Genomic DNA, 72,089 nt, shown 5'->3' on the forward strand with positions numbered 1-72,089 from the left:
GGATCGATACGGATTGGAGAGGCTAAGAATTATGTGCGAAGACAGGCTGTGCGATAGCATCGAGGTGGAAACAGTTGCGACCACGCTGGTTCTCGCAGAGCAGCACCATTGCGGCGATCTCAAAAAAGCCTGCATTGAGTTCATGACCTCACAAAACAGGCTAGGAAATATCGTGGCAACGGATGGATTCAAGCATTTGATGGCAAGCTGCCCTTTGCTCACGAAGGATATTTTAGACAAGGTGTCCTGTGTCTTGAGTGGAAAGTCTCGTTTGTCTAGAAATTAAATGATCATGTCACCAGTATGATGTGTAAGTAGATGATTATACGATTTTCAGATTTCAATCAGTGTGTTGGCTTATCTACATTTCAACTTCAGCTAGAATCATGTTATTGTTTTCCCTTTCTTGGTATATAAGTATAATCACATCAATATATAGGACGACACGTTCGCACGAGCGGAAGGCACCTACCGCTAGGGTTTCCAATGCCCCCCGCCGGCGCTGCCGCCAGTCTGCCTCATCTTCTCTAGCCTTAGGGCCATGGAGACGCAGCGGATCTCGGGCTTTGCCGGCGGGAGTGTTCCGTTTTTGAATGTTTTTTTTTAAGTTTTGTTAGGGTTTGTGTCCTACCCAGATAGATGAGATGGTGGCGTCTCTCTGAAGATGAAATAAGGTTCTCCCCACCTAGTCCCCGTCCTGGCGGTGGCGGTGCTTCTAGCATCACCGGAGGGCATGTGGAGGTTTGTCTCCGGCGGATCTCATGGGATTCGGTCGTCGTTTGCTTTCGATGGATCCACATGGATCCAGTCTTCGTTCATCTGTGTTCCTGTGTCTACAGGTTGGATCCTTCCAATCTACACTTCTCTTCATCAGCGGCGATTGCTGTTCTGGTGCGTTGGTCCTGTAGGGCCTACTTCCGGACTGTCTACAACAACAAGCTTTGCCCGACTCCAGTGATGGAGGGGTGATGACGGCGGTGCACCTTCAGCTTGCTTCAGTGCTTGTAGTCATCGCTAGGTGGTATACGAACCTGGATGTAATTTTTATCTCTGATGTTCTTTGTACTACCTTTACAGTTGATGAATAGATCAGGTGTTTTTCTCGCAAAAAAATATATAGTACGACAATACACACCAGTATGCTCATGAAGGATATTGGAAAAGTGGTGGCTACACCCAAATTCATTGCTCCCATGATGAACAGTAAAATCAAAACAAATAGCAAAAAAAGCTTCATGACAATGATTATAAACAAATGTTTGAGGTGCTTGCAAACTTTGGCGGACAAATAGCATAAAATGATATACATACAAATGCAGTACAGATTCTACTCAAACAGTACACATACTTTGAGCAAATAATAATAATTTGTACAGGACTCCTCCATGTCATTTGGGCACCAAATTTTTCTAGAAATAAAACATTTGGTTATAATCAAAGCCATAAAGTTTCAGATTTGTTTTATGTTGCCGATGGTGGGTGCAATGTCCCTTGATGTAGAAAAACCACTCTCTTAAACTTAACCAAAAAATGCGCAAATTTTGAAGTGGTACTACGTTTTTAGTTTACCATTACCAAAAATGAAAAAATAGTTTCCCTAATACCAAAGGAAAGAGATAGGATGTTGGGCAAATAAAATGTGAAATAAATAAATGGAAGGTAATAAAAACGAACATATGTAATAAACTTCTCTTAATAGACGGTGCTATAGTAACCAAATTGGATTTGATCCATGATTATGTCGTTAGAGCAACTGCAATAGCTCCTGTGCCTTAAAAGAACACCAACAGTTGCTTTGTAATTTATTATAGAATCCTCTATAAATCATCGCCGCCAAGCACTCGTGTCGTATTGTGCCACAGTTACGCACGCCGCAGCAACCACTCTGCCGCCGTCGCCACGAACGCCGCTGCGGCCGCCGGGCACCGCCAAGCATGCCACGCCGCGCCGCTGCACCTCACCGGCTAATGTCGCATGTATAAAAAAATAATAGATAAAATATCTTACGAAGATATTTACAGAAACTGAGAAAAGTTGTCATAAAAAAACTTCTTATAAATTATACGGGATTCCTAATGCTTGCATGTTTGCATGGATGAAGACCAGTAGATGAGGTGCACTTCAGAACAATAGAAACTTGCTAGTTGTTCAAAAAATAACCAAGAAAGAAGCCCATGTAAAAATATCAAGTGGTGGTGTTATATTTTAGTCCATACCGCTAATGGAGAAAATGTTTGACCTCGTTATATATAGTGGCTTCTCTCCACCACACTAAGCAATGTGTTGAGAAGAGAAATAGAATACCATACGCACGAGCTCGCTCGCCTAGCCTGGCTCGAGCACTGGTCGGGGCCACGTGTGTGACATACGACATGCGTGTGAATGGTCCACCGAAATCCGGTTCGTTGCCTTGCAGGGGCGCGGGTTCGTTTTGCCGTTTTAATTTTTTATGTCTTGGCAGACAAGTTAATTATTTCTTATCCGATAAGTATACAACTTAGAAATCGAGTCGGTTTGAGATCGTCATCGCGACACGGAACCACCTCTGGTGCTATTATATATACTGCTACCGGCCGCGGCCAAAGACACGTCGAAAACATCCAGGGTTTGGCCTCACCTCGCAACTTGCGTCGCTGTCGAAGTCTACTCCGTACGGAACGTCGTCATGCATTGGCGTGCGGGAGAGCAGTTCTCCGAGACCTCGTCCTTGCGACCCTACTTGGGAGTGGACGAATTAGGTTTTTGAAAACCACTCTATGAGGCTGCTCAAGTTCGTCATCACAGGTCGTCTTCCGTCCAAGTCAGGCAGCGCTACTCATCGTTGTATATAACGCTATTAGCAACAGATCGCCGCCAACATCATCATTAACGACGTTGCTCCTGCAGCAGCTAACGAACAATACGTCCATCATGATCTGTTCATGTCTCTGTTTGTAGTTGTTGTTACATGTGCGATTTTGTTGTGCATGTTTTCCTGTTTGTTTAGTATGCTAGATTGTTGCTTGCTATTTTATGTTCTAGTTATGAATATTTACTAGTTAATCATGAATTTTCCTAATATTCCAATAATTACAATTATTACTCTCAATCTCGTTGTTTCTCCACTGTCTTATGCGTGCAACGATCATGCCACGTCACATTCCAACGAAAGACTGCATTGATAAATGTGAACAAGCCTACTATTCGGTATACATGATGGTCCACTAGAAACGAGAAGGAGGACAGTGGGGGCCTAGGCTTCGAGGGCTGAGATACAGAAGTGTGTGGAGATGATGTTGATGGAGGACTGGGACGATGATAATAGGACGAACAAAAATAAGTCGAGGCATGAGACCAATAACAATGTCTTCTGTTGCAACTAATGTTGAGGATATCGCTTATCGTTATCGTCTTGGTCAGCTAGGGATTAGATATTAATCGGAAATTGACCGATTAATCTTTATCGGTCGACTATTAATCAAATTTTTTTTGCAAATCTCAGGTTCCCAACACTAAATACGCTATATTCAACACCAAAACAATATTGGACAGAAGTGTTACCTTAATTCCTAGCCTTTGAATCCTCGTATGATGACAAACAAAATAGGACAACAGTACATATTGCGTAACAAGGTCCACAAAACATAAATAAACATAGTTTTTGCAAACTTAGTGCTGTGAATAGGTTCAATTTGTCGGTAAATTCCCGATAAATCGCTTGTTAGAGCGATAAATCGGTCCAAAAGATAAACAGTGAAGATAAGACATAATCTTATCAGTCACCCCCGATTAGCGATAAATCGGAAGATTTTTTTTTTGAACAGTTGTTGCAACGCACGGGCATTTGTGCTGAATTTTTTTTTTTTGAGGGGTTGGGCATTTTTGCTGATTTTTTTTCAGACAAAGGGCATTTGTGCTAATAATCATTAATGAGGCAGAGGGGGGCTCTTTGTTGGGGCCAAACTGGGCTGCGGCCCGCCAGGAATTTCCTGGTCTTTTTTTACCTATGAGCCCAGCCTACTTGCGGCCCACTAACCAACCAGGGCACGATTGATCCAATTATCTGTGTAGCAGCGACCGCTCAAAAATAAAACCTGTGTAGCAGCGGATTTGGTAGCAAGCTGTCCTTTGGTCATGAAGGAGTTATTGGACATGATGTCCCGCAGTGGCTAGTTCCGTTAAGAGGTCAAGGTATCATATGTGCAACTAATTACGCAGATTGCTAAATTTCAATCCATGTTCAGTTACCAATGCTTCAGCTTATACGTGTTACCATGATACTGTGACGATTTTATGTTTGCATCTTGATGTTACTTTTAGTTTTTTTTTACCATATCAGGTTGGTTACTACTTCATGGCATAATAACTCCTAGTATTTGACGGCAAGAAAACTTGTCTCAGGTCTCTTTTTCTCTAGAAATCTTGGCACATTCATGGCATTCCTCTCTGGTACTACTAGTATTTGACAACAACAAAGCTTGTTTATATTGCCTAGCTAGGTGTGTGGTAGGTCGGTTTGAGGTACGGTATCTGGTAGTGCTCCTTGGTCATGTCGTCACTTGGTTCTAGTTTGTGAACCTTTTTGTCCCTCTCTATCTATCTCTTAATATTAGACATGCAATCCTCCTTCGTGATTCCAAAAAAAGTAAATAGAGTATCATTTTTTTGGGTTTATGTAAATGCTTCAACCAAACGCACAAATGCACACAACAAGAAGCTTTTCCAGATAAAAGGCTTGCACAAACCAGAGGTTAATGAATATATTCACTTAACCAAGCTATCTTGTTCACAACTTGGTCTTGAACAGCACATAGCTTTTGAGCGATTGGGTGATCCGTGATCCCCTGCACCGACGCCACAATCACGCCCACCGTTACTGCGAAACACACGAAGCTCAGGCCCTGTAGCGCCACCCACTTCCACGAGGACCTTTTCACTTTGCGTTGCCGGAAGTGCATCTCCACAGGGAAGTACACGGTGAGCGGCCAGAACCCGAGCGCGCCGAGGAGGCCAAGGATGTCGTTGAATAAGGGCAGCAAGATGGCGAGGACCGTGCTCACGATGACGAATGATGTCCTCCATACCAGCCTGAACTTGCTGACGCCGAACTTGTGGGTGCCAAAGGGATGGTTCTGGCGGACAATGAAGTCCAAGCCCGGACACCGTGCCGCGGCCAAGCTCTCCACGGTGGCGTAGGTCTGCTGGCAGTAAACCTGGTAGATGCCGGCGAGGTGCACGACGATAGACGTTGGCGGAGTCGATGACCCAGAAGAGCTCGTAAAAGCCGAACCCGGTCAGCATGTTGCCAAAGGTGGCGTAGCCGAGGCAGCCGCAGAGCATGTAGAAGGCCGTGGTGGTGGAGACCCCCCTGAGGTTCGCCTTCCTCATCGTCTTGCTCTCGACCGGAGGCGCCTACACCGTGTCCTGGATTTATATAAGGACCATGGAGTACGAGTAGGCGAATGCGATGTTGCCGAGCGCTTGCAGTGTCAGCCATATCTTCTGGGCCGAACTTGCAACGTCTACCCCAATGGCAGTGCCACCCATGGTCGTCTTGCCGGTAGGACCTGATATGGTCTGCGCCAAGGAGAGGCCAACGCCGATCGTGGAGTAGGAGATGGACATGACCGCGGCCAGGATGGACAGCCACGCCATCTCCTGGAGGTTGGGGAGCTGGGAGAAGACGACTGTTTGAAGTACTTTTGTACGTGATTTAGCAAGAAAATGTATTTTTAGAAATGAATGAATTTTCTAAGTGCACATTCTCCTCGTGTGTGCGTTTGGATGATCACTTACGTGCATGCTCTTAGTGCATGTGCTTGCATGGCTCATGCATGACTAAGGCACGTACAATGTGCTTGCATGGCCCATGCATGACCAAGGCACGTACAGATGTATCAAAGAGAGCTACATACTAACACATACGATGCATTTGATTTGGTACGGCCAACATGCGTATGTATACCGGCCAGGTCGTACAGAGCTAGAATACATGTATTCGCTCGAGTGTCAGTGTATGGGTACGTATCCAAATACCCGGGCCGGCCGGCAAGTGTGCCGTGTGTACCTATAGACAACAGGCCAGCCGGCTAGCCCATTCAACGTTGAAACTCAAAAAAAGGCCCCGGTCAAGAATTTTTGTATCGGCTAAAGACTCCACGGGAGATAAAGATTTAAACGGCTTCTGAACTTCACGGGCAAGTAATGCGTACAGTTTAAGCTGTTGCAATCGACCGCGTCCCATCCATATCTCGTCCAGAAATATCGGAACCGTAACGGCGGCCGGGGCGGCGCCCTACCCTTCTCTAGCTCTCTATAAATATCACCCCATACATCCATCCATCCATGCCACGCACAAGGCACGGAGCACATCCATCCATGCCACGCACAAGGCACGGAGCACATCCATCCATGCCACGCACAAGGCACGGAGCACATCCATCCCACACGCACCTCCAGGCATCACGCAACACATCCATCCATCTACCCACCAGCAGATCCATCAGCGAAGGAGGAGCCCAAGGCTACTGCCGACGCACGCGCCATACGAAGGTGCTCGCGCAGGCGGCCGAGACTCCCGTACACAGCCGGGCAAGGCTCATCAGAGCCACCAACGAAGATCGACATCATGCCGGTCGTCTTTTCCCAAGCCCCCGGCGATCCCTTCACGCCGGACTCCCCACCGGCGATGACGCGCCGGCGTTGCCCTTCATGTGCAGCCCCCGGCAATCCCTCCACGCCGGACTCCCCACCGGCGATGACGCGCCCGCGTTGCCCTTCGTGTGCAGCCCCCGGCGACCCCTTCATGCCGGACTCCCCACCGGCGACGACGCGCCGGCGTTGCCCTTTGTGTGCAGCCCCGGGCGACCCCTTCACGCTGGGCTCATCACCGGCGATGACGCGCCGGCGTTGCCCTTCGTGTGCAGCCCCCGGCGGTCACTCCGTGCCGGACTCACCATCAGCGACGACGTGCCGGGGCTGCCGCCTATACACGACCCCCGGCGCACCCCCCACGCAAGACGACGACGTACCGGGGCCGTCGTCCGTGCACGGTCCTCGCCGAGTCCGCCGGTCACACCATCACGTTGGGACTTGGTGGCACGCGTCGTTCGACTCGGCGCCATCTAGTGTGCCGCCCCCTTTCTACCTACACCATCGGCGGGGCCCGGGCAGGCTCCGCCACATCGCGAGGCCTTACTCGCCCCCGTCTCGCCGGGTCCATGGAGGCGCCATGGGCTTGCCGGGAGTCGGCGACATTCGTCATCCGACTCGGCGCAATCTAGTGCGCTACCCGTTCTACCTACACCATCGGCGGTGCCTGGGCAAGGCTCCGTCACATCACGAGGTCTCCTTCGCCGCTGTCTCGCCGGTCCATGGAGGCGCCCTGGGCTGGCCGGGACTCGGCCACGACGTTCGCTCGACGTGGTGGCGGCGGCGCGACGCTTGATGAGTCACGACGACTTGTCGCAACTATGGAGGCGGCACGACTCTCGGCGAGTCACGATGACTCGCCATAACTATGGCGGCGGAGACAACATCCGGCTGCGGCCGGGACACGCTTAGGCGTATCTTGCGGCCTCCCTCTTCGGCGGCACGAACACGTGTCGCACGTGCCGAGCGACACGAGGTGGCGACTTCCTCCGCAATTGGCGGCGGTGTATGCGGTCATCGACGGATGTCTGCACACCATGTGTCGCACGTCCATCCATTCCTCCTTCTCCTTTCAACATCTACTCTCACGGGGCATACCCCTCGCACTCCCGGCGAATCTACAATGCCATCGACGACGTCCAAGCCAAGCCCAACCATGCATGCTACTTGAACAACCAAATGAACGCCGCTCAAGGCCGACGAGGCAAGACGGCGTACGAGGGCGTGGCCGGAGCAAAGGCCACGTTTTCGACGGCGCGTGTACCACCTAGTACACGGACTCTGCCGCCGCCACACACACACCACCACCATGCATGAGGAACGCGAAGCGAAGACCAAAGACGATGACTGCGCAGCTTAATCGGAGGTGTTCCGCGGTACTATCCATGGGAGTAATTAACCAAGAGCTTTCCGAGGCCCCCGGGAACTAGGAGACCCGATCGCTTGATCCATTGGCCGTGCCAGCAGGCCTCATCTTTTTCCTTTCTTCTTCTTTTGTATTTGTGTACTATGTACACAGGCACGCCGGCAACACTCTTTGTACCCGGGTCAAGGGAGACGCTTATACGAAACCCCTCTTTCTTTTTGTATGAGCGCATTAGTCTTTCCCTTTTTCGTGTCAAACAAAATTAGCACGCCCGGTGGGACATGGTTCTCCTCCCATCTCTGCTGCGCAGTTGTCGCGGCTTCGTCTTCGCTCGTTCCTCCAACCGCACAGCATACTGCATGAAGATCGTCAGCGTGGAGCTACGTTGATTGATACCCATCTTCCTGCAAGTGGTTTTTCTGGCGCGAGCAATGACTCTGTGCCGGAAGTGATCCAGTTTGGGTCACTCCCGCCGATGGTCAGCTTCAAGCACGGCGCAAAGGTGTATGTGCATGAGGCGCAGGAGCCGTCTCAATTCCAGGCTATGGAGTCGAAGAAGGCTCAAAAGAGGGCCGTCGCCAAGGCCAAGAAGGCGTGCCGCGAGCTCATGCTCGAGGCGCACGCCCTCTTGAAGGACTCCGTGATCGCGGAGAGGAAGGGCGACATTGAGGTTGCCCAAAAGCTACTTGTCCAGGCCGCCAGCAGGCGGGTTGGCGCTGCTTCAGTCCGTGCACCGATGCTGAGTGCCGAGTAGAAGCTGCCTACGACGACCACTCGGCGCACGGAGGTCGAGCTACTGGAGGCTCTCGAGGCCGTCTCCTTCGAGCTTTGGAGGCTTATGGCAAACGATCGTTTGTCACATAGCCCCCATCGACTACGCAACAACAGGAGGAAATACCAGAAGGTAAAAAAGCTCCACCGACAAATCAGCTCACGCATAGCTCAGAACTCGGTCCCCGAAGAGGGCTGGTCGATGGGCGCGTTGGAGCTTGCACACAAGGTGTTCACCTTTCCTAGAACCTTGACCCCTCCGTATGACTTGTTCCCCGACCAATGGGTGAACGAGCCATCGAAGGTCAAGGAGCTGGTAAGGCGGGCGATCATGCGGGAGTTCTGGAAGTGACGATCCCGCAAGCAGCCCGTGCTACCAGGCCGCACAACCGCTTTTGACCTCGACAACCGCTCTGTCTACCCGCCGAGCATGTGGGCGCCATGCCTACACATGTCGGCCGCCCACATGTTGGCAGGCGATGGGCGGTCCTTCCCCAACAACAAGTTCTCCGTTCTTCGGAACGAGGCGCCTACACCTCGTGAAGAGGATTTGCGGCAAGAGCTCCACCAACTCCAAGACTAGATGGGCCACCTTCAAAGGCGGCTTGAAGGTCATGAAGATCATGCGGAGTCATCCGCACAGGGGGCAAGCAGGACCCGGCGACTACCCCAGAATCATCGCCTCCAACACGAGCGCCAAACTTTGGCGCCCCGTCGACGGACTTCTCCAAAACACCAGCCATCTTGCGGGGGGCTAACGCAGTGCCGCTGCGAGGAAATAGGTGGCCGCGGCACCGAGGCGATTCCTCGGGCTGCGACCAAGCAACACAAGGGCGAGCGTGGAGCCCTCCTAGGGCTTCGGCCCCTATCCGGGTCCCATCTCCTCCCAGGCAGGCGAACCAAGTGCAGGTGCGACCACCAAGGAACGACGTGGCTCCCCCTGTCACGGGGCCAACATCTACGGCACCGGCGGCTCGGCGGGGTGCGCCGCCCCTTCTTCCTACACCTCCGATCCCACTAAGGGCGCACGGTGCTCTCACAGAGAACCAGCGCAAGCGTGAGAGGCGCCGGAGGAACCGTCATGTGTTGTATCGCGAGCTCGAGGAGCTTGTGCTTCGACACACTCAAGTCCGTGTTCGGGCCGATGGCGAGGTTGTTCAGGGGAACAATCAAATCTCATTTCGCATCTCCCCCTACTTGGAGCGGCATGAGAGATATAACTACCTTCTCAATCGCTTAACCCCGAAGCCACGAAGGGCACAACCTAGTGCCACGGAGCAAGGAGGCGGGGCGGTTCCACCGCTTTGCCCCCTAACCATCCTCAAGCGGGAGAGCCAGGCGAATGCCTCTCGAACTCCTAGGCCCTAACAACAAGGGGACACCCTCGAATCAGCCTCTCCTATGGAGGGAGTCGAGGATGCCTCTGAGTTGCAGACTAGTGCTGCGCTCAAGGAATCCTCAACCCTCCAGGTAGGGTCACTTGAGTTGCAGTCTAATGCTCCTCTCGATCCCGACACAACGATCGTTCAGGTGCCTACCCTTAGTGCCCCCGACCTAGGGGACCAAGGGGCTAGGCCTACCTCGCCGTAGGGGGCGGGAGCCAAGAAGGGCGATGAGAAGAACATGGCCTCATGCGGCACTCTAGCAGTGCGTGCTAGGCTTGAAGAAGATGGCGTGTGGCAACCGCCGCACATCACCCATGACTTCTCCTACCCATCCGACGAGGAGATTGTGCCGAATCCAAGGGTCAATTTCCGTGTGACATTACTTCCACGCCTGGGCCATGTTCGATCATGGTTCAAAGGCGTCGAGAGGAAGCCCAAATCGGGCTCATCCACCTGTGAGGAAGGGGCAAGTTCAACTGCCCCATGTCTTCCCATCACGACAGGGGGAGGATCGACGTCCGATGGTGATGTCGCACATCACCCGGACATATCCCCGCGCCACTACACTGACATCATGGCGCGCCTTCCCGAAGATCCGGAGGAACTACACCAAGTTGCGAGTCGGCCCGGGGCCAACACGTGACTAAAGTCCATGGCACGCAAAAGTGTGACGCGCGGGCATGACGATGACGGCGAACCGCCGGAGGACCACGATGGTGAGGAGAGCTACTCCGACACGTCCTCCTCGCCTTCTTTGGAAATGCACTCGAGCGCGCCGCCCTACCATGAGCTCGCTCAGTCTGTTCTATGAGACTATGAAGGCAGCCACAGAGCATGTTGCCCGGCACCATGTTGCTGAAGGTGGCGTAGCCAAGGCAGCCACAGAGCATGTAGAAGGCCATGAGGTTCGCCTTCCTCATGGCCTTGTTCTCGGCCTGAGGCGCCTTCACCGTGTCCTGGATTTCGATAAGAACCATGGAGTTATGAGTAGGTGAATGAGATGTTGCCGAGCGCGTGCAGTGTTAGCCATATCTTCTGGGCCGAACTTGCAACGTCTACCCCAATTACGGTGCCACCCATGGTCATCTTGCCAGTAGGACCTGATATGGTCTGCGCCAAGGAGAGGCCAACGCCGATCGTGGAGTAGGAGAAGGACATGACCGCGGCCAGGATAGACAGCCACGCCATCTCGTGGAGGTTGGGGAGCTGGGAGAAGACGACCTTGGAGATCCCGAAGAGGACCATGTACATGGTGGTGTACATGCCGCAGTCGACGGAGTGTCCGCTGTTGTGATGGTGTACCCGATTACGGTTCCGACAAGATTGGCGTACTGGCAGAGGCCGCAGAACCACACTTCGCCGCTGCCTAGGTAGGAGTGTAGGACTCGACGGCCTCGATGTAGGTGTAGTTCCTCTTCCCGGCTACGGCGCCATCGCTGCGGTGAGGAGCATGGAGGTGTAGTACGTGACGCCGGCGAAGACGACGAGTGTGGCAGGCCCGGCGACCAAGCCGAGCTGCGCCGCTGACCAGGGCAGGGACAGCACGCTGGAGCCGATGCGCGCACCAGGCAGCATCTTATAGCAGCAGGATGATTTACTCGGTTCCGTCTACAGTCGATCGAATTGCCTAAATCGACTTGGATTGGATGACTATATGTACTACTCGGATTTGATTTGTTCCAACTTATGATTTTATAACCGGAGAGAGATAGAAGTCGTTATTAAGGAAACAAGGTAAGGTCCATCGTCGATAAAAAGGTCAGCTGGGACAGGCGCACGTACCCCCATCAACCATCGTCGCTTCTCTCATCTTTGCCATGGCCACGGCCAACAACTCCCCGGCCGTCGTTAATAACCATGGCCTACCGGCGACGTCGTCCAGATCCTCCACGGAGAGCTTCACCGCCGCCCACGATTTCGAGGTGGCCAGTTACCCGCTGCTCGACGGCTTGGGCGTCGGCAAGTACATCAGCTCCTGCGTCTTCAGCGTCGGTGGCTACGACTGGACTATCAGGTTCTACCCAGATGGTGAATCGGTCGACTGTGCCCGTAACACTTCAGCCTTTTTGTATTGTGTCACCCAACAGGAAGGTGTGAGGGCTAAGTTCACCTTGAACACGCTGGAAAAAGAGGGCAAAGTGCTAGTAACAAGATACGGTTTGGTGAACCACACCTTCTCTCCGCCAAGTTATGATTTTGGTTACTCTAAATTCGTCGAGAAATCGAGGCTGCTGAAATCATCGTCGTCCAAGGCAAACAATGGCTACTTCATTATACGGTGTGTTCTTACCGTGATAAGAGAACCACGGACCGAGGTCAAGAGGAACCTTCTTGTGGTTCCGCAGCCAAACCTGCAAGATCATCTCCATCAGATGTGGAAGGAAGGACAAGGAGCAGATGTGACATTCAGTGTATCTGGCCAGTTGTTCAGCGCCCACAGATACTTGTTAGCTGCACGGTCTCCAGTCTTCAAGGCGGAGCTCTTTGGGTCTATGAAGGAGAGCGTGGTAGAGAGCATCAAGATCTACGACGTCGAGCCACCAATCTTCGAGGCGCTTCTTCACTTCATATACACGGATTCCGTCAAAGATGATGGGGACAACAAAGATGAAACTGAAAAAATGCAGCACTTGCTAGTTGCGGCGGATCGATACGGATTGGAGAGGCTAAGAATTATGTGCGAAGACAGGCTGTGCGATAGCATCGAGGTGGAAACAGTTGCGACCACGCTGGTTCTCGCAGAGCAGCACCATTGCGGCGATCTCAAAAAAGCCTGCATTGAGTTCATGACCTCACAAAACAGGCTAGGAAATATCGTGGCAACGGATGGATTCAAGCATCTGATGGCAAGCTGCCCTTTGCTCACGAAGGATATTTTAGACAAGGTGTCCTGTGTCTTGAGTGGAAAGTCTCGTTTGTCTAGAAATTAAATGATCATGTCACCAGTATGATGTGTAAGTAGATGATTATACGATTTTCAGATTTCAATCAGTGTGTTGGCTTATCTACATTTCAACTTCAGCTAGAATCATGTTATTGTTCTCCCTTTCTTGGTATATAAGTATAATCACATCAATATATAGGACGACACGTTCGCACGAGCGGAAGGCACCTACCGCTAGGGTTTCCAGTGCCCCCCGCCGGCGCTGCCGCCAGTCTGCCTCATCTTCTCTAGCCTTAGGGCCATGGAGACGCAGCGGATCTCGGGCCTTGCCGGCGGGAGTGTTCCGTTTTTGGAAAAAAAAATTAAGTTTTGCTAGGGTTTGTGTCCTACCCAGATAGATGAGATGGTGGCGGCTCTCTGAAGATGAAATAAGGTTATGTCCGCCTAGCCCCCGTCCAAGCGGTGCTTCTAGTATCATCGGAGGGCGTGTGGAGGTTTGTCTCCGACGGATCTCATGAGATTCGGTCGGCGTTTGTTTTTGATGGATCCACATGGATCCCGTCTTCGTTCGTCTGTGTTCTTGTGTCACGGGTTGGCTCCTTCCAATCTATACTTCTCTTCATAGGCGATGATTACTGTTCTGGTGCACTGGTCCTGTAGGACATACTTCCCGGCTGTCTACTACAACAAACTTACCCCGACTCCGGTGATGGAGGGGTGATGACGGTGGCGCGCTTTCACCTCGCTCCAGTGCTTGTAGTCTTCGCTAGGTGGTCTACGGACCTGGATGTAATTTTATTTTTGATGTTCTTTGTACTACCTTTATAGTTGATGAATAGATCGGGAGTTTTTCTAGCAAAAGAAAATAGTATGACAATACACACCGGTATGCTCATGAAAGATATTGAAAAAGTGGCGGCTACACCCAAATTCATTGTTCCCATGATGAACAGTAAAATCAAAAAAAAAATCTTAAGCTTCGTGATAATGATTATAAACAAATGTTTTAGGTGCTTTCAAGTTTGGTGGACAAATAGCATGAAATGATCTCCATACAAACGCAGTACAGATTCTACTCGAACAGTGCACATACTTTGAGCAAAAAAAGAAAATTTGTACAGGACTCCTCCATGTCATTTGGCATTTGGCCACCAAATTTTGCAAGAAATAAAACATTTTTTTATTCACAAAGTTTCAGAGAAGAAAGGGAGAACAATTTTTTTATTCACAAATTTTGCAAGTAAAAAAAACATTTTGGAAGAAATTTGTACAGGACTCCTCCATGTCATTTGGCCACCATGTCACGGAGAAATAAAACATTTGGTTACAATCAAAGTCACAAAGTTTCAGATTTTTTTTATGTTGCCATTGGTGGGTGCAATGTCCCTTGATGTAGAAAAACCACTTTCTTAAACATAACCAGAAAATGCTCAAATTTTGAAGTGGTACTACGTTTTTAGTTTATCATCACCAAATGAAAAAAAATAGTTTCCCTAATACCGAAGGAAAGAGATAGGATGTTGGGCAAATAAAATTTAAAATAAGTCAATGGAAGATAATAAAAACGAACACATGTAACAAACTTCTCTTAATAGACGGTGCTATAGTAACCAAACTGAATTTGATCCATGATTATGTCGTTAGAGCAACTGCAATAGCTCCCGTACCCTCAAAAGAACAGTTTGCTCTGTAAATCTGAATTTTTTTATAAAATCCTCTATAATCATCGTTACCACCTCAAGTGTTTACAGAAAAAAGGCTTTCGATGGGCAGATAATCACCTGAAACTTCACGATGCGCCACGTCAGCCACAATTGATGTGCCTCCACCATGCCACGTCATGGCTACCGCTGGGCGCCTTCACGCTAGACCGTCACCACCACGCCGCAGCTGTCGGGCGCCGCCATGCACGCACGCCGTGTTGCGCCGCAGTTACGCATGCCGCAACAACCACGTTGCCTCCCGCCGCTTGCCCGCTTAATTTATCAAAGTACTATGATAAAAAAGTTTAGTCTAGTTAACTGTTTAACTACTTACCACGAACGCTGATGTGCCCCTGGGCACCGCCACGTATGCCACGCCGCACCGCTGCACCTCGCTGGCTAATGTCACCACTAGAAACGAGAAGGAGGACAGTGGGGGCCAAGGCATCGAGGGCCGAGATACAAAAGTGTGTGGAGGAGATGTTGATGGCGGACTGGGACGAGGATAATAGGACGAACGGAAATAAGTCGAGACAAGAGACTGGTAACAATGTCTTCTGTTGCAATGTACGGGCATTTGTGCTGGTAATCATTAATCAGTTTTTTTTAGGGGCCATTAATCAGGCAGAGGGGGGTTCTTTGTTGGGGCCAAACTGGGCTGCGGCCCGCCCAGGAATTTCATGGTCTTTTTTTGATTTTTTAGCTATGAGCCAGCCTACTTGCGGCCCACTAACTAACCAGGGCACGATTGATCCAATTATCTGTGTAGCAGCGGATCCTCCAGGATGTAGCGTCGCCTTCGCAGCGAGCAATCGGCGACATCCTCCCGGCCGCGCCGTCGCGCCGTCGTGCCCCCGTGCCGGCACACTGCCCTTTGCGCTCCTTCTCGTACGACTGCTCTCCTCCCCACAACGAAGCTGCCCCTGTGCAAGACATCAGATTGGGAACACGCAGGTATTCCCCAAATTCCTAGTTAGCCATTTGATAATTTATAGCCTAATTATTCACTCGATTGTTCGTTACATCTTATACAAATTGCAATGTTGGTAGCCACGGGCAAGACCACTCACACTCAGAGAAGAATTGATTTGATTACAATTGCTTCAGTAGATAGCCCAATTGTTCGACTCAATTGACTGCTTAATTGTTCTTTACATTTTACAGTTTGCAGCATAGGTTTCACATTCAGAATTTCAAAAAAGTTGTGCTCTTGTTTAGTCTGGCCGGCCCAGTTTTTTCTGATCAGCTTCGCCACTGTAATCAGGGATGGATATAAGTGGTTAAGGAAAGAAAGGGAAGTAATATCCCGTGATTCTCGAGAAAGAGACGTGCGCCACGACCGTATCAAGATCAAGCACCCATCGTCCTCTCATCTTTTCTCTATCTCTTTGGGGCCATGGCAAAAAACTCCACCGCTGTCGTTAACCATGATCACAGGAGCCTATCGGAGACCTCGTCCAGATGCTTCACGGAGAGCTTGACCGCCACCCACAATTTCGAGGTAGCCAGTTACCCGCTGCTCGCCGGCATGGGCGTTGGAAAATACATCAGCTCATGCATCTTCAGCGTTGGTGGCCACGATTGGACTATCAGGTTCTACCCAGATGGCAATAATGCAGAGTGTGCCGGTAATGCTTCAGCCTTTTTGTATTGTACCAGCCAACCGAAAGGCGTCAGGACCAAGTTCACCTTGAACATGTTGGAAAAGGAGGGCAAGGTCCTAGTAACAAGCTTCGGCTCGTTGGAGCATACCTTCTCTTCGTCAATTGACGATTTTGGCTTTTCTAAATTCGTCGAGAAATCAAGGCTGCTGAAATCATCGTCGGATGCCACAGGTGGTTACTTCACTATACGGTGTGTTCTTACCGTGATAAAAGAACCGCGAACGGAACTCAAGAGGAACCTTTTCGTGGTTCCGCGGCCAAATCTGCAAGACCATCTCCAGCAGATGTGGAAGGATGGGCAAGGAGCAGATGTGAAATTCAGTGTATCTGGGCAGTTGTTCAGCGCCCACAGATACTTGTTAGCTGCACGATCTCCGGTCTTCAAGGCGGAGCTCTTTGGTCCAATGACTGAGAAGGCAACAGAAAGCATCACGATTGACGACATCGAGCCACCAATCTTCGAGGCGCTTCTTCACTTTATATACACGGATTCTATACTAGATGATTGGGACAGCAAAGAAGGTAAAACTACAAACATGCAGCACTTGTTGGTTGCGGCAGATCGATACGGGTTGGAGAGGCTAAGAGTTATCTGCGAAGGAAGGCTGCGTGACAGCATCGACCTGGAAACGGTGGCAACCACGTTGGTTCTGGCGGAGCAGCACCACTGTAGAGATCTCAAAGAAGCATGCATTGGGTTCATGACCTCACAAAACAGGCTAGGAGATATCATGGCAACGGATGGATTTAAGCATCTGATGGCAAGCTGCCCTTTGCTCATGAAGGATATTTTAGATAAGGTGTCCTGTGTCTTGAGTGGCTAGTCTCGTTTGTCTAGAAATTAAATGATCATGTGACCAGTATTTAGTACTTAGTCTGTGTAGCGTTGATTATACAAAATTTGAGATTTCAGTCATTGTGTTCGTTCATCTACATTTCAACTTCAAAATATACGTTTTACATTGGTATAGTGACATGTTATTGTTCTCCCTTGATTCTTGGTATAATCACTTCAATATTGGAGCCTCATGTGTCTGCGTCTATCGTGCCTACACTCCAGGCAATGACTCATGTGTTCCAATATTGGAGTATTTTCGTTGGGGCTTTCTGTCACAAACATATTCAGCAATTTATTAAAAAAATGAGCAATAATCACTTTACAATTCAGATTATGTATCCTGGTAGGTCTGCGAGTCCTCATTGTATTACTTTTCTACACACAAACACATTAGGATTTCTCAATCCGAGTACAATATTAATAGCACGTCCCTGTGTATATATATGTAACACGGCAATACCTGTAACATAAAGCCGGATTTCTTATATACACGACCAATACAGAATCAGTCGTGACCTCTCGCCAATAGTAAAAGGCGGAATCATTCATGCAAAAGGAGTTCATTATGTAGTCAATTAGGAGTAGACCATTTCCTCGTGCAAAAACAATAAAATTGTACGTTTACAGGTGTGGAGTTGAGCACTTAACTTTTTCCTATGGGTTGTGTTGGCATTCACTTTGCGACTTTTTTTTTGTTTTCATCCCTGTTGACCATGTCCATTTATTGAGAGCTTGAAAACATCAGATCAGGTGCTTTTCCATTTCACTATTCACCAGTTCATGCTTCTGTACCAACACAACTAATCACATCACACTTGGGCTGAGCTCAGCGCCTCAGCCCTGCCATTTGGTTGAATGCAAACACAGATCTTAAATACCTATATGGTGCAGGCTTATGATGGATTATGGTACTAGCCGCCTCATATTTAGTGAATGGGAAAAGTGGAGTTGTTAGAACTTAAAGATGTAAAGAAAGATACTTATGCTATATTTTCTTAGAAGTGCTTATGCACTTTCTTGCTTTTATGTGGCTAGGCAAAGCTGAATGTGTTGATGATCAGTTCAACAAGTGCTGGAGTCAAGGAGGTTCCATTACTACTTTGTGTCATTAGTTATTTTGTTTCATTTCTCTAACACATGCGTTTAAATAGTGAATATGTGGACTATGGGCTATCTTCTATGAATATATCAACAAAGTTATGCCTTTTGAGATGAAGATTGTAGCTATGTTGTCCTTATATTGCAAGCAACTTGGTTACTATATTTCATGCCACCAGTAATGGTCACCCTATTGGAAAAATGAAAAAAAATGGACGGGCGCAGCAACGCGCGCCATCAATGATCTAGTGGAACATTATACTTGGACATAACATCAAGTTTTTCTCTCATTGCAATGCACGAGTATATGTGATAGTACTCCAAAAACGCAAGAAAGTTGAACCGCCAAAATAATGTATGTCAATTAACCAGTACGAGATTGAATTTTTCTACGTGTACTGCATGTTTGTGCTTTTTAGGGGTAAAAATAAAAACACAAACATGCTGCATGTTTGTGTTGTGATGCGCTCCCGAGAGATAGCATGGCACACACGTGTTCCGTTTTGTTGGAATTTGGAATCCTTTCTACTGTATAGAAAGGTTTTGCCCTGCTAACCGAGTCAGGTTCGTATGCGTTTCCGACTCGGGCTCCTGGTGTGTACGTATGCATCTATGTATATATAATAGCATCACATCACATGATTCTCTGCCCGGCCTGCCCTCTGTCTGTCTCAAAGAAAGATAATTTTCGCCCAAAATTAAGGATCAAAATCGTTGGTCAGGTGAGACGCCGGCCGGCAAGATGGATGCGTGGCGTCGTCTCACCAACAGGGAAGCTCCCAGACAAGCGGACACGTCGTCGAGATGCGTCGCAGAGAGCGCGTCCGTGTCGCACGACTTCGTGCTGGTAAACTACTCGCAGATCAGGGACCTTCCCGTGAACGAGGCCGTGACCTCCGGTCACTTCACCGTCGGCGGCCACGATTGGTTTATCAGCTTCTACCCTGGTGGGTGGTCGACCTCGACCTCGAGGTATAGTCAACGTGAAAAGGAGTGCCCGGGCTACGCAGCGGCGTCTGTATGTCTCCGTCGTCAAGCAACCACAGTCGTGATCGACGATGGCAAACAGGAGGACGTCGGACACAGACCACTTCTGCGCTGCGGACATTAGCCCGACGTTTCCAGGATTTGTGCGCAGATCCAAGCTTACATCGCGGCGGTACCTCGTCGACGACTGCCTCACAATCAGGTGCGTCGTCACCGTCATCAATCCTCGCACGGAGCGCACGACGGCCGGCCCGGCAGCCGCCGCTCCGCTGCCGGAGATGCTCGGCCACCTCCAGCGCATGCTCGAAGACGGCAAGGACGCGGACGTGACCATCGACGTAGGCGGCCGGGCGTTCCGCGCGCACCGGTGCGTGCTCGCCGCGCGGTCGCCGGTCTTCGACGCCGAGCTCTTCGGCCCTATGAAGCGCAAGGACGCGGCGGAGCACGTCGAGGTACACGACATGGAGCCGGCGGTCTTCGAGCTGCTCCTGCGCTTCATCTACACGGACTCGCTGCCGGGCGACGGCGAGGACTGCGGCGTCGCGATGACGCAGCACCTGCTGGTCGCGGCAGATCGGTACGGGGTGGACAAGCTCAAGCAGGCGTGCGACGTGAAGCTGCGCACAAGCTTGGACGTGCGGACCGTGGCGACGACGTTGGCGCTGGCGGAGCAGCACCAGTGCCCGCTGCTGAGGGACGCGTGCTTGAAATTTATGTCGTCGTTCCCGACTGTGCTGGCAGACGTCTTGAAGACCGACGGGTTCGGACATCTCACGGCCAGCATCCCCCTGGCAAATCTGACTGAGAGCCTCCCCTAGTGAAGTGAAGGCGTCAGTACTGGCTGGGAGGAGAGGAGTCACGAACGCACGATCGAGATAGAAAACATATTATGACTGAAATAGAATCCTCTCGGCGCGCCGGCCTGGCACTACAAGCAAGACTTACGCACGTCTCCTCCTCGTGGCGCTGTTATTACCAAAAAAAAATACAAAAAACGATCGGGAAACGGAACGACCGCGTTAATATAAGCACGTCGCAGCAGCAGCGTAATACGTGACTTTCTGTTTTGTTCTTGGATTTCCATTTTTCTTTTCCCGTCTCAACGGCCTGCAATTACGGGCCCATCTCTCTCCCTCGCTCCACCGATCCAGCACAAAGACATCTATCTTTTTTTCTACCACGCATGCACGCACGGCCCCATCTATCTCCTGGGGCTGGGCTGCTGGTTCCGGCGAGGGGTGGAACCGGCGTCGGCCTGCAATGGCCGGAGCATCGTACGCTCCTCTTATCTCGTCGCCGCAGCTGCCGCCCGTACGACGTACGTGAGCTTCCCGCGACCGCCACCGCCACCGCCATCCAGCTTCTTCTTTTTTATCTTTCCTGCCAGCATCGCCTCGCAATTAGAATTATCTTTCCTGCCAGCATCGCCTCGCAATTAGAATTATCTTTCCTGCCAGCATCGCCTCGCAGTTAGAAATTGCACTAGTGTCGATCGACGACGGAGCACAAACAAGAAAGATCTCGTCTTTTAATTTCTCTCAACGTACGTCCCTTGCTCCTCCTCGATCTCCCCATTAATTCCTTGGTTACCACGCACGCCGCGCCCGTGGGGGTCCTGAACCAGCGTCCGCGTGCAAGGCCCTGGCCCGGAGCCCCCTGCCTGCCCGTGTAAGTGGGAGCCGATCGATCGAGAGAACGTTCGACGGGATGCTCGTTGCTCGGGTAGCGCCTCCCGGTGGCCACGGCGACGGCGACGACACGCTCGGTTCGGTTCGTTGGGCGTGCGTCCGGACACCAGTGGACCGAGGAGAGCGCCAGGACTGCAGGTGGAGGACGGCAGCTCCGGCGAACCTCTATCTCGTCGCCGGAGCATGCATCACACGCTCCGGCTGTACCTCTATCTCCTCGCCGTCGCCGTCGCCGTGGTTTCTCTCTACAAAAGAACCACGTACGTAATTGAAACAAGTGGCTTCAATTTCCTTTGCATGCATGTCATGAATGGTACGTACGTACTCCCCACTGTGATATACATAGTACGTGCACATTCTATGTGCATGCATCCCATACATGCTTTGCTTGGCTCTGAAATTAATCCATCCATGCATGCATCTACTACATTTGAACGGCCGATCAAGCTAACTACTAGTACCACCCCTGTAAATTAATAAATGTAGTGGACAGTGGCATGAAGAGACACGAGACACCCATGTGAGGACCTGCGTAACAACTATGTTCTGAAACTTGTACTTGGTCCGTCGGATCCGGGCGGACAGCTTGGATCGATCAAAGCGAGGGTCATAGTGGTAGCAATCTCTTATGATTGGTCAATCGACATCATCTGCTATAGTTTAACACCCCATGCATCGTCGGATCTTGGTGAACGGCTAGGATTGGTCAATGAGTAGCAAACTCCTATGCTTTGAAACATGTGTGTCGTTGGATCTAGATGAGCGGCTGAGATGAACTAGAGAGGGGGATGGATCCGTGGGAGGTCGCCATGGACCAATCAGCGTTCAAGGATCCGTTGGCGGACTCACTCACTCACGATTTTTTGAGTTGAGTTGAACCCAACGAAAAACAAAAACAAAGGGAGAGACTCTCTTTCATCTCCCGATTCATTTAATGAGATCCATTCCCCCACAGCCGTTGTCGCTGCCGCCCCCACCCACCCTCACCCTCACCATTGTCAATCCCCACCACCGCCGCACACCACCACCATCCTCCCCTCACCTAGGCCATGTTGGGCGCCTCCCTCCCATCGTCGGACATGACCAACGGCGACAAACATTTGGTCGATGACCGTCAACGGCCGGCGAAGTTGCACGACGTCCTCTCCCCACCCCCCTACGTGGTCACCTCACTGCCTCGCCACCGGTCCGCTCGGCGAAGAAAGATCTCGTCTTTTCTCTCGACGTTCCTCCTCCTCCTCCTCCTCCTCCTCTCTCTCTCTCTCTCTCTCTCTCTCTCTCTCTCTCTCTCTCTCTCTCTCTCTCTCTCTCTCTCCTTCATTACCACGCCGTGCGGCGAGGGATCCTATCCTGAAGCGGCATCTGCGTGCAAGGGCCGGAGCGTCGGAGGGTCACGCGCTCCTCACGTCGCCGCCCCTGCCCGTGTAAGTGGGCGTACGTCAACTCCGCCACCCAGCATGAATGTGCTAGCTAGCTCTATGGACTATGGTACGTGCACCCAGAACGATTGAACGAAATGCTCGTTGCTCCGGAGGTGCGCCTCCCGGTGGCCACGTCGACCGCTGACGACACGCTCGGTTCGTTGGGCGTGTGCGCCGGCCAGCAGAGGGCCGGGGAGAGCGACAGGAGTGGAGGTGGAGGACGGCAGCATGCATCGCCAAGTACGTGCACGTTTCTATATATACACTCACCTCACTTGTACTCCCTCTGTAAACTAATATAAAAGCATTTAGATCACTAAAGTAGTCATCTAAACATTCTTATATTAGTTTACGGAGGGAGTACTACCTTCAAGGCTCCTCCGTTTCTCTCTACGTACAAAAGAAGTAATAATAAGAAGAAATGGCTTCAATTTCCTTTGCATGGCATATGCATGGTACGTACTCCCCAATGTGATATCATGCATGCCCAACCATCACTAGTAGAAAACAGGGCTTAGGTCACAGAGTAGTTTTCACATTAGCCCCGGTTCAGTCACGAACTGGGACTAATGTGAGCATTGGTCCCGGTTCGTGAGCCCAGGGGGCCGGCCGGGGCCTCGTGTGCATTGGTCCCGGTTCGTATGGACCCTTTGGTCCCGGTTGGTGGTACAAACCGGGACCAATGGGCCACGCTCCTGGCCCACCACCCTTTAGTCCCGGTTCATACCACAAACCGGGACTAAAGGGCTCGTCCTAGTTGCGGCCAGTGTTTAGTCCCACCTCGCCAACCGAAGGGGGCTCACACCAGTTTATAAGCCCGTCCCTCTCTGCCTTTTAAAGTGAAAATAGATGCCCTTATACAGGGAATTTGACCTAAATTCACAGTAAATTTCATAGAAATTTATTATGAATTTAGGTTGAATTTTCTCTATAAGCGCATTTATTTTCATTTTTTTATATTTATAAAATAAATAAACCTTAATGAAATAAATAAAACTAAATAAACCTTAATAAAAGAAAATAAAATAAACTATAGTAACTACAATAAATAAACCTTAATAAATTAAGTAAAAATAGCAGCAGAAAAATAAATAAAAATAGCAGCAGTAAAATAAACAAAAATCAAATGCGTTTGGAAGAGATTGTCCGTTTTGTACACGAAGTGCATCCAGTTTATGCCGTAACCCTCTCAACTTTCTTGCACATGCTATGTGGATGAAATGATGATATCATGCCAACTTTCAACCTTTTCAGAGTTCATTTGAAATGCCTTTCAATTTTAGGGTCTTATAGCTCAAAATAATTAGTAAATGCATGAAAAATAACAAATGAAGTCAGAAAAGATTGAAAAATGATGATGTGGCTTTGAATGGTGCATTTTGAACACACAAAAAGTCAGGAGTTCAAATAAGTTTAAAAAAATGAAATCCCTTTCTAACAGACGAGTTTCCGGATGAAATCCTGATACTTTGAAAGAGATTGTCCGTTTTGTACACGAAGTGCATCCAGTTTTTGCCGTAACCCTCTCAACTTTCTTGCACATGCTATGTGGATGAAATGATGATATCATGCCAACTTTCAAGCTTTTCAGAGTTCATTTGAAATGCTTTTCAATTTTAGGGTCTTATAGCTCAAAATAATTAGTAAATGCATGAAAAATAACAAATGAAGTCAGAAAGGATTGAAAAATGATGATGTGGCTTTGAATGGTGCATTTTGAACACACAAAAAGTCAGGAGTTCAAATAAGGTTTAAAAAATGAAATCCCTTTGTAACAGACGAGTTTCCGGATGAAATCCTGATACTTTGAAAGAGATTGTCCGTTTTGTACACGAAGTGCATCCAGTTTTTGCCGTAACCCTCTCAACTTTCTTGCACATGCTATGTGGATGAAATGATGATATCATGCCAACTTTCAACCTTCTGAGAGTTCATTTGAAATGCTTTTCAATTTTAGGGTCTTATAGCTCAAAATAATTAGTAAATGCATGAAAAATAACAAATGAAGTCAGAAAGGATTGAAAAATGATGATGTGGCTTTGAATGGTGCATTTTGAACACACAAAAAGTCAGGAGTTCAAATAACGTTTAAAAAATGAAATCCCTTTGTAACAGACGAGTTTCCGGATGAAATCCTGATACTTTGAAAGAGATTGTCCGTTTTGTACACGAAGTGCATCCAGTTTTTGCCGTAACCCTCTCAACTTTCTTGCACATGCTATGTGGATTAAATGATGATATCATGCCAACTTTCAACCTTTTCAGAGTTCATTTGAAATGCTTTTCAATTTTAGGGTCTTATAGCTCAAAATAATTAGTAAATGCGTGAAAAATAACAAATGAAGTCAGAAAGGATTGAAAAATGATGATGTGGCTTTGAATGGTGCATTTTGAACACACAAAAAGTCAGGAGTTCAAATAAGGTTTAAAAAATGAAATCCCTTTGTAACAGACGAGTTTCCGGATGAAATCCTGATACTTTGAAAGAGATTGTCCGTTTTGTACACGAAGTGCATCCAGTTTTTGCCGTAACCCTCTCAACTTTCTTGCACATGCTATGTGGATGAAATGATGATATCATGCCAACTTTCAACCTTTTCAGAGTTCATTTGAAATGCTTTTCAATCTTAGGGTCTTATAGCTCAAAATAATTAGTAAATGCATGAAAAATAACAAATGAAGTCAGAAAGGATTGAAAAATGATGATGTGGCTTTGAATGGTGCATTTTGAACACACAAAAAGTCAGGAGTTCAAATAAGGTTTAAAAAATGAAATCCCTTTGTAACAGACGAGTTTCCGGATGAAATCCTGATACTTTGAAAGAGATTGTCCGTTTTGTACACGAAGTGCATCCAGTTTTTGCCGTAACCCGCTCAACTTTCTTGCACATGCTATGTGGATGAAATGATGATATCATGCCAACTTTCAACCTTTTCAGAGTTCATTTGAAATGCTTTTCAATTTTAGGGTCTTATAGTTCAAAATAATTAGTAAATGCATGAAAAATAACAAATGAAGTCAGAAAGGATTGAAAAATGATGATGTGGCTTTGAATGGTGCATTTTGAACACACAAAAAGTCAGGAGTTCAAATAAGGTTTAAAAAATGAAATCCCTTTGTAACAGACGAGTTTCCGGATGAAATCCTGATACTTTGAAAGAGATTGTCCGTTTTGTACACGAAGTGCATCCAGTTTTTGCCGTAACCCTCTCAACTTTCTTGCACATGCTATGTGGATGAAATGATGATATCATGCCAACTTTCAACCTTTTCAGAGTTCATTTGAAATGCTTTTCAATTTTAGGGTCTTATAGTTCAAAATAATTAGTAAATGCATGAAAAATAACAAATGAAGTCAGAAAGGATTGAAAAATGATGATGTGGCTTTGAATGGTGCATTTTGAACACACAAAAAGTCAGGAGTTCAAATTAGGTTTAAAAAATGAAATCCCTTTGTAACACACGAGTTTCCGGATGAAATTTAAACTATTCAAATTTGGAAACTAATCGATTAACAGAAAGTTTATAATTATTCTGAGCTAAAAGCAAAAAGAATAAAAAAATTAAGCGAAAATCAAAAGAAAATAAATAATTCAAAAAACAAAAAAATTCTTGAAAAAAATAAAAAAATGCCGCCTAATGGGCCACACAGCCTGCATACGACTAGAAACCCATCTGCACATGGGCCAGGATGCAGGCCCGCAGGCCCAATAGGCCCAACATGGCAATGACAAAGGTAGGCATGTATAATGCCTGCATATTAGAGAGGAGCTCAGCACCTGAGCTGCAGCGCAGCTTATAAACAGGTGCTGAGCTCTCTCAGCTAGCGAGGTGGGACTAAACTTCCCACCGCACCGCGCCAGCACATTAGTCCCGGTTGGTGGCTCCAACCGGAACCAATGCTCCCCTTTGGTCCCGGTTGGTGCCACCAACCGGGACCAAAGCCCTCTGCTTCCCGCCCTTTGCGCTGGTGAAAAGAGGCCTTTAGTCCCGGTTGGTGGCACCAACCGGGACCAAAGGGTGGGTATTGGTTCCGGTTGGAGCCACCAACCGGGACCAAAGCCTTTGCTATATAAGTAGCACTTTGGAAATTTTCTGATTTCCATCGCCAGTGTCCCCCCGCCCGACGACGCCGCGAGCTCGATCTACGCCGCCAGGCTCCCCCGTCGTCGTCGCCGTCGCCCGTGCCCCCGAGCCCACGCCATCGCCCGTCGCCGTCGTCCTCCGCCCCCCGCCGCCGTCGCCGTCGGCCTCCGCCGCGCGCCCCCGAGCCGTCGCCCCGTATACGTCACCGTCGCCGCCCTCCGCCGCCCCCGGCCCGCCGCGGTCGCCGTCGCCCTCCGCCACCCTGTGAGCGCCGCCCCGATCCCCTCCTCCTCCTCCCTGTAATGGCCGCCGCCGCTGCCGCCGCGCCCCCTAGCTATAGTACTGTACTATAGCTAGATGTGTAGTTAATTTAGTTAGATGTGTAGTTAGATTTGTAATTTAGTTAGATGTGTAGTTAATTTAATTTAGATTTGTAATTTAGTTGTATTAATTTGGATGTGTAGTTAGATGTGTAGTTAGTTGTTGTAATTTAGATGTGTAGTTTAGATTTTTCATATTTAGAAGTCATTTATGTATGTTCATATTTAGAAGAAAAAGAAGGAGAGAAAAAAGGAAAATAAGAAGAGGAAGAAGGAGAAGAAGAAGAAGAATAAGAATAAGAGGAGAGGGAGTAGAGGAGAAATAAATAAGAAGATGAAAAAGAAGAAAAAAAAGAGTAGAAAAGAAGAAATAGAGGAGAAGAAGAAGAAATAGAATAATATATTATTCTATTTTTTCTTCTTCTCCTCTATCGCTTCTTCTTCTCCTCTTTTTTTCTTTTTTTTCTTTGATCTCCTCCTCTATTCCTTTCTTCTTCTCCTCTTTTTTTTCGTCTTCTTCCTCTTCTTATTTTTTATCGGGTATGTCGTTGTCGATATATGTACCCCCCTCCCCGATAACTTTTAGTAAGTACTACTTAGAAAGTGTTTAATAGAATTAGTTAGAAAAATAATAGAACTAGTTAAACTTGCTAGTTTATTTGTAGTAAGTACTACTTTATTCTATTTATAGTAAGGAAATTAATAGAACTAGTTTGTTTTTTTAGTTAAAGCAATTATTCCCGCATCGACGTCGACGATGCCTATCCCGCATCCTCGTCGTCGACTCGGCGGAGGAGGCCGGCTTGATCAGAGGGGCCATGTCCGGGACTGGGCTCCGCCGGGCTGGTTTTGGGAGGTGCTACCTTCCGGTGGGCGTAGGTTGGTGAGGAACCAGCCCGTCGTTGACCCGATCCTTGTTTGGTGGCGCTCGCGTGGGGCAGTGACGGTGCAGAGGCTTCCGGACACCGCGGAGGTGGTACGTCACCGTGTCAGCGAGGAGGACAGCACGTCCGTCGCTACATGGTTGCGTTGGAGGGCAGGTTCGACAATACCTGGCAGGTTCTTCAGGGATCTCACTAGAGCTATGATCCTGTGATGGTTCCGTCCCTTTGGGTGTCCACCGCCCGCGCCGATACCCGTCGGGCGCTACTGTTCTAGCTGTACTAGCGATGCTATATGTATGATAGTATTCGAGGTGTATTAGTGATAATATTCGGCGATGTACGGACGCATGGAGATGATGTAGTTTTGCTTATAATTGAATGCATCCTAATTTGAATACTACTTTATTTTGTGATTTGATTTTGCTTATTGAATGCTCAGAGTGGAAAACTACTCCGATCCTACTTTGAATGCTAAAATTGGAGAGCACTATGATTAGTTGATAGCTTATAGGGTTTTTGTTTTCGCAGAAATCTAGGAGCCCCCCCGGCCCCTCCATCATCCCCGCCGTCGTCCCCGTCACCGCCCCCTCCGACATCGAGGTGAGACCAGCCAAATCCTCTTTTAGAAAGATAATTAAACGATATTTCGGGTTGACTGTAAGTCTGTCGAGTCTCCACCATATATGAGAGGACGAAGAATCCCGACTGTTGTCGTGGGGGTAGCTTCTCCTTTGTTCCCGTGTGCTAGACAATTTGGTGTAATGCACTCGAGAACGAAAGGAGGAGCTACCATCACCGACGGTTGCAAATGTCAGAGAGGAATCAGTGAGGGAGAGTTCCACCATATATATATGAGAGGACGAAGAATCCCGACTATTGTCGTGGGGGTCGCTTATCCTTTGTTCCCGTGTGCTAGCTAGACATTTTGGTGTAATGCACACGGGGACAAAGGGAGGAGCGACCATCACCAACGGTCGAATGTATACACCACGTGAGCTGAGAGTTTTCAAGAAAAGACTCGACAAACCGATAGTCAACCCGTGATGAATAATAATGATCTAACTTAGGTTTTTTAGTACATATATTTAATTGTAGATGTTTAATATTTGAATTATGAACATAGGAAATGTCGTACTCGGACGACGAAAGTCTTCCGGGGGAGTGCGACTGGTGCCACGACGACCGAGGTCAGTGCGACAGGCCTCACCTGGACGAAGATCGGCGCTTCAGTATTAAGCTGGAGGAGACGTTCGATGTTGAAACGGTACGCAATGACGACAAGTGTTATTTTTTCGTAATTAAGCACGACTTCAACTATTTCAACGTGTACTTTTCATCTTTTACAATTGGGCTAGCTTATCCCATGCCATGCAAGACGCTACGTCTTGGAGAGGATGGGTTTTGAAGACCATGAAAGTATGGAAACAAAGAAAATTCACCTAAGGACCCATCATGATATAGATTTGGAAGTAAAGCTGTATAATTCTGAGAGCGTAACCCATTTTGGTTGCAAAAATTGGGAAGCATTTTGCAAGATGTATGGTTTTGATGAGGGTATGCTTGTCACCATGGATCTTGGTGATCCTGACATCGAGCAAGACAATATGGACATTTGGGTCCTTGTTGATACGCCTCCAATTCTACCGCTATGTGAGTTTCTCAAACATAGTTATTAGCTAATTTATATTGTTCATTTCAAAATAGTTGACAGCTTATTTTCATTGACAGCTTATTTTGATTGTTCAAACAATGTGCGGAACATGGTAGACAGAACCTACTACACCGATGGCTCTGAGTTAACTTATAAGGAGAAAACTCATCTGGTCGGATTTTGTACTGATATTGAGAATTACAATATCTACAATCAAACTCCTCATCATTATGGTCCTCCATACGTGCCACTAGTGCACGTGTTGAACTACGGTAACTACTATGGAGATACCCTGGTAAGATTTCTTACTATTACGACATCCGTGCATATTTTGCATAGTTCTAAAACTAGTACATTATCATTGCTAACTATGAAGTTATTACTATGTTTTTCAACAGATAATCCCAAAGGATTGTGTGCCTCATTTGATGTATCAGAATGGTAGGCTTGATGTTTTGAATATACAACCAGGTCATCCTACGAATCTCAACTGTCCATACCGGATTTCTAAAAGAAGTGGAGACATGCAAATCAAAGAATAGAAAAAATGTATGGACAGTCGCAAGGAGCTTCTTGGAAGCAAAAGGAAGCGAGGCGCAAGAATTGGAGATAGGATGATCTCCATTCTCCATAATGGAGAGTCAGAGTCTATATTGTTTTATGCTATTTTACCTTAAAGAGGGTATTTCGGTCCTACCTAATACTGATGATCATGTGCTAAGAACAATTAAGTAGGGTTGGTTCGATGACTGTGAGGATGATGATCGTATGACTTGTTATTAATAACGAGTAGAAGTTGTATGATGATGATTAGTAGGACTTGTTATTATATATGATGATGCATGATGCGCGCATGAAGAGTTATTATATATCAGCGGGTGAAATGAACATGGATTGGATTGAAGTGAAGGCAACATGCATGTGGTGCGTGTCGAAAGTAGTACAATCCAAACTTGATCAAGTCCGGATTAGTATTACTTTCGACATGCACCACATGTTGCCTTCACTTCAATCTAAGCCATGTTTAGGCATAGCAGTACGTAGCGTTGGTAAACCAAGCACGGAGATATAAGAGAGGACACTTCTCTCTAATAGCTACCTAATAACAACCTAAATTAACCCCCCAAAACCCCCCTCCCTTTCAAAAACAAAAAACAAAAACCTCAGCTCCTGCCAGGTGCTGACGCGTGGATGCCTATTGGTCCCGGTTGGTGGCACCAACCGGGACCAAAGGCCCTCCTGCCTGGGCTTCCCGCACCGGCCACGTGGATGGCCTTTAGTCCCGGTTCGTGTAAGAACCGGGACTATAGGGCTAGGGCATTAGTAACGACCCTTTAGTCCCGGTTCCAGAACCGGGACTAAAGGCCCTTATGAACCGGGGTAAAAGCCCCATTTCCTACTAGTGCATGCATCTACATTTGGACGGTTGATTAAGCTAACTACTTCCTCCGTTTCATAATATAGTCAAAAACACTTTTTATATTATAGGATCGAGGGAGTAGTACTTAATTTAGGACATCGTCGTCTATAGATGTTTGGACGGTCTTGAGATAGTCCGGGGCATGATGGGTGTCTAGGCCAGCGGGGAGTGACAACTTGACTATAACGAGTGAGTCCTTAATTACTCCTTACGACGGACAAGCACGTGCCATCGATGAAACTAACCGTGGTTGGGTAGGGAGTCCTTTTAATTAAGGATAAGGAGGCGAGTGGAGACGAGGGGTTTTCTTACTGCCAACACGATCAAGCCTCGTGTCATTGACCTGCATGAAAGCATGCATGCATGTGGGGGTAGACCCGATTTCATTTACTTTATGCGAACGACGACGGACCAAGTAGTACATCACTATTCCTTTTTTCTTTTCTTTTGCGTGTAAGTACATTACTATCCCAACAAGAGACCACCCTGCTCTTCCTCTCCATCATCGTCTCTACGTAGGGTATCAGTTGGATTGATCCAACAAAAGACTCCTCCCTCCTCTTCTTGGTTTGTTCCAGTTCTGTTGGGTGTCTAGTTCAAGGCTTGTACTGCTAGGCATAGCTCGTTCCGGTTCTCTCTCTCTCTGTTTCTTTGTTCCTTCTTGTGGGTGCTGTGTGCTACATCTTGTAGCCATTGTGTTGTATCTTGTTCTGGTTTATGAAATTGAAAATGCTCCAGGCCGGCTTTTACCCTGTGTAGCAGCTTAAGAAAAAAGACCACCCTGTTGTGGCTGCCCCGCTTGCCCGCGTCAGAAGGTGAGAAATTACAAAGGTTTCACTGATTTTGTCATGGGTTCACAGAATCAATTGTCGGGATGAACAAGAGCCAACAATTTTGTTGTGGATATACATCGTGCAATAAATTACTTCCAATGGTTTGAAAAAAAACATTTTGAGCAAATCCAAAACTTTTCCCATCTTATGGTTATATGTGAATGACATAAAAAACAATATATATAGACCTAAGATCCCACAACTACGGGTGCGAACAATGTGTTTATATTCGCAGGAGGACAAGTGTGTTGTGCTAACAATTATCACTAGCTTTTCCACATGGAATAATATGGCATACCTATTTTGTAAACATGAAATGTCATTTATAGAAAACTAATTAATGAATATTTAACAAAGGAAATATACATAACCAATTATGAGTCCAATATGATCATAGTGGGTGCTTGCCGTACTCAATTGAACGTAGGTGATGCTTTGGTCCTTCGTAAAAAAGTCATCACTAGTGTTATCATCGTCTATTCGCCATCAAAGAACAAAATGAAGCAAATAAATGAAACATTTCAAAGAATAATCCAAAAACATTTGTACCATTGTATAGATCTTGGATATTTAGGATTTACAAAAATAATGACTTAGGTTGGAGCTAAGATGACAGATATATCAATGAGTGTTGTTCATAGGAAAAAAGACTAAGACCCGGGACACTTTGAGGGCTAATTTTGTCAATGACAATTATTTAGCAGGGGCAGAGAGATTTTGGGGGTCTCGGGGCGAAACTAGGACAGGGGCCCTTTAGTATAAACATGAAAATAATCAATATACGTATGTACAAAATGTTATCAATGAATATTAAATGCATCAAAAAACAATATCCAGTTAAGTAGTCTATAAATGTTATCAAGAGATATGCTTTATCTAAATTCTAGCAGTCACAGCGATTGGTGAGCATGGTGTGGTCTTGTCTCGACGACTCGGCCTCTGGACATGGCTGCGTGGGACCGATGATGGGGCATCTTCAGCCAAGACGCGCGAGAGATCGAGCATTGGTCATAGAAGATCAAGCATTCGTCGCTAGAGGTCACATATGATATCAAGCCAAATTGCGGCTACCATCTAATGAGCCAAATTAAGCTCGCGATGGTGCAATTTGGTATGGTAAACCGACAACAAAGAAGTTTCTATGAATTAAAGTGCATAATCAGCTAAAAAGAAATATAATGGGGACTATACGAAGATATTAAGGTCAAAGTTGGATATATAAAATGTGCATATGCACAAAATAATGTTAATGCAACAATCGTCCCGAAGCATAGAGCGTGTGTCCCCGTAGGCTGAGTGCACAAGGCACGCAACAACGGATGTGTGGACAGAGAGCGATGTCGGCTTAGGAAAAACTAATTAAGAAACTACCGATAATTCATTTACGCGCATCACTAACAATTAGACTATCAATTAAATGGTGGGTAAAACAATAGCTGATTTTATTTATTTATATATATATTGTGGATGTGGGGTGTGATCTGCAAGTTGTCAGATCTTGTGTGAACGGCTGAGATCGCGTCTGAAGAGCCGTGCATCCGTGGGAAGCAGTGCTCGACCAATGAGCATCAGTCGATCCGTGGGATCGTGAGACCGACCAATCAACGACCAAACAAAGGATCGATGCGAGGCGAGGGGGATGCGGACGGGTCGTGTGATCTGCAACTGCAAGTCGTCCCATTTTGATGGAGGGTTAGGACCGGCTCTACACGTCTGGCGATCCGCGGGAAGGAGTGATGGACGAATCAACGCGCAGCGATCCGTGGGAACGGGATCGTGGCTGACCCAACTCCCCAATCCATCCAACAAGCACCCAAAATCCCCAAACCAACGCTGCAGCCGCAGCCGCAGCACCTCCTCCTTCTCCCTCTCTCCCACCGCCGCCGTCTCCACCTTCAAGCGCCGCCTCCGCCCACGACCGGCGTCCTCGTCTCCCACTGCCGCCCCTCCACTCTCTCCTCCTCACATCACCTTCCCTTCCTATCCCAAGCTGCAGATCGAGCACATTCCTGATCCGCCACGCTCGCCAGCGCACCTTGCCCAGGGCTTCTTCGACCTGGACCTCCCTCCACAGAGGTGCACGCAAGCGCGCGCGCCCGCGTCGGGGGGCTCGCCGCCCGTGTGAGCTGCACCGCGCCGGGACAGGACCTGCTCCTCCTCCGACGCGGTTCCCAGCGACCGGCGACACGGATGGCTGCTCTGTCTGACCCTAGGGCCACTCAAGGTCCTCTCTCGCCCATCTTCTCCTCTTCTATACTTGCTTTTCAAATCCGTTCCCTGACGCATTGATGAGGAACACTAGATGAGAAGAAAGAAAACACATGCCAGATCTGTTTGGCTACTTCTAGATGCTTCCACTCTAGTGTAGTATTTCTTTCCTTTTCTTTTCTATCCTACCTACTGTTTTCTAGAGTCTTCTAGTTGTGAGTAGCTATGAGTAGAATGGTGAAACTTACATAATGTTTTCTAGAGTATTCCAGCTAGAAGTAGAAGTATGTGAAGGCTTCCCAAAGCCCTATAAATAGAGGTCCTCGCCTCTACTTTGGAGGCAGACTATGTACCCCTACCTATAGTAGAACTTATTGTTCTTATCTAAGATCTCGGAGTAGATCTTGTGCCCTAGGAGTTCTGGATTGAACTCTTGCTGCCCTATCAACCTAGATTCGCCTCTAGAGCGATATCTAGCGCAGCACGTTGAAGTTGTTCCTTCAACACTTGTGCTGTACACATTGTAGCAGCAAGGTGGAGTTGCTCCTCCACAAACTTTGTGCTGATTCAGGTGGTATCAGAGCCTCGTTGACCCATACTAGTTCTTGCTGTCCTCTTCGAGAGTAAGTTGCAGCAAGCAATGGAGCAATTGGAGAAGAGGATGGATGCTGCTGAACAACAAATCAAAGAGCTGCGTGAAGATCTTAATAGGAGATTTGACCAGCTGGTTGAGATGATAAGAAAGGGTGCCCCCCTGCTACCAATGAAGGAGATTCATCTAAAGAAGAGGAAGATGTTCATCAAGGAAGAAGGAGAGGTAATCTTGGAGCAAGACCGCCACGACAACATGTTGTTCAACGTGCTTCAAGAAGGCCAATTTATGTTGAGGCTTCTGAAGGTGACGAATATGATGATGCCCTTGAAGAGCCAAATCTCTACGCATATCGGAGAGCACCCAACCCTACATATGCAAGAGATACATACAAGGTGAAAGCTGAGATCCCAAGTTTTAATGGAAATGTTGACATTGAAGGGTGCCTGGATTGGTTATATGAAGTGGAGACTTTCTTTGAGGTCATGGAGGTTCCGGAAGATCGTAGAGTTCCTTTGGTCGCATACAAACTGAAAGGAGGAGCCGGTGCATGGTGGCATCGCGTTCAAGAGGAGCGCATGCTAAGAGGAGAACCTCGTGTTAGAACTTGGCGACAAATGAAAGCCTCTTGAAAGGGAGATTTTTGCCCGCTGATTATGACCAGATCCTATTTATCCAATTTCAAAATTGTGCTCAAGGAAATAGGACTGTTTTAGATTACACGGAGGAGTTTCTAAGGCTACAAGTGAGGTACAACCTTGCTGAAACTGAAGAGCAACAAGTTGCAAGGTACATCAATGGTCTCAATGATGCTGTTCAAGATCGATTGATGATGCAACAAATCTGGTCCGTTGATCAAGCACAAGCTCTAGCCCTAAAGGCCGAGAGGTTTGTGAGGATGAGAAAGACAACTAAGGCTCCATATCGTCCATATCCTCATACCGAAGGCTCATCTAGGAGCCAACCTAATAGAGTGGAAGAAAAGACCACTCCACCAAAGACAAAACAGCCCATCCCGAAGCAAACTAGAGGCAAGGGTAAGGCAAATGAAGGTCCAAAGTGCTATAAATGTGGTAAAGAGGGACACATATCCAGCGGCTGCCCACTAAGGAAATTTGTTAACACGACTATCCATGATGGTGAAAGCGATGAGGAAGAATACGAATCTGAAGATGTAGACGGACAAGAGGTTTGTCAAGAAGAAGGTGAAGAGGTGGTATGTGTGATCCAGCGTGTCCTATGTTCCACACCACAACTCGATGACACACAACGGAAGAAAATATTTGAGAGCAAATGCACGGTGAATGGCAAGGTATGCAAACTAGTGATTGATAGTTGCAGCTGCGAGAATCTTATCTCCCAGAAGTTGGTGGACCATTTAAAGCTTGAAACCCATGATCATCCAAATCCCTACACTATTGGATGGATCAATAAAGGAGTGAATATGAGGATCACCAAACAATGCAACCTGCCACTTTCTTTGGGTAAGCATTATCGCTCAAATGTGTTGTGTGATGTGGTTGACATGGATGCCAGCCATGTTCTTCTTGGGAGGCCTTGGCAATTTGATGTGGATACTACACACAAGGGCAAGGAAAATTCTTACTCTTTCATTTGGAACAAGAGAAGGATCATTATCTTACCAAACAAACCTGAAGGTAATACCTCTAAGGAGGAGGGAAAAACTATGTTAACTATCTCCCATACCTCTCATGAGTTTATGGAAGACTTGAAGGAGGCAGATTTGTGTGCTGCACTTGTTGTAAAGGGAGAAGAGCACCTGACTGTTGAAATTCCAGCAAAGGTACGTGGTTTATTGGCAGAATTTCAGAACATACTTGGGGAGCCACATGGCTTGCCACCGATGAGAGGAATTCAACATAGAATTGACTTAATTTCGGGAGCAAGTCTTCCTAATCTTCCACACTATCGAATGAGCCCAAAGGAGCATGGTATATTGAAGGAGAAAGTGGAGGAATTGTTGCAAAAGGGGCACATTCGAGAAAGTATTAGCCCATGTGCTGTACCAGCCCTACTCGCGCCATAGAAAGATGGATCTTGGCGCATGTGTACGGACAGTAGAGCCGTTAACAAGATCACCGTAAGGTATAGATTCCCTATTCCCCGTCTGGATGATATGTTGGATCATCTTAGTGGAGCAAGAGTGTTCACAAAGCTAGATTTAAGAAGTGGATATCATCAAATCCGTATAAGACCCGGGGATGAATGGAAGACCGCCTTCAAGACAAAGGAAGGGTTGTTTGAATGGCTAGTCATGCCATTTGGACTCTCAAATGCACCAAGTACCTTTATGCACTTAATGAATCAAGTCCTTAGACCCTTCTTATCCCACTTTGTTGTGGTCTATTTCGATGACATCTTGATCTATAGCAAGGATGAGGATGAACACTTTGATCACATTCAGAAGGTGCTAGAAGTACTAAGGGAAAATGAGCTCTACGTCAACTTGAAGAAATGTGTTTTCCTACAAACACAACTTCTTTTCCTAGGATTCGTCATAACACGTGACGGCATTCGTGTTGATGATTCTAAGGTTGAAGCAATCCGAGAATGGCCAACTCCTAAGACCATTTCTGAGGTAAGAAGCTTTCATGGCCTTGCAACTTTCTATAGGCGATTTGTTAAGAATTTCAGCACTATCATGGCACCAATTACCGAGTGTTTGAAGAAAGGAAAAATCCACTGGGCAGAAGCAGCTGAAGCTAGCTTCAATGAGATTAAACAAAAGCTATCACAAGCTCCTGTCTTGGTACTACCTGATTTCAACAAGACTTTTGAGTTGGAGTGTGATGAAAGTGGAGTAGGCATTGGAGCTGTCCTATCTCAAGAAAGGAAGCCCATTGCTTTCTTTAGTGAGAAGTTAAGTGAAGCTAGACAGAAATGGAGTACCTATCAGCAAGATTATACGCCGTTTTCAGAGCGTTGAATACTTGGGAAGTCTATTTGCTGCCTAAAGAGTTCATTGTTTATAGCGACCATCAATCCTTGAAGCATTTTAGAAATCAAAAGCATGTTGACCGCATGCTAGCAAGATGGGCAACATATCTTGAGAGGTTTAACTATCTCATCGTGCATAAATCTGAAATAACTAACAGAGTGGCCGATGCTTTGAGTCGTCGTGCATGCCTCTTGACTTCTTTTGAAGCTGAACTTTCGGGCATGGGTCAAATAAAGGAGTTGTATGAGGGTGACGAAGACTTTGGCCATGTTTGGGTAAAGCACGCAAGGGGCCAACCATTAGGTGATGACTATTTGATGCAAGATGGATATCTCTTCAAAAATGATTGTTTGTGCATTCCAAGAAGTTCTCTACGTGACAAGCTGGTTAGAGAGCTCCATTCAAGTGATCTTAGTGGCCATGTTGGACGGGACAAGACTATCGCTAACCTGGAAGCTCGCTACTTTTGGCCACAACTAAAGAGAGATGCTGGAAAGTTCGTTCAACGGTGCCCCGTATGTCAGACCTGCAAAGGCCAAGTCCAGAACACAGGGTTATACATGCCTTTGCCTGTTCCTGTTGCTCCATGGGAGGACATTTCTATGGACTTCGTCTTGGGCTTGCCAAGAACAAGACGAGGAGGTGATGTTGTATTTGTGGTCGTGGATAGATTCTCTAAGATGGCTCATTTCATCCCATGCCGCAAGACAACGGATGCTCATCATGTGGCAAACCTATTCTTTCGAGAAGTGGTCAGACTTCATGGAGTTCCAAGGTCCATTATCTCAGACCATGGTAGCAAGTTTCTTGCTGCATTTTTGCTCACTTTGTGGAAGCAATTCAACACTGAATTGAAATTTTCTAGCACTGCTCATCCACAAACAGATGGACAAACGGAAGTGGTGAACAAGTTTTTGGGTAATCTGATTCGTTGCATTTGTGGAGAAAGAAAGGGGCAATGGGATTTGGCTTTATCTCTTGCAGAGTTCTCCTACAATAACTCCAAGCATAGATCCACAGGAAGGACCCCTTTTTCCATTGTCTACACTAAAGTTCCAACACATGTGGTGGACCTGGTGAAGCTGCCATCAAGGGGAAACTCAAAATCAGCATTGTCCTTTGCTGATAATTACACCGAGTTATTTGAAGAGATTCGCGGCGCTTTGGAAGCACAAAATCAGAAATATAAACAACTTGTTGATTGCAAAAAGAGGCCAAAATCATTCCAAGTCGGTGATAAGGTGATGGTCTACCTCCGAAAAGAGAGGCTGCCTTTAGGTGTTAAAGGGAAACTTAGGCAGCGAAGGTATGGGCCCTTCTCTATCATGAGGAAGATAAATGATAATGCTTATGTGATAGGTCTTCCAAGTGACATGGGTATCTCCAACACTTTCAATGTTGTGGACTTGACTCTCTACCATCCAGAAGAAGCGCTCTATGAAGATAACTCGAGGGCGAGTTCCAAACAACCAGGGGAGAATGATGAGGAACACTAGATGAGAAGAAAGGAAACACATGCCATATCTGTTAGGCTACTTCTAGATGCTTCCACTCTAGTGTAGTATTTCTTTCCTTTTCTTTTCTATCCTACCTACTGTTTTCTAGAGTCTTCTAGTTGTGAGTAGCTATGAGTAGAATGGTGAAACTTACATAATGTTTTCTAGAGTATTCCAGCTATAAGTAGAAGTATGTGAAGGCTTCCCAAAGCCCTATAAATAGAGGTCCTCGCCTCTACTTTGGAGGCAGACTATGTACCCCTACCTATAATAGAACTTGTTGTTCTTATCTAAGATCTTGGAGTAGATCTTGTGCCCTAGGAGTTCTGGATTGAACTCTTGCTGCCCTATCAACCTACATTCGCCTCTAGAGCGATATCTAGCGCAGCACGTTGAAGCTGTTCCTTCAACACTTGTGCTGTACACATTGTAGCAGCAAGGTGGAGTTGCTCCTCCACAAACTTTGTGCTGCTTCACGCATTGGGCTTCTTCCTCATGCAGGCAGGTGCAGCGCCGAAGCCAATCTAGCCGCAGCACGGTCACCTCCGCGCTCAACGCCCGTCTCATCGACGCCTTCGCCCCGCAGGTGCGCAAGTAGCTCTTCCAAGTATCCCCAACATCATCAAAATCTGCTCTTGTTTTGCCTCGCGATGAATTGTTTTATCTGGAAAAAATCAATGCATCGCTGCAGGTGCAGGGGCACGGAGTTGAACGGTACCTTCAGTTTCTCCTCCGATCCCACCTTCCTCGTCGACGTACTGCATCATGGAAGGTAACAATCCATGTTTTGATCCACATTGCCTGCTCTGTTTTTGCCTTTGTCTGTCCTGCTCAACTGCTCATCACGATGAGGTTTATTCATCAATGAACATTGAACGTTACACCCTCTGTGCACTCATGTAAGACGCTTACATTAGTGGACAGATGTACCAGCCAGTTACTTGGCATACAACTTTAATAAATTGAAATGATTCCATTAATCTGGACAGACTTCGGGATAGCCTCTGTAAGGGAGCTTGCAATTTTCATGCTCTACCCCTGACTGGATTTGATTCATGGTCATAGTCATTTGTTTTGATTCAGGGAAACAATCTGTCGGTACAATAATCCTAGTGTCTCTAGGCGGCTATTTGATCCTGTCGGCGACACACTTGCAATCGTAGTGAAGAAATCAATGCACTGGTAGAAAAAATGAACATCTACCTTTGGAATGTAGAAAGCTAAACCAAATACTTCTATTTCTGTGTCAAATGACAAATTGTTGCTGGCCTGTCCCGCTCACGGTTGCCTCTCACTGGATGCCTCCAGTTCGCCATAGGTGGTTCTGCTCGCCCTTAACGCCCCAGTTTCTAGTGTTTTGATTGTGAGAAACCAAAGTATAGTAGTATACAATACCTGTAGTGTTTCTAGGTGGCTATTTGATTTGATTATATGCAACGCACTCACAATCCTAGTGAAGAAATCAATGCACTAGAAACATTTTTTTTGTTTAATTTCTGTGTGCCAATCAAATGACCAAGGAGGAAGCAGTTTCCTTTTCTGCAGATGATGAATAGGAGTAAATATACATCATCAAAATCTGCTCTTGTTTGCCTGAAGATTAATTCTTTTATCTGAAAAAATTCATCGCTGCAGGGGCATGGAGTGGAACGACACCTTCAGTTTCTCCGCCGACCCCACCTTCCTCGTCGACTGCATCATGGACGGTAACAATCCTGTTTCTATCCATGTTGCCTGCTCTGTTTTTTTCCTTTGCTTGTCCTGCTCAACTGCTCATCATGATGAGAAGAGAACCTATCAATGGAGCATAAAACGCTAGTTAGTTCGCTTAACAGTTTGAATGAATCAGAACGATTCCATTGATCTGGGCAGATTTCAGGATAGCATCTATAAGGGAGCATGCAATTTTCATGCTCTACCTCTGAATGAATCTGATTCATGGGTCAGGCGTTCTGTTTTGATTCAGGCTAACAATCTATTGGTCGATTCACATTGCCTTTAGCGTCCTTTGCTTTTTTTGTCCTGCTCAAATTACTCATCTTGGTTGGTATGTGGGGTAGTCATATGCCAGGCTTGTTTTTGTGATGATGATCGTAGCAAACAATCTCTCCCTGTGGTGTTTGTCCAGTCCGCTGAACAGTGCCATGTTACTGTGAGTTCTTCATAATTTTTTAGCTGAAATATGATGTTAGGGAGCATTAGTGGTTTGGCATTTTGACTGTGTGGTGGACATTGTGGAAATGAAACAAATCCATCAAGCATCATACTGACCCCCTGCGTGTCATGTTTCTATTGCAGCAATGAAGGATTCTATGTAGCGCCGAGACACAACAACTTTTTGAGGCCCTTGGTCTGCATCATTGAGCACTGGAATTGGCCTTTTAGATCAGTGTGTTGATACTATCAGGCTTAAGTACGTATGTGTGTGCCAGTATTCTAGCTCATTTGGAGTTCCCTGAGATTTTTTTCTTCGGGCATGTTTTATTTAATCCTCTTCTCTTTCCAGGAAAGGTAGCTGAATCTTTGAGGTTGCCTAACCACCTACAATCTTGGACTGTGCAACTGTGGCAGTGTTGGATGCCTCTTCCTCGGTTCAGGTGAGTCCTTGGTCTCTCTCTCTCTCTCTCTCTCTCTCTCTCTCTGATGGTTCTGTGTTGGTGGTCTTCCAGCTACCCCATTCTTGTCGATGAAGTTGGTCTATTGTAATCATGTCGTGGGATCGTTTTGTACTGCCATGCTACTATGGCTATGAGGTTTTTACATTCTTCTCTCTTTCTACACTCACCAAATTATTTCCGCGGTAGTTTTGAGAGATACTGCTTAAATGCATATCTTTGGAGAAGGTTAAATATGTGTCAAAACTGAATTAAAGAGATTGGGGGGGGGGGGTTAAACCATACTCTTTGTTATAAGCTCAGTACACGTACTGCTCTAATTATTGATTAGTTACTATAATAGCAATTCTGATCTTGCACAAAGTTCAGTAGCATAATGGTGATGGTATGATTATAACAATTTTGTAGGAAAAAAGTTCAGTGGTTGAATACATTATAAAAAGTGCTACACCTATAGGCAGGTAGTTACATTACTTTACTTGGTTCATTCAATCAATCGGCATAACAGTTTCGATCATCATCTAAGTGTTACTTGTAGAACATTAATGATCAGTTTTCCTATTGGATATTTCCATTTGCTAAAAGAACATATGAAGTGAGGCAGAAAAGTTTCTTTGGTGAATTTGATTTCAGGTGTAGCCGCGTAGTTTAAGCTAGAGGAAACTATGTTGCACGATATGCAAAAAAATTGTCCTCTTGCTAATGTAATGATTTTCAAACAAAAAACTCTTCCGTCATGTGTAAGGCTAATGATTTCATACACTTCTGTGATATTTCTGATTCTATCCGTTGTATGATCAGCTGTAGTACAATGACATGTTAGAAAACCATTACCTTAAGGAGGACGCCATTAATGTAGTGGAAGAGATGACCGTGATTGTATTGTTGGCAAGTGAAGAGGACGCCATTAATGTGGTGGAAAATATGCTCTCATACAGTTTGCCTCATACCCCCCCTGCTTATTTGTAACTCATGAACATTCTGACTATAACCTTGTTTGAGTTATAACGATCTCTCATTTCTTTGCAATAAAAGAAGTTGATATATCTAATAAGGGGATGATGGATAATGGTTCTCATTGATACAGTCTATTTGATTAGGCCTGACTTAGGTACACAAAATGTAGAAGAATTATTTTGTTGAAGAAAGTTAGTCACTTTGGTGTAATAGTGTGATTTAACTTCCTACCTCAATGCACCTCTTTGAACTCAGCACTTTCAGTTAAAAAGCAGAAAAAACAGTTAAGACACTTTCAGTTCTAAAGCAGAAAATTTGTGTTAGACATAGTCTGAAGCAGTGCCCCTTTTTTCCATCTTCAAATTTTATAAAGAAGGACCAGTAAAGCGGAAATTTTGAAGAACTTAATACATTCCTTGGTTGCCTGCCAAGCTTTGTTTATGCTAGTAAAAGCAGGGCTGGAAGGGAAGATACATGCATGATTAATCAAAATCTCTTGGTCAAGTTGATATGCACCCCTTCATTGATGATTGGTTGATTGTAACGGAAAGAAAACTTTTTTGCAGGGGCTTGCTTACCACAAGGATTCACTTGGAGCTCGTCTCTGCCCCTGCCGATGATCAATCACCTTCCTGTGGCAGCCCACCGGGGGTAGCAGCAGCAGATGTGTCGGAGCACAAGTCAATGGAGATCCCTCTTGGAGCAGCAACAGATGTGTTGCAGCCCTGTGGTTCTTGCTGTTGTTGACGGCGAAGATGGCACACATTGAGCCATCCTATAGCAATTAAATAAACATTACACGGTAATTCCCCCCTTATTTTATCGTACTGTGAGTGCCATTCTACTCAAAATAATAATTGTATTATATCTCAAATGTCCTTCTCTGTGGACCGTAATTAATCCATTGATTGTTCAAATGGATTTTAAGGAACCAGGGTCCCCTGCCAATAATTTCTGTTTGCTACTTTTCTGCTACTGCTGTATTAATCCTGTAGCGCCTGCCCTTCATAGGCCCTGAGCAATTATACCAATCACCTGAAAGGTTGTTTCTGTTCTACTTAATTTTCACTAGTGGACTCAGTAGTACAAACCTGAAACCACCTTTAACTTTGGTTGATTGGTGAAGGGCAAAGTGTTTTGTCATAATTGCCCCCATGGAAACGGTGTATAGGAAATAAAGAGCTGGTGGAAGCCATTTGTGCCGCTTTATTAAACTAATAGAAACTTGTTAAGTCAATGAGTCATGAATGCTCACAACAGAACTGTCACATTGTTTTGTTGAGACTGTTGATAAACTGTTGGTTCTCCGAACACTGTTGATAAAAGTTTTATACTCCCACCGTTCCATATTAGCTGTCGCTGATTTGGTATACTAAAAACAGCGACAACTAATATGGACCGGAGGGAGTACATTTTTTGTGATTGAGCTGTTGCTGGTTGGGCTTAATCAATTCAAGTGTGCTTGCTTTTTAAGTTCTAAAGAGTTTTGTTTTTTATTGTGCCAACACAATAAATAAAGACTCAAGATTGACTGTGGGAGGTTGGTGCAATATTTATCATTGTGTCGAAAGTTGTGGCCTGTTATTAAATTGTAGGGCTTTTCTTGATTGTCTTTCATATCCTTGTTCGCATGTGATGCAACCAAGCTGCTAAAAGTAGTGTCTGTAGAGGACTGGGGGCACTGAGTTTTTGTTTGTTTTATACCCTTGTTTGTTCTCCTATGGTGCAACTGATCTGCTAAATCCTAAAAATATTACCTGTAGGGAAGGGACACCGAGTTTAATATATAAAAAATGATAGTTTACATCCGCTGACAGGATGCGATTGTTGTATGCATCGACTAGTTCTCTGAAGTTGCTCCTTGAGGATGATGCACTTGAAACACTCTTGGTGAGTTCCTGGTCCCCTCCCTCTCCATTGTGCCCTGAAATTGTCCGGCCGTCAAGCCATGGCTGATTGAGGGCCTGGTTATGTGGTCATGTTTCCTGAGGTGGTTGTCCTCTGGCCACCGCAATCTTGTAATTGTGATGATCTTGTTGGCATGTTTATGTTATTTTCTAGGGATTAATTTTGATAAGAACTGGTCTTGGTTTAGCTTGTTTATTTTCTGATGATGTTACACGGGGTCTAATTTCCTGAAGTGGCTTATGGTATAGTAACTAATCGGTCATGATTATGCGACTCTTTGAGTTGTAATTCAATGGATATGCTTCTTGGCCATGATAGAATTGGCCTTTAGGGTTTATAATTTTTTTAGAAGAATAGGGTTGTGCCCCTGTTCCATTTCATTCAGAAGCAAAACAAAGATCCAGTAAAGATATTACAGAGAAAGAGCTCACGGCGGCCAGCAGGCACACTGCCGCAGTAAAACAATTGCATCACAAAAGCTACGGCGACGCACATCTAAGACTAGAAACATAAAGAAAATAACACCACAGAGCTACAAAGATGGAATACAGCCACAACTGCGAAATCTGCAAGCCCTCTGCTAAAAAGAACTTCGGGTTTATATTTCTCGCCTAGGTGATTCTTGTCTTGTTTCATAGGTATGATAAGAACAAATATTCCGTACTTGATCTTTTACCCAGTGCTAGTTTTGTTCCTTGTGTCGATGATAAGAATGTTGCATGGGTTAATTTTCTGAGGTGTTGTGTATGAATTCAATTTAGATCGGTGCAGCCGAACACTGAAATCACTGATGGTATCACATTGCTGTTGTCTGCTGTTGCTGGTGGTGCTCTCTCATGCTTGGAGGTTCTAATCCAGGTACATGATCCAACTGGGATGAGTAAAGAATTATTTGCTTCATTTCATTATTGTCACTCTTGTCATGACTTGGTCTTTTGCTTACTCGATGATCTGTTTCCCTGTTAGACAATGTGGTTTCTGCCTTGGGAATTTGGCAAGCATAAACTTGAATATTTCTTAATTACTGCAATGCTCGCAATTGTATTTTTGGAATCTATATAGTTGTTAAGGTTTTGATCGATTGGCATATACTTGTTAATCTCTAGAACTATAGTGACAAGATGCTTAGTCTTGGTCTCTTTTGTGTTGATTTCAACTAAATAATTTTTGTGACATATGTAGTTTGGTCTCAGTCTGTTGTACTGTGCCATGTTACCGAGTTCATAATTTTGTTGTTGCATAACTAGCGGTTTCATCACTGGTACAATAGTTGTGTGATCAATATTATGCTACCGGTTTTGATTCTGTAGTAGTGTTGGTTTCACTGTGGTCTATAGCAGAACACCCAAAAGTGAGGTGCATTTGTACATTAGATGGTCCCGTTTGAGTCCATACTTTTCTCTACCAAGTATAAGCGTTTCCAAAATATTAAATGTGTTGTGCCTTTGATGAAATTGTCAGAATGTAATTTGAATTATCACTGTCTTGTTATCACGTAAAAAAGGCAGCTCTGAATAATTCTTTACCATGTTGTATCGTATTGTACTGCCGGTGTATCTACTCAAAATAATAATTTTATCCTTAATGAAGGATGTTATGGAACTAGGGCCCCCTGCCAATAAGTTCTGAATTGATGTCAGGCAACGCCCTTAACCAAGGCTACTTATGCCTATTTGCTACTTTGCTGCTACTGTTGTATTAATCATGTAGTGTCCGCTCTTCATTAAGCTGGTGGCCTGCTTTATTAAACTGATAGAAACTTGGTGAGTCACTGAGCCCTGAATGCTCACAACAGAACTATCACATTGTTTTCTTGAGACTGTTAAGAAACTGTTGGTTTTCCGAACATCGGTGCAACCACAATCAAAAGTTTAATACATTTTTTGTCAGTGAGTTGTTACAGGTTTAGGTTAATTAAACCAAGTATGCTTGGTTTTTGAGTGCTAGAAAGTTTTGTTTTTGTTCTGGCAACACAATAAATAACAACTCATGATTGACTGGGAGGTTGGTGCAATGTTCATCATTGTGTTGCAAGTTGCGGCCTGTTAGTAAATAGTAGCGCTTTTCTTGATTGTCTCCCAAATCCTTGGTCGTATGTGGTGCAACCAAGCTGCTAAAAGTAGTGGCTGTGGATGCACTGAATTTCTTTTTGTTTTATACCCTTATTTTTTTCCTGTGGTGCAATTGATCTGCTAAAGCCTGAAAATATTAGCTGTAGGGACACAAGTTTTTTTAATATAAAAAATGGAAGTCCGCAAGTGCTGACATACTGCGATTGCTGCATGCAGGGACTGGCTCTCTGACGTTGCTCCTTGAGGATGATGCAGTTGAAACACTCTCTGGTGAGTTCCTGGTCCCCTCCCTCTCTCCCTTGTGCCTGAGATTGTCCGGCCATCGAGCCATGACTGATTGGTGCCGACCATCGGGCCAATGATTGAGGGCCTGGTTATGTGGTCATGGTTCCTGTGGTTTTGTCCTTCGGCCACCGCAATCTCGTGATTGTGATGATCTTGTTGGCATGCTTATGTTACTTTCTAGGAATTACTTTTGATAAGAACTGGTGTTTGTTTAGCCTTTTTATTTCCAGATGATGTTAGACCAGGTTTAATTTCATGAAGTGGCATGGTATAGTAACTAATTGGCCATGGTTATGTGATTGTTTGAGTTGTAATTCAGTGAATTTGCTTCTTGGCCATGCCAGGATTGACCTTTAGAGTTTATATTTCTCGCCGTGATTCTTGTCTTGTTTCATAGGTATAAGGACAAATATTCTTTTACCAAGTGCTAGTGCTGTGCTTAGAGTTGATGATAAGAATGTGGCATGCTTCACCTATTATCATGTGCCGTGTCGTGCTGTGTACAATAACAATAGTAAGGATCGCTTGACTGATGAGCTTGCTTTATCATATTTGCAAGCAATTTTTTGTATATGTGGCAGTTAATATGATGGCATGGGGAGTAGAGAGCATTTTGTGGTTTGACATTTATTTGGCTATGTGGTGGTCATCCTGGAATGGAAGTAATAATCTTTGTATGTGAATCCATCACTTTCTACTGCAGCAATGGAGGATGATATGAAGCGCCAAGACCAACAACTTTTTTTTGTTCGGCATTGCTGAGTACTGGAGTAGGCGTTTTGCATCACCAACGAGGAAATCTGTCGTGCTGGGGGTCTGGGTGGTGGCGGCCAGAGCGTGGGACTCCCCCATGGATTCGACGGGATTCAAGTGTGCTTCGAACGTATGGTAGATCTTTTTTATTTCAGAGGCAACCATGGATCATGCAAAATGCGTGCTCTTAATTAGTTGGATAATCTTCTGTGGTTGCATTTGCGTGTCGGTCTGTGGGAACATAATAGGTTGACATTGTGTTTGTTATATCCTTGTGTGTGTGTGTGTTTGGTTGGGCGGGGGGGGGGGGGGGGGTGAAAATATGTTTGTATGGAAGATATTTGCCTCATGCTTGCTTGATCTGGTACGTGATATTCAGTGCCTTCCACAATTTGGTGTGTTATGGCTCACCCAGATGGGTTCCAAAAAATGAAGTATGCTTTGGAGTCATTTGCCTGAAAGGCACGCAGACACATCTACCTGTTTTCTTGGATGATTAATTAGACTCTGGTGATGTGAAAGCATATTCTGATCTGTAGAACTTTGCATGTCTAGTAGATCGATCAACAATTCAGCATATGTATTGACTTGATACGTGTTGACTGTTCCTGTAGATTCTAGTTTTCTGATGTGCAAGTTTATTTGGATCCATAGGACCTTTGCACGACTAATTTTGTGAGTTTGGATTTATTATTGTCAAGTTTCGTGGAAGTCTGTTATTAAATAGTAGGGCTTTTCTTGATTTTCTTCCATATCCTTGTTCGCATGTGGTGCAACCAAGCTGCTAAAAGTAGTGGCTGTAGAGGACCGGAGGCACTGAGTATCTGTTTGTTTTATACCCTTTTTTTGTTCTCCTATGGTGCAACTGATCTGCTAAATCCTAACTATTACCTTTAGGGACACTGAGTTTTTTAATATACAAAAATGAAAGTTTACATCCGCTGACAGAATTCGATTGTTGTATGCATGGACTGGCTCTCTGAAGTTGCTCCTTGAGGATGATGCACTTGAAATGCTTCTCTGGTGAGTTCCTGGTCCCCTCCCTCTCTCCATTGTGCCCTGAGATTGTCCGGTCATCTGGCTGATTGAGGGCCCAGTTATGTGGTCATGTTTTCTGTGGTGGCTGTCCTCTGGCCACCGCAATCTTGTGATTGTGATGATCTTGTGGCATGCTTATGTTTCTTAGGTATTACTTTTGATAAGAACTGGTCTTGGTTTAGCTTGTTTATTTTCAGATGATGTTACACTGGGTCTAATTTCCTGAAGTGGCATATGGTATAGTAACTAATCGGTCATGGTTATGCGACTGTTTGAGTTGTAATTCAGTGGATATGCTTCTTGGCCATGCTAGAATTGGCCTTTAGGGTTTATATTTCTTGCCTAGGGGATTCTTGTCTTGTTTCATAGGTATGATAAGCACAAATATTCTGTACTTGATCTTTTACCAAGTGCTAGTGCCGGGCTTTGTGTTGATGATAAGAATGTGGCATGGATTAATTTTCTGTGGTATTGTGTATGAATTCAATTTAGATCTGTGGGATTTCATTAACTTCTGAACTAAAGATAGTTCTTACAAACGTTGCTTTTTTGCAGTCGAACACTGAAATAGCCTATGGTATCACATCGTTGTTGTCTGCTGTTGCTCTCTCATGCTTGGAGGTTCTAATCCAGGTACATTATCCAATTGGGATGAGTAAAGAAATTGTTTGCTTCATTTTGTTATTGTCTCTGTTGTCATGACTCGGTCTTTTTGCTTACTGGATGCTCTGTTTCCCTGTTAGACAATGTGGTTTGTGCTTTGGGAATTTGGCAAACATGCACTTGAATATTTCTTAATTACTGCAATGCCGGCTATTGTAGTTTTGGAATCTATATACTTAATCTTGATTGTTTCTTAATCATGTAGTGTCTGCCCTAAATAGGCCCTAAGCAATTCTACCATCACCTGAAAGGTTGTTTCTGTTCTACCTAAGTTTTCACTAGTGGACTCGGTAGTACAAACCTGAAACCACTTTTAACTTTGGTTGATTGGTGAATGACAAAGTGTTATGTCATAATTGCCCCCATGGAAATGGTGTATTAAGACTGTTGATAAACTGTCATATTGAAGAGCTGGTGGAAGCCATTTGTGCCGCTTTATAAAGTTGCGTCCTGTTATTAAATAGTAGGGCTTTTCTTGATTGTCTTCCATATCCTTTTCCGTATGTGGTGCAACCAAGCTGCTAAAAGTAGTGGTTGTGTATGCACCGAGTTTCTTTTTGTTTTATACCCTTATTTGTTTTCCTGTGGTGCAATTGATCTGCTAAAGCCTAAAAATATTAGTTTTAGGGACACAAGTTTTTTTAATATAAAAACTGGAAGTCCACAAGTGCTGACAGAATGCGAGGGTCTGGCTCTCTGATGTTGCTCCTTGAGGATGATGCAATTGAAACGCTCTCTGGTGAGTTCCTGGTCCCCTGCCTCTCTCCCTTGTGCCTGAGATTGCCCGGCCATCGAACCATGTCTGATTGGTGCCGACCATTGGGCCAATGATTGAGGGCCTGGTTATGTGGTCATGGTTCCTACGGTGGTGTCCTTTGGCCACGGCAATCTTGTGATTGTGATGATCTTGTTAGCCTATTTTTGTTACTTTCTAGGAATTACTTTTGATAAGAACTGGTGTTTGTTTAGCCTTATTATCTCCAGATGATGTTACACCAGGTTTAATTTCATGAAGTGGCATGGTATAGTAACTAACTGGCCATGGTTATGCGATTGTTTGAGTTGTAATTCAATGATTATGCTTCTTGGCCATGCTAGGATTGACCTTTAGAGTTTATATTCTCGCTGTGATTCTTGTCTTGTTTCATAGGTATAAGGACAAATGTTCTTTTACCATGTGCTAGTGCTTGTGCTTTGTGTTGATGATAAGAATGTGGCATGCTCGCCTATTATATCATGTGCCGTGCTGTGCTGTGCACATTAACAATAGTAATAGGATCGTTTGACTGATGAGCTTGCTTTATCAGATTTGCAAGCAATTTTTTTGTATATGTGGCAGTGTAACTCTGTTGTGAAATATGATGGCATGGGGAGTAGGGAGCATTTTGTGGCTTGTCATTTATTTGGCTCTGGGGTGGTCATCTTGGAATGGAACTAATAATCTTTGTGCGTGAATCCATCACTTTCTACTGCAGCAATGGAGGATGATATGAAGCGCCAAGGCCAGCAACTTTTTGTTGTTTGGCATTGATGACTGCTGAGTACTGGAGTCGGCGTTTTGCATCACCAACGGGGAAATCTGCTGTGCTGGGGGTCTGGTTGGCGGCGGCCAGAGCGTGGGACCCTCCCATGGATTCGAGGGGAAGTGTGCTTCGAAGGTATGATAGATCTTTTTTATATCAGAGGCAACCATGGATCATGCAAAATGCATACTCTTAGTTTGTTGGATAATCTTCTGTGGTTGCATTTGTGTGACGGTTTGTGGGAAGTCAAAACGAGCATAAGAGCTTGACATTGTGTTTGTTATACCCGCGCCGGGGGGGGGTGAAAATCTGTTGAGATGGAAGATATTTGCCTCATGCTTGCGATCTGGTACGTGATATTCAGTGCCTGCCACAATTTGGTGTGTTATGTCTCACCCAGATGGGTTCCAAAAAGTTAAGTATGCTTTGGAGTCGTTTGCCTGAAAGGCACGCATACACATGTGTTTTCTGGATGATCAGTGAGACTCTCTGGTGATGTGAAAGCATATTCTGATCTGTAGAACTTTGCATGACTAGTAGATCGATCAACAATTCAGCATATATATTGACTTGATACGTGTTGATTGTTCGTGTAGTTTTGTGATGTGCAAGTTTAGTTGGATCCATAGGACCTTTGCACGACTAATTTTGTAAGTTTGGATTTATCATTGTCAAGTTTTGTGGAAGTCTGGAGTCTAAGTGAATATTGATGCGTACATGTTCCAGTGTTTAGCTATAAATCATGTGTATGTGTAGGGCAGAAGTGAAACTAATAAGATTTTTTTTTTCTATATATGCCAGTGTAACTATGTTGTGAAATAAGAAGAGAATTTTTTGTAAGAGTAGGGACCATTCTGTGGTTTGCCATTTATTTTGGCTGTGTGGTGGGCATCATGGACTACTAGAAACAGACTAATAATCTTTGAGCGCGGATCCATCAAGGATCCTACTGACTGACCTTGTACTATGTCACGTTTCTGCTGCAGCAATGGAGGATCCTATGAAGCACCAAGACGCAGCAACTTTTTGTTGGTTGGCATCGCTGAGCACTGGAGTCGGCGTTTTGCAGTTTCTTTTCTACTGTCAGTAGTTCATGGGAGTTTTTCTATTCAACTTATCTGTTAGTAAGGGAGTCTTCATGTAGTGTTGGGTTTGGTAGTAGCTTATCTAGTTTTTTTTAGGTATAGCCATTTGGACATGCCTAAAAATTTGTTACATTGTTTACAGTGAACTTTAATAATGTTGGTTGAAAGAATCCTTCATTCATGAGTGAATGTCTGCTCTTTTTTTTGTCTCAATTGATTTTCTCCATGTCTCCAAACTAAAATTCCCATCCTGCTCAAAAACTAAATCTATCTAGTATCTTGATGAAATCAGCTAATGATGCACCGGAGCCCCTTGCAAAGCAAAACAGTACACCAATCCTCCTCAGCGCAATAAGAGGTTTTAAATTCTACTAAATCAAAAAGGGAAAAAAATATTATTTTTTGGGAAGCAACTGTCAGTTGTTTATCATGTGTCTGGAAACTTCATATGTCGACAAGGGTTTTTAAATTTCCATCCTGCTAGAAAATATAAATATACCATGCCTGAGCCCCTTGCAAAAAGCAAAACACTATCCCAATCCTCACGGAGACATGGGTTTTCAAATTCTAAATTTATGATTTTTTTTTTGTTATTTTTGGGAAGCAACTGCTAGTTGTTTATCAAGGCCTTGTTCGGCAACCCCCCCCATTCCCGGAATCTACGGTGCGAGGAAACTACAGGTCCGCCCGCTCTGGGAGTGAAGTTGTGGAGCGGCGCGATTTCAAACAGGGCACAAGTGTCCTCAAACTTCATATGTAGGGAAGCTAAGCATCTTTTTCATGATTTTTTTGGAAAGTAACTCGTTTCAAATTTGCCACCAGAAATTATGCAACTAAATATTCTCTCATTTTCCATGATGTGAAAGATATCACCTTAAAATCATACATGTGAAACAACGAAACTGAGCAGACTATTTAAAAACTCATGTCAGGTTAAACGTGTGGCCTACTAGTTTTGCAGCTGTATTAGTCTCTCACTATCCTCTCGAAAAAACATAATAAAGAAGGAAACTAGTATATTTAAATAACTAGCTAGTTGCAAGTAACAGAGAAATCAATTGGTACACCATTAGTATATCCACTTGAAATGGTGGGCCTCGCCAGCCACAAATATGTCCAACAGAGAAGGGCCAAGGTAAAACCGACATGACTTGTAGCAGCGGCTGGCCTGCTCAGGTGCGACAGCAGAGGAAAGGAGATGTAGTTTTTGTCCCATACTGCTAAGGGAGGAAGACTATGACCAACATATAAGGGAGACTTTCCATTGCTTATCGATTGTTAAAACCACCACATACATACGCATATAGCGCGTGCGCCCGCGTGAAATATTCGCACTTAAGACTTTAGACGCTTAACGCGGCGCCACCTTCCTTCACTTTTTACCAAGTTTTTTTTTTGTGTGTGTATGTTTTTTCTATTGACTTTGGACGCTGACGCTAGCAAACAAAATCCAAGTTTTTGTTTTGTTAATTCTTTTTTTAGAACTGATGAAAAAACCCGGCGTACGCGCGTGTGTTTAGCTAGCCCGGTGACGTCTCATGCATGGTTGTGTACGTGTACGTGCGAATTCGGTTCGTATTCTGTGTGTACGAAATCGAACGGTTTAGAGCGGTCAGGATCCTCCGTATTTTCTCCTTACATGGCAGAGCGGAGAGACTATATACTACTCCGTACGACACCGGCCCGTATGCGGCAATAATAATGTCAAGTTCTCCGTATACATATACACAAGACCACGCTCATAAGTCGTGACCTACCCATCGCGCCCTGCACTCCCTTATTGCGATGGGCAACGTTAACAGCGGACTTTTCCTCCATGGCGAGTGCCAGTCCGAGACGTCGTCGACGTGCTCCACTGAGAGCGCCATGTCGGCCCACAATTTCGTGGTGCGCGATTACCCGCTGCTTGAGGGCATCGGCGCCGGCGAGTTTGTCAGCTCGAGCACGTTCAACGTCGGCGGCTACACATGGACGATCAAGTTCTACCCCGACGGGGAGCAGAAAGACAAATCTAGCGACATGGCCTCCTGTTATCTGTATTGCACCAGCCAAGCAAACAACGTGAGGACGCGCTTCTCTTTGGACGTGGTGGAGAAATTAGACGGCCAGGTACAAGTTACAACCTCCGATTGCGACGAGCATACATTCTGTGCACCACACTACAGTTGGGGCTACCAGAGATATGTCCAGAAATCGACGCTTAGAGCTCTGTCGGACGCCAACAACGGCCGTTTCACGATAAGATGCGTTCTCCAGGTCATACATGAAACTCGGACGGTGCGCAACAGGAGACCTGTAGAGGTGCCGCCGCCAAGCCTGATGGAGAGCCTCGAGCACATGCTCAAGGATGGAGAAGGTGCAGATGTGACGTTCAGTGTGCACGACCAGCTGTTCAGAGCCCATAGATGCGTGTTGGCTGCACGTTCTCTGGTTTTCAAAGCGGAGCTCTTTGGACCAATGAAGGAAAGCAAGACAGGGCACATCAAGGTCGATGACATGGAGCCCCAGGTCTTTGAGGCGCTTCTTCACTTCATGTACACGGATGCTATGCCAGATGACGATGAAGACGAAGGGAAAATTGTAAGGCTACAACACTTGCTAGTTGCCGCGGACAGGTACGGAGTAGACAGGTTAAAGATCATGTGTGAAGACAAGCTGCATGAGGGCATCGACGTCGATACGGTTGCCACCACGTTGCTTCTGGCAGAGCAGCATCACTGCGAGGATCTTAAGGAAGCTTGCATTCAGTTTATTAGTTCACCACGGGACAAACTATCTGCTGTCATGGCAACTGATGGATTCAAGCAGCTCGTAGTTACTTGTCCTTTGCTCATGGAGGATATACTGAAAGGGGTGTCCTGCACCTAGAATGTGAGGTGATGACCATGTTAGATTTTAGTCATCTTCTTTTTACCACACTTTTTACGTTGCCATGATAATTATTGGATTTTCTACTTATAAGCTACTCGATTTCACATTTTAGGAATATTGCATACGATGCCTTACAAAATTTGTTTTTTCGAGAAAAAGATAGGATTGTAGTCATGGATGAATTGTGTTGCTCGCTCGTTCTATCTTTGCCTGCGAATAGCAAACACGGTTCTAGAAATCAAACCTTCCTTCATTGTTCCACTGATGAACTAAGCCGACTCTAGGTAAATGTGTAGCGATCCCTGAAATGATGAAAAAGTATATAATTGTTCTTGAAGAAAAATACTATAAAACTTGTCACGATAATGGTAGATTAGCGACACGGACTATCGTAGGGTAAGGCATCAAAGTGCCCCCCCCCCCCTCCTGACAGGAAAAACAACTGGTGGGACAATAATGTAGAGTAAGCCGACACGATGATACACTAGTAGAAAACAGGGCTTAGGTCACAGGGCAGTTTTTAAATTAGCCCCGGTTCAGTCACGAACCGGGACTAATGTGAGCATTGGTCCCGGTTCGTGCAGCCAGGGGCCTGCCGGGCCTCGTGGGGGCATTGGTCCCGATTCGTCCGGACCCTTTGGTCCCGGTTGGTGGTACAAACCGGGACCAATGGGCCACGCTCCTGGCTCACCACCCTTTAGTCCCGGTTCATACCACAAACCGGGACTAAAGGGCTGGTCCTAGTTGCGGCCAGTGTTTAGTCCCACCTCGCCAACCGAAGGGCGCTCACACCAGTTTATAAGCTTGTCCATCCATGCCTTGTTGAGCTTCTCTTAAAGTGAAAATAGATGCCCTTATACAGGGAATTTCACCTAAATTCACAGTAAATTGAAATTTACTGTGAATTTAGGTTTAATTTTCTCTATAAGCGCATTATGTTCATTTTTTTATATTTATAAAATAAATAAACCTTAATAAAATAAATAAAACTAAATAAACCTTAATAAAATAAAATAAAATAAACTATAGTAACTACAATAAATAAACCTTAATAAATTAAGTAAAAATAGCAGCAGTAAAATAAATAAAAATAAAATAATTAAAGTAAAATACATAAGTAATTAGAAATAAAATAAATAAGTTTTTTGTTGTAAGTAGAAACAAAACCTTTTCAGAGTTCATTTGAAATGCTTTTCAATTTTAGGGTCTTATAGCTCAAAATAATTAGTAAATGCATGAAAAATAACAAATGAAGTCAGAAAGGATTGAAAAATGATGATGTGGCTTTGAATAGTGCATTTTGAACACACACAAAGTCAGGAGTTCAAATAAGTTTTAAAAAATGAAATCCCTTTGTAACAGACGAGTTTCCGGATGAAATCCTGATACTTTGAAAGAAATTGTCCGTTTTGTACACGAAGTGCATCCAGTTTTTGCCGTAACCCTCTCAACTTTCTTGCACATGGTATGTGGATGAAATGATGATATCGTGCCAACTTTCAACCTTTTCAGAGTTCATTTGAAATGCTTTTCAATTTTAGGGTCTTATAGCTCAAAATAATTAGTAAATGCATGAAAAATAACAAATGAAATCAGAAAGGATTGAAAAATGATGATGTGGCTTTGAATGGTGCATTTTGAACACACAAAAAGTCAGGAGTTCAAATAAGTTTTAAAAAATGAAATCCCTTTGTAACAGACGAGTTTCCGGATGAAATCCTAATACTTTTAAAGAGATTGTCCGTTTTGTACACGAAGTGCATCCAGTTTTTGCCGTAACCCTCTCAACTTTCTTGCACATGGTATGTGGATGAAATGATGATATCATGCCAACTTTCAACCTTTTCAGAGTTCATTTGAAATGCTTTTCAATTTTAGGGTCTTATAGCTCAAAATAATTAGTAAACGCATGAAAAATAACAAATGAAGTCAGAAAGGATTGAAAAATGATGATGTGGCTTTGAATGGTGCATTTTGAACACACAAAAAGTCAGGAGTTCAAATAAGTTTTAAAAAATGAAATCCCTTTGTAACAGACGAGTTTCCGGATAAAATTTAAACTATTCAAATTTGGAAACTAATGGAGTAACAGAAAGTTTATAATTATTCTGACCTAAAAGCAAAAAGAATAAAAAATAAAGCAAAAATCAAAAGAAAATAAATAATTCAAAAAACAAAAAAATACTGGAAAAAATAAAAAATGCCGCCTAATGGGCCACACGGCCTGCATACGACTAGAAACCCATCTGCACATGGGCCAGGATGCAGGCCCGCAGGCCCAATAGGCCCAACATGGCAGTGACAAAGGTAGGCATGTAATGCCTGCATATTAGAGAGGAGCTCAGCACCTGAGCTGCAACGCAGCTTATAAACAGGTGCTGAGCTCTCTCAGCTAGCGAGGTGGGACTAAACTTCCCACCGCACCGCGCCAGCACATTAGTCCCGGTTGGTGGCTCCAACCGGAACCAATGCTCCCCTTTGGTCCCGGTTGGTGCCACCAACCGGGACTAAAGGGTGGGTATTGGTTCCGGTTTGTGCGTTGAACCGGGACCAAAGCCTTTGCTATATAAGCAGCACTTAGGAAATTTTCAGATTTCCATCGCCAGTTTCCCCCGCCCGACGACGCCGCGAGCTCGATCTACGCCGCCAGGCTGCCCCGCCGCCGTCGCCGTCGCCCGTGCCCCCGAGCCCATGCCATCGCTCGTCGCCGTCGTCCTCCGCCCCCCGCCGCCGTCGCTGTCGGCCTCCGCCGCGCGCCCCCGAGCCGTCGCCCGTACGTCACCGTCGCCCTCCGCCCCCGGCCCGCCGCGGTCGCCGTTGCCCTCCGCCACCCACGCCGTCGCCCTCCGTCGCCCGATGTGAGCCGCCGCCACGCCACGGCTCTTATTTTTTTCATATAATTTGTATTATTTTTTTGTTCATTGCATTTTTTCATATATATAATGTATATATATATGTATGTGGTAGCTATATGATGAATGGATGTGGCTATGTATGTATGAATATAATGTTCATACAATTTTATAGAGCTATGTATGTATGAATATAATGTAGCTATATGATTTTAGGTTATAATTAAGTGCTTAGTAGTTGAACTAGCTAGTTGATATAATAAAACTATTTTATTAAATTTTACTGTATATAGAAGTGGTTTATTTTTAGTAAGAACTACTTTATTTTATATATTTATAGTAAGTGCTTAGCAGTTGAACTAGTTGATTAATTAATAGAACTATTTTATTAAATTTTACTATATATAGAAGTAGTTTATTTTTAGTAAGAACTACTTTATTTTATTTATTTATAGTAAGTGCTTAGTAGTTGAACTAGTTGATTAATTAATAAAACTACTTTATTTTATTTATAGTAAGTGCTTAATTAGTAGTTGAACTAGTTGATTTAACAAAACTAGTTTATTTTACTATAGAAGTAGTTTATTTTTAGCAAGGAAATTAATAGAACTAGTTTGTTTTTTTAGTTAAAGCAATTATTCCCGCATCGACGTCGACGATGCCCCGCATCCTCGTCGTCGACTCGGCGGAGGAGGTCGGCTTGATCAGAGGGGCCATGTCCGGGACTGGGCTCCGCCGGGCTGGTTTTGGGAGGTGCTACCTTTCGGTGGGCATAGGTTGGTGAGGAACCAGCCCGTCGTTGACCCGATCCTTGTTTGGTGACGCTCGCGTGGGCCAGTGACGGTGCCGAGGCTTCCGGACACCACCGAGGTGGTACGTCACCGTGTCAGCGAGGAGGACCAGCACGTCCGTCGCTCGACAATACCTGGCAGGTTCTTCAGGGATCTCACTGGAGCTATGATCCTGTGATGGTTCCGTCCCTTTGGGTGTCCACCGCCCGCGGCGATACCCGTCGGGCGCTACTGTTCTAGCTGTACTAGCGATACTATATGTATGATAGTATTTGAGGTGTATTAGTGATAATATTCGACGATGTACGGACGCATGGAGATGATGTAGTTTTGCTTATAATTGAATGCATCCTAATTTGAATACTACTTTATTTTGTGATTTGATTTTTCTTACTGAATGCTCAAAGTGGAAAACTACTCCGATCCTACTTTGAATGCTAAAATTAAAGAGCACTATGATTAGTTGATAGCTTATAGGGTTTTTGTTTTCGCAGAAATCTAGGAGTCCCCGGCCCCTCCATCATCCCCTCCATCATCCCCGCCGTCGTCCCCGTCACCGCCCCCTCCGACATCAAGGTGAGACCAGCCAAATCCTCTTTTAGAAAGATAATTAAACGATATTTCGAGTTGACTGTAAGTCTGTCGAGTCTCCACCATATATGAGAGGACGAAGAATCCCGACTGTTGTCGTGGGGGTAGCTTCTCCTTCGTTCCCGTGTGCTAGACAATTTGGTGTAATGCACTCGAGAACGAAAGAAGGAGCTACCATCACTGACGGTCGCAAATGTCAGAGAGGAATCAGTGAGGGAGAGTTCCACCATATATATATGAGAGGACGAAGAATCCCGACTGTTGTCGTGGGGGTCGCTTCTCCTTTGTTCCCATGTGCTAGCTAGACATTTTGGTGTAATGCACACGGGGACAAAGGGAGGAGCGACCATCACCAACGGTCGAATGTATACACCACGTGAGCTGAGAGTTTTTAAGAAAAGACTCGACAAACCGATAGTCAACCCGTGATGAATAATAATGATCTAACTTAGGTTTTTTAGTACATATATTTAATTGTAGATGTTTAATATTTGAATTATGAACATAGAAAATGTCATACTCGGACGACGAAAGTCTCCCGGGGGAGTGCGACTGGTGCCACGACGATCGAGGTCAGTGCGACAGGCCTCACCTGGACGAAGATCGGCGCTTCAGTATTAAGCTGGAGGAGACGTTCGATGTTGAAACGGTACGCAACGACGACAAGTGTTATTTTTTCGTAATTAAGCACGACTTCAACTATTTCAACGTGTACTTTTCATCTTTTACAATTCTACTAGCTTATCCCATGCCATGCAAGACGCTACGTCTTGGAGAGGATTGGTTTTGAAGACCATGAAAGTATGGAAACAAAGAAAATTCACCTAAGGACCCATAATGATATAGATTTTGAAGTAAAGCTGTATAATTCGAAGAGCGTAACCCATTTTGGTTGCAAAAATTGGGAAGCATTTTGCAAGATGTATGATTTTGATGAGGGTATGCTTGTCACCATGGATCTTGGTGATCCTGACATCGAGCAAGACAATATGGACATTTGGGTCTCCAATTCTACCGCTATGTGAGTTTCTCAAACATAGTTATTAGCTAATTTATATTGTTCATTTCAAAATAGTTGACAGCTTATTTTCATTGACAGCTTATTTTGATTGTTCAAACAATGTGTGGAACATGGTAGACAGAACCTACTACACCGATGGCTCTGAGTTAACTTATAAGGAGAAAACTCATCTGGTCGGATTTTGTACTGATATTGAGAATTACAATATCTACAATCAAACTCCTCAACATTATGGTCAATACGTGCCACTAGTGCACGTGTTGAACTACGGTAACTACTATGGAGATACCCTGGTAAGATTTCTTACTATTACGACATCCGTGCATATTTTGCATAGTTCTAAAACTAGTACATTATCATTGCTAACTATGAAGTTATTACTATGTTTTTCAACAGATAATCCCAGAGGATTGTGTGCCTCAGTTGATGTATCAGAATGGTAGGCTTGATGTTTTGAATATACAACTAGGTCATCCTACGAATCTCAACTGTCCATACCGGATTTCTAAAAGAAGTGGAGACATGCAAATCAAAGAATGGAAAAAATGTATGGACAGTCGCAAGGAGCTTCTTGGAAGCAAAAGGAAGCGAGGCGCAAGAATTGAAGACAGGATGATCTCCATTCTCCATAACGGAGAGTCAGGGTCTATATTGTTTTATGCTATTTTACCTTAAAGAGGGTATTTCGGTCCTACCTAATACTGATGATCATGTGCTAAGAATAATTAAGTAGGGTTGGCTCGATGACTGTGAGGATAATGATCGTATGACTTGTTATTAATAACGAGTAGAAGTTGTATGATGATGATTAGTAGGACTTGTTATTATATATGATGATGCATGATGCGCGCATGAAGAGTTATTATATATCAGCGGGTGAAATGAACATGGATTGGATTGAAGTGAAGGCAACATGCATGTGGTGCGTGTCGAAAGTAGTACAATCCAAACTTGATCAATTTAGGATTAGTATTACTTTCGACATGCACCACATGTTGCCTTCACTTCAATCTAAGCCATGTTTAGGCATAGCAGTACGTAGCGTTGGTAAACCAAGCACGGAGATACAAGAGAGGACACTTCTCTCTAATAGCTACCTAATAACAACCTAAATTAACCCCCCAAAACCCCCAAACCCCCCCCCCTTTCAAAAAAAAAAAACAAAAAACCCAGCCCCTGAAATGCTGACGCGTGGATGCCTATTGGTCCCGGTTGGTGTCACCAACCGGAACCAAAGGCCCTCCGTCCTGGGCTGGCCGCAGCGGCCACGTGGAGGACCTTCTGTCCCGGTTCTTGTAAGAACCAGGACTAAAGGCCAAGGGCATTAGTAACGACCTTTTAGTCCCGGTTTACAAACCGGGACAGAAGGCCCTCACGAACCGGGACAATAGGCCCTTTTTCTACTAGTGATAACAGGTTTAGGAGGCAATGTTGGCGTCTTTGTCGTCGCTAATCGGATGACTCTACCTCCAGGGATAGTGGATCGGGATGCTAATGACAACAATAAGTCCCAATGGTTGGAGTTGGGTATCAATCTTGGCATGAAGGGAGGTGACATATCTTGGCATGAAGGGAGGAGACATATGTACTGTGCAGTACTGGAGGGGGTTAAGGTTTCAATCAGTACAGATTATGGATGAATCAACAGATGTGTTACACATATATTATGAATCTCAGAGTTTTGTCTACTGGTGATGACAACATGGACATTTACCGAGTGCCTCGATGGCCATGGTTGCAACATGTAGTGATGGTCCTGGCTGAGAAAACCAATTATATCTTGGAGTTTTAATTTGCTAAATAAAGATCCCCTCCCAGCCAAAGACACAGATTTTTATGTACTGGTAAATGAACAATAACTCTATCCGGATTTGTCTGCACCAGGTAATTGTACAATAGCCTCTGCCACAAATGCGATAGGTTGCTTCCTATATATATTTTGCGATGCTACAACATATTTAAATACATCAATTAGGTTACTATTAAAAAATGCAACATCTTCGCATGTATTAGTAAGCCGTCTTATGTTCGTATTTGAATTATTTTATTCCATCATGATTTGATTTGATTTGATTTGCCTTCGTATGTGATTCTTATGTTATGTAATTTTTCGTGTGTGTTACTGATTTCGTGGGTTCTTGGGTTGTTTGTCTGATGTGCTTTGTTGTAGCGGTTTCATTGTTGGGTGATTTTTCGATGTCGTCTATGTATAGGAGGGAGCTATGTTGCTTCCCAGGTGTCGGTTGTGCTTCTCAGGTGTTGGTTGTCCCGGTTGGTAGTGATAATAGTATGTACCACTTCGGCGTAATGCAAGCCATATCGTTGGACAGCTCTTAGACAAGCTACACATTGTGGCACTCTTCCTTTTCGCGGTTACATCTACCAAATCTTGATGATGGAAGTAAGATAGTATGCTTGTTCATGTCCTCCATTTTGGTATTTCATCCTTCAAATAAGTGATGGATGGATTGATTATTGCAGTATGGCTATCTATGGACAAAAAAATATTGAAATGATCAGTTTTTATTTATTTATATATATAGGAGTATCTCTTTTCTGAAGATGACTAATATTATTTCTTGGTAAAACATGGTTGGAGCAACTCTTTTGGGATGGCATGCAGGATTGGTGGATTGATTAGCCTGGAAGTTGTGGCAAATAATGATTTTGCAATATGTTTCATCTTAATCTGAGCTCCTAGGAATTATTAATATACTGCAGGATGGAAGTACTAGTAATATTTTGAAAAAATTATAATCCTAATACAAAGGAGTTTCATGTAGTATCATGTCCTAGAGCTTGGATGATTTGCTACTTTTATTTTTGGTAAGTATAGTTATATATGTAACGTTTTGACCTCCTAAAAAGGGGTATTGCAAGCTGAAGATAGGGAGCATTGTTCTGTAAATAGATCGCTTGCCTATATATAGAACCAGTTTTTGCAACAATAAAGAGAAAAATGGTGCGGCAAGGTGCACAATTTCCTTCTACTACCTAATCTTTTTTTTTTAGCACCAGTACAGACCATAGTTTTAAATAGCCCGCCTCGTCGTCAATGGGAACGTCTCTTCCCACTGAAAGCGCATCGCCGGAAATTCCTGAAATAAATCCAGAAATAATGCGAGCACCAGGATTTGAACCCTGGCGGGTTGGGGATACCACTGTCCACCTAACCATCTCAACCAGAGGTTGGTTCGCTTCTACTACCTAATGTATATCATTAGATTTATCACGAAAACTACAACTTGACGAAACCTAACTAAAAAAAGATTTACAATGAAAATTATTTTCATCTCATGCATATATATTTGCTATTTGTAAATATTCATACATTCTCTCATAGTTGGTCAAACCTCACAAAGTTTGACATAGGACAAATGTAATATGCACTATATTTTAGGATTGAGGAGTACTTGGAAAATAGCATCGTTTACAAGCAAATTAATGGTCATCGTGAATAAGCTAATTATTAATAATCTTGTGCACAACGGCATCCTTGACGACGGTCAGATCGCACCTGACCGTGAAGCAGCCTGCATCTTGCAGCGTGGTTTGCTCGACAAACTTGATAGCGCCCCCAACAACTCTTGACACCCTCCGACTCGAAGGTTTGCGCTATGCTCACAGGTTTCGAATCTCCGAGCACTTTGCCATCTTTCCCCAGCAAGCTCAGAGTGAACTTGGCCTTCACGCTCGTCGCCTTTGCCCCTCCTACGAGATGCAGGAACGCCGCCGCGTAGCCAGGTCCCCGGCTGTCACCGTCGGGGTAGAACCTGATGTTCCAGTTGCGGCCGCCGGCGCTGAACATCGTCGAGCTCACGAACTTGTCGACGCCGATGGCGCCGCTGAGCAGCGAGTAGTTGTCCACCACGAAGTTGTGCGCCGTTGTGGCCGTCGGCGTCACGCACCTCGACGACGTCTCGGCCGGCGGCTTGCCCAGACAAGTGGTGATGTTGTTCCCCATGGCAAGCGCAACAGGGCCTGCGGGCGTGCGTGGGTTGGTCTCTCCCCAAGGAAACGTGGCCCTTTTGTGTGCGTGCCTGAGATTAAGGGTCCTTTGACAGTTTGTTTGACATAATATACCGAGTAGGATCGTTATCGACTTTCTAGAAAACAGAATTGTTAACGACCAAAACTGAAAACAGTTATTCACAAACACTAGTAGAAAATAGGGCTTTGGTTCGGCCAGAAAAGAACATTAATCCCGGTTCGAGCGGCTAGGGCACCGTACAGGCATTAGTCCCGGTTCAAATGGGACCTTTAGTCCCGGTTGGTGTCACGAACCGGGACTAAAGGGTGCGATGCCCATTAGTACCGGTTCGTGGCACCAACCGGGACTAAAGGTTAGACCTTTAGTCCCGGTTCGAGCCACCAACCGGTACTAATGGGGTTTGACGCATTAGTACCGGTTCGTGCCACGAACCGGTACTAAAGGTCCCATTTTCAAACTCTACCCCCTTCCCCCATCGCCTTTTCAGTTTTGTAAAAAGCAAAAGAAAATGATAAAAACTTCAAAAATTAAAATCCTTCCAGATGTAGTTATGTTACTACATGTACTAGTTAGGAAAATTTAAAAACTTAAATTTGGACATGTTTTGCAAAAAGTGTAGGGAAAATGTAAAACGGCTATAACTTTTGCATACGATGTCAGAAAAAACGTATATTATATCAAAATGTTCAGCACGAAAATCCGCATCCGATTTTGACAGCCTATGACCTGTTTGCAAATTTTTAGAATCCTTAAATTCTAAAAGGAAAAAAAGTTATGCTCAAATTTTAGTTTTTTTGAATTTTGTTAAATCTGGTCAAACTATGGTCAAACTACTTATTCAAGAAGTATTAGTGTTACTAAATAATAATTCAAGAATATTACTGTTACTAAATAATTATTTCAGTTTTTTTGATTTTTGGTCAAATCTGGTCAAATTGTGGTCAAACTGTGGTCAAACAATTGTCAAACTAATTATTCAAGAAATATTAGTGTTATAAAATAATTCTTTCAGTTTTTTTGAATTTTGGTCAAATCTGGTCACACTGTGGTCAAGCTGTGGTCAAACTATAGTCAAACTACTTATTCAAGAAATATTAGTGTTACTAAATAATTATTGTTTTTTAAACAATAGTTTCAAACTCAAACAGTGAAATGTGTGACTTCATGCTCAAGCTAAATTCTGAGGGTTAATAGGATTGACATCTTGTTATTGTCAGGAAAACAACAAGTGCAGACTTGGAAACGAGGGAGAATAGAACCCGGAAGTTAAGCGTGCTTAGGCTGGAGTAGTGAGAGGATGGGTGACCGTTCGGGAAGTTAGATGATTTGGAATGATGAGGGGTGATTAGAGATTAGAGGTTAAATTGAGGAGTGATCAGGGGTGATTAGAGATTAGAGGTTAAAATAATTCAGAAATTTGAAAATAAAAAAAATCAATTTTTTTTTTAAATCATAAAATTTTCTTTAGTACCGGTTTGTATTACCAACCGGGTCTAAAGATGGACCTCCAGGCAGCGGCCACGTGGAGGGCCTTTAGTCCCGGTTCGTGTAAGAACCGGGACTAAAGAGGGAGGCTTTAGTAACGACCCTTTAGTCCCGGTTCCAGGACCGGGACTAAAGGCCCTTATGAACCGGGACTAAAGGCCCTTTTCTATTAGTGAAAGCAAAAAGTGCTTTATCATCTGGACATTTGGTGAATGGGACGGCGACGCTCGTCCGGCACAGGCGTTTGAGTTCGAGGAGGTTGTTTGGATGGTGACCGCCCCAGCCTGATCTAAACGGTGGCGTGCCAAAATATTAGGGATCGAATTCGCCGCCAGAAAACTCACCAGCACGCGTACAGAGAATTAGAACGGTTGACCAAAATATTGGATGCAGTCCAAAATTTTAGCTGCAATTCAAGTAGACACCCAGTCAACCAATGAACCCCCAAAAAATTCCAAAGGCGAACAACTAGAGCTTGTCTAACAGATTTCTTATAATTTAGAGGAGCAAACGGCCTCTTTAACCTCAAATTTGTTCCTCTATAAAATTGCGGTTTCTAACCATACCCCTAGAGCTTAACCCCTTACAAAATTAACACAAATTCATGCAAATTTGATTCAAACTAGTCCATTGGACTCGATTCAAACTAGTAGCATAAACTGTATTACATAAATTTAAACAAAATCCAAACTAAAATTGCATAAAAACGAAAGAAATCTAGTCGGCCTCAGCCATGAGTTTCCCCCAATTTGGCTCGCCGTTGATGTCCTTATCATTGCCGCTGATGTCAAACCCAGAGTCGTCGCCATCACTAGAACAAAGGTCGATGACGACCGTCGCAATGGACGACCCGGCTCCATCGGCCTCCCCAACTTGTAGAGCTTGAACTGCCAGCGCTCCTCCTCGTCGCGCTCCAGATATCGGCGATGGAACTCCGCTATGTACTCCTCGTGTGCGTGCTCTTCCTCGAGGCACTCTCAAGCCTCCTGGTCCTCCTGCAGCTCGCGTGGGAAGGCCACTCGGAGTTGACGGGGACCAGATCCGACGTGGCGGATCCGAAGGGGAAGTTGAGCCATGCCGCCGCGCCATGGAGGCGCACCGACTGGATGGCGTACGCACACACTTTGCCTATGCTGCAGATTGACAGGAGCCAATCTAGATGCGTCGGTGGGTTTCGCGGTGTGTGATCTTGGCCACCCACACCCCCACGACTGATGCCGCACGCTGAGGTACCTCCTCCCATGGGCGGATTCAAAAGGGTACATGGGTGTACATGTACACCCATTAACTCTGGAAAGACAGCACAAACTAAGTAGATAAAATAAGTATATATTGAAAAAATCTAGAAAATTTGTAGAATCTTGCACTATGTACACCCATTTTCGTAAACCTAGCTCCGCCACTGCCTCCTCCATGGCACCGGCGGTGATGGCAGGTCAGGGAACTAAGATGAGGACACACTGCTTTAGGAGGAATTACGGCGATAGGCTCAGGACGGCTGCACGTGGCGGCGTGGATCGACGCTTCTGATTGGCGATGGTGACCAGTGCTAGCTGGATCCGACCATTTAGGAAGCGGGGCTGCACCGGAGTGGATGCGGGGGCGCGAGCGGGGATGCGAGGTGCTTGGATGGCGCTGGAATGGATGAGGTTGAACGGTGGTTAGGAGAATTTTTTTACTCGAGCAGTGTGCAGTCGAGTATATTTAAGAGTTCGGGTGGCCACGAAGTAATTTTTTTTTACTCCTGTAACGAGTATAGGAGATCGTTAGTTGCGGTTTAGGGAAGAAAAACCAGAATTTTACTCCTCTAATCCATTTAAGGGGATCAGTTAGAGATGGTCTAACACATTTTTTCGATGGTGCCCAAACAAACCTAATCAAAACGGGGCGTGCCAAAATATTGACGAGGGAATTCGTCGCCAAAAACTCAACAGCTTGCATACAAAGAACCAGAACAGGTTACCAAAATATTGGATGTGATCCAAAATATTTGCTGCAATTCAAATGGTCACTAGCAAGCCAGTATATGTAAACAAGCTTGGCACTGCAGCTTAGTTTGTAACGAACGAGTAAAAAAAACTAACGTGGTTCCTCTCCTCTGCTCCGAGATTCATGCGAAGGAATGGGCAGTTGAAAGGTCGTTTGCTGGGTTGATGTTGCGAGGGAACGTCAGCCAAATATCATTTGCGATATATTAATATCAACATGTTATTTGTAAAAATATAATGCCAAAGAGACATCAATGATGCAAACAATCAAATTATTAATAAGTAGTAAAATGAAACAAGACGATCAACAGTCATGCTGTAGCGCTCAACTGCACATAACAATAACATCAACCACCACGCTCAGCTGTACATAGTTTAAGATACGATAATATTAATTGATGAATGCTTGCTTGAAGGAGGCCCTGGCGAACGCTCGCACGTCGGCTTGACCGTGATCGAACGATGCCACTTTTTGTGAAGAATTAAATTCATGAAGCTATGCGTGAAGGGCGGCCAACCAGCTATGCCACACGGCACAAGCTGGTTGGCCGCGGTGAGAAATCTTTTGGAATTTTTTTAAATGAAGGTGTGGATTATTTTTTTAAATGTATTTTTTAGACGGAGGTGACGACCTCTGATATTTTTTAAACGGAGGGTTATGCAAAGGGCACTCGCTGGTAGGCTGCGGTGGTAATTATTTTTCTTTTTTTAATCAGTTTTAGATGAAGGTGAGGATTTTTTTAGACGGAGGCGAGGACTCTATGTATTTTTTTAAAATGGAAACCTACGTACAACTTTCTCTCAAGCGGCGCCACAAGGTGACGTCCCAACAACTAGTATCTTTGCGAACCAACCTGTGGTTGGATAGTTAGAGGGACTGTGGTATCCCGGGTCCACCAGGGTTCAAGTCCGGGTGCTCGCATTTATTCCTGGATTTATTTCAGGATTTTCGGCGATGCGCATTCAGTGGGAGGAGACGTTCCCGTCGACGACGAGGTGCCTACGGTGACTTCGTAAATTTCAAGATGATATGTTGGCTCAGTCTTTCGGAGGTGCTCATAGGGATAGGGTGTGCGTGTGTGCGTTCATAGGGGTGAGTGTATGCGCGAGTATATAAACGCTTGCGTCTGTACTGTGTTCAAAAAAAAACTAGTATCTTTTAAAAAGGAAAACTGCAAACCCCTACAACTTAAGTTGCCACCCTTCTACATTAAATCTGCCACTCAAATGATCCGCAAAGAACATTCACCTGTTATTGGGGTCGATTTGACCCGCTTATTTACATGGATCCAATGAACATGATTATCCATTAGAGTAATGCTACATCTACAAAATATTAGTTAAATTTTTAACAGGCAAGTTGATGTGAAGTTATGATTGGTAATAAGGGGAAGGAGCCCACTCCAGTTGAATTTAGGTGGGAGAGAGAGAATTTAGTTTGAAAAATTAAGTAAATCATTTATGTATTCTCTGTAGGTCTAGCATTATTGTTATTTGTTATCTTGATGAGAATGTTTCGATGATTACAGCACCCATGACCTGAGCCTACACGTGCCCAAGGGTGAAGGGTGTTCCGCAACTCCGCCGGCGAGTCCGGTCCGAGGTTGCGGAGCGAGGGCGAGCGTCGTAGACGAAGTAGTCGAAGTAGTCGAACGCGCGAAAAGTAAAATGACACAGAGAGATGGAGGAGACCAGCTTTATTAATCAATGATCAGAGATTACAATGATGGCTCATCGTTGCATTATATAGGGACTAGGGGTCAAGGGATAAGTACCCACTTAACGTAAAGAGGGGAAACGGGAGGGGCTATCCCTAGCGATGCGTACGCTAGCCGCCGCCACCATCGTGGTGGCCCCGGTTTCCCAACACTCCCCCTTGGGTAATTATCCGTATATCCATGCCTCAAAACTCCGAAAAACCCAGTGGGAAAAAATATGGAGAAAGAGCACATGGTATACATTGTTGTATTGCACGAATTGCCTCGTCAAAAACCTCGTGTGAGAAACATCAGGAAAACTCACTCAAGGGAAAAAGAGTACAATCCACTCAACCATCAAGTTGAGTACTCGATCATCAGGATTGAGATTTTAGCAACGAGTTTATGAAGTTTCTCCCCCTGAACCTTGCATCTCTCTAAGTCTCATCATACCGATTCCACGCACACACCTCTCTAAGGTTGATGCCGGTAATGATTTAGTGAACATATCAGCAAGATTGTCACAGGACTTAGTATGCAAAACTCTCACCTCGTTCAACTGTTGCAGCTCATGTGCATAGAAGAACTTGGGACTAATATGCTTTGTGAGGTTACTCTTCACATAACCCATCTGGACTTGTGCAACACAAGCAGCATTATCTTCATAGATAATGGTAGGGGTTTGTATGGTGTTCAGCCCACATGTCTGCTGAATGTGGCCGATCATCCGCCGAAGCGATACACACTCTTTTGACGCTTCGAATAGTGCCATGATTTCCGAGTGGTTCGTGGAAGTCGACACAAGTGTTTGCTTGGACGATTTCCAGGAAAACGCAGTTCCACCACAAAGGAAAACATATCCAGTCTGCGATTTGCAATCATGCGGGTCCGACAGGTACCCAGCATCGGCATAGCCTATAATAGATAGGTCTTGATTCCTCTTATAAAATAGACCAAGATCTTTGGTCCCTTGCAGGTAACGGAAGACGTCCTTGACACCTTTCCAATGTCTTTTGGTAGGTTCAGAACTGTACCGAGCAAGCAAACTGACGGCGAACGCAATGTCTGGCCGTGTACAATTTGCGAGGTACATGAGTGCTCCAACTGCACTCAGGTAAGGAACCTCTGGTCCCAGAGTTTCCTCCCCCTCTTCCTTTGGCCTGAACGGGTCCTTGTCTGGCTGTAAAGATCTTCCGACCATCGGGGTCTTAGAAGGATATGCCTTATCAAATCCAAATCTTTCCAACACCTTCTGGGTGTAGGCCGACTGGTGCACTAGAATCCCATCAGGGGAATGTTCAAGTTGCAGACCTAGACAGAACTTGGTTTTACCCAAATCCTTCATCTCGAATTCCGACATCAGGTAGGAACTCGCTTCCTCAATATCCTCAGGTGTACCGATTATGTTTAAATCGTCCACGTACACCGAGATTATACAGAATCCATCTTGGGATCGCCGTATAAAAACACATGGGCAATCTTTATTGCTCGTGTAGCCCTTCTCATGAAGGAAATCACTTAAGCGATTGTACCACATTCTACCAGACTGTCTGAGTCCGTACAGTGCCTTTTGAAGTTGAACACTGTATAGACCCCTATTTGCTCTATCATGGTTCGGAACAGGGATACCTTCTGGAACCTTCATGTATATGTTCGAATCCAAGTTACCATATAGGTAAGCAGTGACAACATCCATTAGTTTCATTTTCAAGCCCATGTTTACTGCCATCGAGATCAAGTATCTAAAGGTAACTCCATCCATGACTGGGGAATAAGTCTCCTCAAAATCGACACCTGGTCGTTGAGTGAACCCTTGAGCAACGAGCCTTGCTTTGTACCGTACTACCTTATTATTTTCATCTCTCTTTCGAACAAAAACCCACCTATGGCCAACAGGGCGAATGTGGGGAGGAGTTCGACAAACTGGTCCGAACACCTTCCTTTTGTTGAGAGATAATAATTCGGCAGTAATTGCCTGCTGCCAATCTTTCCAATCCGACCTTTTCTTGCAATCAGCGAGCGTGTTAGGCTCAGGGTCAAGATCTATGATTGAGGCAATTTTCGTAGCAAAGTTGATGTCGACAATCACCGTTGCTCGGTTCAGGGACTCCCCCGTATAAATATAATTTATGGCCATTTCGTCATGGAGCGCATCTGGCGCAAACACTTGCTCTACCAAATTTCCCATTATGGGAGCAAGGTCCTTTAGATTTCCCGCGCCGATGTGTGCGCTCACATCTCCGCTGGGTGTTTCCCCTATGGGAAAGTTTAAGTCCGGAATTTCGTGCACTGAATTTTCCGTACTTGTGCCAGGTCTCGACTGGCTCCCCGTTTCAATTTGGGGTACTTTGGCGACAGGCTGTGATAAATCTCTCTTATCCTTTTTCGTCGGGCGTCCCCGAGTACTTGGGATTTGAGAAGCCGGATTTCTCGTCCTTTTAGGCCTTTGGACGGGAGCGGGCATACCATCATTTTTCTTCGGTATTTCAACCCTTTCCGGTGCATTGCGCGCGTGCACATGCGATTTTGTCACAGTCTTTAAGTCACTAAAGTGGTCGGGCAGTTGATTTGCTAAAGACTGCAAATCTATTATCTTTTGGACTTCTCTCTCAGTCTCAGCAGTGCGCGGGTCATGAGCGTGGATCCCCGTGGCTTGCCACGTGATTTCTCGACTTTTAGCATCAAGGGGTTGATTCTCTCCCCCTAAAGTCGGGAAAAGATCCTCGTCAAAAATGCAATCAGCAAAACGAGCCGTGTGACAGTCTCCTGTCATGGGGTCCAGATACCTGATTATGGACACAGTCTCATAACCAACGTATATCCCCGACTTACGGAGCGGGCCCATCGCCGATCGCTGAGGGGGTGGTATTGGTACATATACCTGGCAACCGAACCTACGAAGGTGGGAAATTTTCGGTGCCGACCCTTGCGCAAGTTGAACAGGAGAGTGGATGTTGTAGGCCGACGGTCGAAAGTTGATGAGATTAGCCGCGTGTAACACCGCGTGGCCCCAACATG

At 45.1% G+C, this 72,089-nt stretch overlaps 5 protein-coding genes and 1 pseudogene across 5 annotated transcripts in view; 5 read left to right on the top strand and 1 right to left on the bottom strand.

Annotated features, from left to right (window-relative positions):
- Positions 1-674, top strand: part of LOC123050095 (BTB/POZ and MATH domain-containing protein 2-like) — a 1,578-nt gene extending 904 nt beyond the window's left edge. The window contains exon 1 of the mRNA XM_044472936.1: positions 1-674. This exon is cut by the window's left edge and continues 904 nt beyond it. Coding sequence (XP_044328871.1) covers positions 1-286 — 286 coding nt within the window. The 3' untranslated portion in view covers positions 287-674.
- Positions 675-4,765: 4,091 nt separating this feature from the next.
- Positions 4,766-11,727, bottom strand: LOC123055959 (amino acid permease 6-like; annotated as a pseudogene).
- A 165-nt stretch (positions 11,728-11,892) lies between these two features.
- LOC123050096 (BTB/POZ and MATH domain-containing protein 2-like) lies at positions 11,893-13,183 on the top strand. Its single transcript, XM_044472937.1, has one exon. It carries the CDS (start codon positions 11,970-11,972, stop codon positions 13,080-13,082), a length of 1,113 nt encoding a protein of 370 aa, XP_044328872.1. The 5' UTR covers positions 11,893-11,969; the 3' UTR covers positions 13,083-13,183.
- A 2,734-nt stretch (positions 13,184-15,917) lies between these two features.
- On the top strand, positions 15,918-17,293 carry LOC123050097 (BTB/POZ and MATH domain-containing protein 2-like). The gene has a single exon (XM_044472938.1). It carries the CDS (start codon positions 16,136-16,138, stop codon positions 17,225-17,227), a length of 1,092 nt encoding a protein of 363 aa, XP_044328873.1. The 5' UTR covers positions 15,918-16,135; the 3' UTR covers positions 17,228-17,293.
- Positions 17,294-19,002: 1,709 nt separating this feature from the next.
- LOC123050098 (BTB/POZ and MATH domain-containing protein 1-like) lies at positions 19,003-20,925 on the top strand. Its single transcript, XM_044472939.1, has one exon. The coding sequence runs from the start codon at positions 19,398-19,400 to the stop codon at positions 20,142-20,144; it is 747 nt and encodes a 248-aa protein (XP_044328874.1). The 5' UTR covers positions 19,003-19,397; the 3' UTR covers positions 20,145-20,925.
- A 32,588-nt stretch (positions 20,926-53,513) lies between these two features.
- Positions 53,514-54,803, top strand: LOC123050099 (BTB/POZ and MATH domain-containing protein 2-like). Its single transcript, XM_044472940.1, has one exon. The coding sequence runs from the start codon at positions 53,570-53,572 to the stop codon at positions 54,650-54,652; it is 1,083 nt and encodes a 360-aa protein (XP_044328875.1). The 5' UTR covers positions 53,514-53,569; the 3' UTR covers positions 54,653-54,803.
- Positions 54,804-72,089: the final 17,286 nt, after the last annotated feature.

The sequence above is a fragment of the Triticum aestivum genome, chromosome 2D, assembly GCF_018294505.1.
Source record: "Triticum aestivum cultivar Chinese Spring chromosome 2D, IWGSC CS RefSeq v2.1, whole genome shotgun sequence".
NCBI lineage: Eukaryota > Viridiplantae > Streptophyta > Magnoliopsida > Poales > Poaceae > Triticum > Triticum aestivum.

Bases quoted from the DNA above. Each gene is read 5' to 3' on its own strand.
- LOC123050096 (XM_044472937.1), top strand. From the start codon at position 11,970: ATGGCCACGGCCAACAACTCCCCGGCCGTCGTTAATAACCATGGCCTA.
- LOC123050097 (XM_044472938.1), top strand. From the start codon at position 16,136: ATGGCAAAAAACTCCACCGCTGTCGTTAACCATGATCACAGGAGCCTA.
- LOC123050098 (XM_044472939.1), top strand. From the start codon at position 19,398: ATGGCAAACAGGAGGACGTCGGACACAGACCACTTCTGCGCTGCGGAC.
- LOC123050099 (XM_044472940.1), top strand. From the start codon at position 53,570: ATGGGCAACGTTAACAGCGGACTTTTCCTCCATGGCGAGTGCCAGTCC.